The sequence below is a fragment of the Lolium perenne genome, chromosome 4, assembly GCF_019359855.2.
Source record: "Lolium perenne isolate Kyuss_39 chromosome 4, Kyuss_2.0, whole genome shotgun sequence".
In the NCBI taxonomy this organism is placed as follows: domain Eukaryota; kingdom Viridiplantae; phylum Streptophyta; class Magnoliopsida; order Poales; family Poaceae; genus Lolium; species Lolium perenne.
In genome coordinates this window covers 24882177-24943124 of record NC_067247.2, presented here as the reverse complement: position 1 = coordinate 24943124, position 60948 = coordinate 24882177, and the positions used below count along the sequence as shown (strand labels likewise).

Sequence of the window (60948 nt, the reverse complement as noted above, 5' to 3'; positions counted from 1 at the left end):
TCACACATGTACTAATGTTTCGGTTAATACAATTATAGCATGATATATAAACATTTATCATAAACATAAAGATATAAATAATAACCACTTTATTATTGCCTCTAGGGCATATCTCCTTCAGTCTCCCACTTGCACTAGAGTCAATAATCTAGATTACATTGTAATATACCTAACACCCATGGCATTCGGTGTTGGTCATGCTTTGCCCTAGGGAGAGCTTTAGTCAACGGATCTGCTACATTCGGATCAGTGTGTACTTTGCAAATCTTTACTTCTCCATCTTCGATGTACTCGCGAATCGAGTGGTAACGCAGCTTGATATGCTTGACCTCTTGTGTGACCTTGGCTCTTGTGCATTGGCGATGGCACCCATGTTATCACGATAAATGATTAATGGGTCCAATGCACTAGGAACCACACCGAGCTCTACAATGAACCTCTTCATCCATACCGCTTCCGATGAAGCCTACGAAGCCGCTATGTACTCGATTCTCGTTGAAGACTTCACCACCGTGCACCGCTTCGAGCTTGCCCAGCTTATCGCAGCACCATTCAATATAAACACGTACCCAGATTGTGACTTAGAGTCATTAGGATCAGTGTTCCAACTTGCATCGGTGTAACCACTTACAACGAGCTCTTGGTCATCTCCATAACAAAGAAACATATCCTTAGTTCTTTTCAAGTACTTCAGGATATTCTTGACCGTCCGATGTTCCATTCCTGGATCACTTTGATATCTGCTAGTCAAACTAACGGCATGTGCTATATCCGGTATAGTACATAGCATGGCATACATGATAGATCCTCTGCCGAGGCATAGGGGATTTTACTCATCCTTTCTCTTTCTTCTGTAGTAGCCGGTCCTTGAGTCTTACTCAAGACTTTGCCTGGTAACATAGGTAAGAACCCTTTCTTACTTTCGTCCATTCTAAACTTCTTTAGAATCTTGTCCAGATATGTACTCGTGATAGCCCTATTAGGCGTCTTGATCTATCTCTATAAATCTTGATGCCTAATATATACGATGCTTCACCAAGGTCTTTCATTGAAAAACTATTATTCAAATAACCTTTAACAACTTTGCTTAATAGTTCTATATCATTCCCGATCAATAATATGTCATCTACATATAATATCGGGAATGCTACAGAGCTCCCACTCACTTTCTTGTAAATACGAGGCTTCTCCATGACATCGTATAAACCCGAAGTCTTTGATCACCTTATCAAAGCGTCGGTTCCAACTTCTTGATGCTTGCTTCAGTCCATAGATTGAACGCTGAAGTTTGCATACTTTGTCAGCATTTTTAGGATCGACAAAACCTTTGGGTTGTACCATATACAACTCTTCCTCAATGTCTCCATTAAGGAACGCCGTTTTGACATCCATCTGCCAAATCTCATACTCGAAAAATGCAGCTATTGCTAACAAAATCCTCACAGATTTTAGCTTCGCTACGAGTGAGAAAGTCTCATCGTAGTCAACTCCTTGAATTTGTCGGAAACCCTTTGCGACAAGTCGAGCTTTATAGACAGTAATATTACCATCTGCATCTGTTTTTCTCTTGAAGATCCATTTATTCTCGATAGCCTTTCGGCTATCAGGTAAGTCTACCAAAGTCCATACTTTGTTATCATACATGGATCCCATTTCGGATTTCATGGCTTCTTGCCATTTGTTGAAATCTGGGCTCATCATCGCTTCTTCATACGTCGCAGGGTCCTCATCATTGTTATCCACAATCATGACATTTAGACAAGGATCATACCAATCAGGAGTGGTACGTTCCCTGGTCGATCTGCGAGGTTCGATAGTTTCCTCGTTCGAAGTTTCATGATCATTATCATTAGCTTCCTCTGTTGCCGGTGTAGGCGGTACGGATACAACTTCCGTCATCGCGCTACTGCGATCAACGAGTATAGATTCATCAATCTCATCGAGTTCTACTTTTTTTCCAGTCACTTCTTTAGTGAGAAATTCTTTCTCAAGAAAGGTTCCGTTCTTAGCAACAAAGATTTTGCCTTCGGATTTGTGATAGAAAGTATACCCTATAGTTTCCTTAGGGTATCCTATGAAGACGCATTTTTCCGCTTTGGGTTCTAGCTTGTCCGGTTGTAACTTCTTTACATAGGCTTCGCAACCCCAAACTTTTAGGAACGACAGCTTAGGTTTCTTATTAAACCATAATTCATATGGTGTCGTTTCTACGGATTTTGATGGTGCTCTATTTAAAGTGAATGCATTTGTCTCTAATGCATAACTCCAAAATGATAACGGCAAATCAGTAAGAGACATCATAGAACGAACCATATCTAAGAGAGTTCGATTACGACGTTTGGACACACCGTTACGTTGAGGTGTTCCCGGCGGTGTCAATTGTGAAAGTATTCCGCATTTCTTTAAATGCATGCCAAACTCATAACTCAGATATTCACCTCCACGATCAGATCGTAGAAATTTGATCTTCTTGTTACGTTGATTTTCTACTTCACTTTGGAATTCCTTAAACTTCTCGAAAGTTTCGGATTTATGTTTCATGAAATAGATATACCCATATCTACTCAGATCATCTGTGAAGGTTAGAACATAACGATAACCACCGCGCGATGCTACGCTCATTGGTCCACACACATCGGTATGTATGATTTCTAATAAGTCAGTAGCTCGCTCCATCATACCAGAAAATGGAGTCTTTGTCATTTTTCCCATTAGACATGCTTCGCATCTATCAAGTGACTCAAAGTCAAGTGATTCAAGCAATCCATCAGTATGGAGTTTCTTCATGCGTTTCACTCCAATATGACCAAGGCAGCGGTGCCACATATAAGTAGAATTATCATTCAATTTAATTCGCTTAGCATCAATGTTATGTATATGCGTATCACTACTATCGAGATCTAACGAAATAAGCCATTCTTTTGTGGTGCTCGACCATAAAAGATATTATTCATAAAAATAGAACAACCATTATTCTCGACTTGAATGAATAACCGTCTTGCATTAAACAAGATCCGGATATAATGTTCATGCTCAACGCGGGTACAATATAACAATTATTTAGGCTTAAAACTAATCCCGAAGGTAGATGTAGAGGAAGTGTGCCGACAGCTATCACATCGACTTTGGATCCATTTCCAACGCGCATCGTCACTTCATCTTTCGGTAGTCTTCGTTTATTCTTTAGTTCTGTTTCGAGTTCTGAGATATGAGCAACCGAACCGGTATCAAATACCAGTACTAGAACGAGAACCCGATGAGATAAACATCTATAACATGTATATCGGATATACCTTCTTTCTTCTTCTTGACAAGGCCGCTCTTGAGATCAGCCGAGATACTTGGAGCAATTACGCTTCGGTGTCCCTTCTCCTTGCGGTAATAGCACTCGGCATCGGGCTTAGGGCCGTTCTTAGGTTTCATAGGAGGCGTGGCAGCTTTCTTGCCACCCTTCTTGAATTTTCCCTTAGACTTGCCTGTTTCTTGAAAGCGGTGGTCTTGTTGACCATCAACACTTGGTGCTCTTTCTTGATCTCAATCTCAAGACTTTTAGCATGCCAAAGAGTTCAGGTAACTCCTTGTTCATGTTACGCATATTGTAGTTCATCACAAAGTTCTTGTAACTTGGTGGCGATGATTGAAGGACACGATTAATCCCGATCTGTTAGGAATCACTATTCCCAAGTCATCGAGTTTCTTCGCATGCCGGTCATGGCGAGCATGTGCTCACTAACGGAGCTGCCTTCTTCCATCATGCAGCTGAAGAATTGTTTCGATGCTTCATAGCATTCCACGGCCGCATGAGTCTCAAAAATAGCTTTCAGCTCTTTCATCAACTCATGAGGATCGTCGTGCTCAAAACGTTTTTGAAGATCGGATTCCGCATCGCACGGGATGGCACACTGAACTTGAGAGTACCGAATTTTCCGAGTCTCGTAAACAGCTTTTACTTCATCGGTTTCAGTTTCTGCAGGAGGGTCACCTAGCGGTGCATCAAGCACATATTGCAGATTTCCGCCAGAGAGGAAGATCCTCACATGACGGAACCAGTCGGTGAAGTTGCTACCGTTGCTCTTAAGTTTCTCTTTCTCTAGGAACTGATTAAAATTGATTGGGGACGCCATCTCTACAACATATATTTGCAGAAGTTTAGACTAAGTTTATGACAAATTGAGTTCAAATTTTAATTCAACATAATTAAAAATCTAGGTGAACTCCCACTCAAAACAATATCCCTCGCATTGTCTTAGTGATCACACGAACCAAATCCACCGCACTTATGTCCGATCATCATGAGACAAGGTGTGATTTCAAAGGCGAACACTCAAAGTGTTCATCATATCAACCATATGATTCATGCTCTACCTTTCGGTATCACGTGTTCCGAGACCATGTCTGTACATGCTAGGCTCGTCAAGGCCACCTTAGTTTCCGCATGTGCAAAACTGTCTTGCACCCGTTGTATGCACTTGTTAATTCTATCACACCCGATCATCACGAGATGCTTCGAAACGACAAGTCTTGGCAACGGTGCTACTAAGGATGAACACTTTATTATCTTGAGATTTTAGTGAGGGATCATCTTATAATGCTACCGTCGCGATCTAAGCAAAATAAGATGCATAAAAGGATTAACATCACATGCAGTTCATATGTGATATGATATGGCCCTTTTGTCTTTGCGCCTTTGATCTTCATCTCCAAAGCACGGACATGATCTCCATCATCTTCGGGCATGATCTCCATCATCGTCGGCGTAGCGTCAAGGTCAATGGCGCCGTCTTCATGATAGTCCTCCATGTAGCAACTATTACAACTACTTTGAAATACTACTCAACATGAATTTTAAAGACAACCATAAGGCTCCTGCCGGTTGCCACAATACAATAATGATCATCTCATACATATTCATCATCACATTATGGCCATATCACATCACCAAACCCTGCAAAAACAAGTTAGACGTCTCTAATTTGGTTTGCATATTTTACGTGGTTTAGGGTTTTCGAGAGAGATCTAATCTACCTACGAACATGAACCACAACGTTGATACTAATGTTTTCAATAGAAGAGTAAATTGAATCTTCACTATAGTAGGAGAGACAGACACCCGCAAAGCCTCTTATGCAATACAAGTTGCATGTCGAACGAGGAACAAGTCTCATGAACGCGGTCATGTAAAGTTAGTCCGAGCCGCTTCATCCCACTATGCCACAAAGATGCAAAGTACTCAAACTAAAGATAACAAGAGCATCAACGCCCACAAAACCATTGTGTTCTACTCGTGCAACCATCTATGCATAGACACGGCTGCGATACCCTTTGTAGGATAACGTTGCATAGAAAACAAAAAATTTCCTATCGCGAACACGCAATCCAAGCCAAGATGCAATCTAGAAGACGGTAGCAACGAGGGGGTATCGAGTCTCACCCTTGAAGAGATTCCAAAGCCTACAAGATGAGGCTCTTGTTGCTGCGGTAGACGTTCACTTGCCGCTTGCAAAAGCGCGTAGAAGATCTTGATCACGATCGGTTCCGGCGCCATGAACGGGCAGCACCTCCATACTCGGTCACACGTTCGGTTGTTGATGAAGACGACGTCCACCTCACGTTCCAGCGGGCAGTGGAAGTAGTAGCTCCTCTTGAATCCGACAGCACAACGGCGTGGTGTCGGTGGCGGTGGAGAACTCCGGCGGAGCTTCGCTAAGCGTGCGGGAAGTGGAGGAGCGGGGCGGCTAGGGTTTGGGGAGAGGGGGGCGCCGGCCACTATGGGGTGCGGCCACCTTGGTGGTGTTTGAGGTGGCCGGCCCCCTCCCCCTTGGCCCTCATTATATAGGTGGAACCCCAAGAGTTGGTCTCCAAGTCTTCGAATAAGACCCGAACCAAAAACCTTCCATATGGAGGGGAAACCTAGCCAAGCTAGGACTCCCACTAGAGGTGGGAGTTCCACCTCCCATATAGGGGGGTGGCCGGCCCCCTAAGGGGGAGTCCACTTGGGACTCCTCCCCCACTAGGGTTGGTCGGCCATGGAGGTGGAGTCCCATGTGGACTCCACCTTCCTTGGTGGTTTCTTCCGGACTTTTCTAGAACCTTCTAGAACCTTCCATAGAACCTTCCGCGTCAATTTAATTCACATAAAATGACATCCTATATATGAATCTTATTCTCCCACCATTAGGAACTCCTCGTGATGTCCGGGATCTCATCCGGGACTCCGAACAAATATTCGAACTCCATTCCATATTCAAGTATTACCATTTCAACATCCAACTTTAAGTGTGTCACCCTACGGTTCGTGAACTATGCGGACATGGTTGAGTACTCACTCCGACCAATAACCAATAGCGGGGTCTGGAGATCCATAATGGCTCCCACATATTCAACGATGACTTTAGTGATCGAATGAACCATTCACATACAATACCAATTCCCTTTGTCACGCGATATTTTACTTGTCCGAGGTTTGATCTTCGGTATCACTCTATACCTTGTTCAACCTCGTCTCCTGACAAGTACTCTTTACTCGTACCGTGGTATGTGGTCTCTTATGAACTCATTCATATGCTTGCAAGACATTAGACGACATTCCACCGAGAGGGCCCAGAGTATATCTATCCGTCATCGGGATGGACAAATCCCACTGTTGATCCATATGCCTCAACTCATACTTTCCGGATTCTTAATCCCACCTTTATAGCCACCCATTTACGCAGTGGTGTTTGGTGTAATCAAAGTACCTTTCCGGTATAAGTGATTTACATGATCTCATGGTCATAAGAACTAGGTAACTATGTATCGAAAGCTTATAGCAAATAACTTAATGACGAGATCTTATGCTACGCTTAATTGGGTGTGTCCACTACATCATTCATATAATGATATAACCTTGTTATTAATAACATCCAATGTTCATGATTATGAAACTAATCATCCATTAATCAACAAGCTTGTTTAAGAGGCATACTAGGGACTTCTTGTTGTCTACATATCACACATGTACTAATGTTTCGGTTAATACAATTATAGCATGATATATAAACATTTATCATAAACATAAAGATATAAATAATAACCACTTTATTATTGCCTCTAGGGCATATCTCCTTCAGTAACCGACCCGGAGTCCTGCGACCTAGCCTCCTTTATGAGGGCCAGGAGGGTTCGACGGGGAGGAGGATACACAATCTATAGAGAGCACCATAGCCATCACGACGACCTTGTAACCCTAATCATCATCAATCAAAAATAGACAAGCATCACGTAGGGTTTTCTTTCTAGGGCCTGAAGGTGAGTAAATTATGCCCATATGTTGTTTGTACGTTGACGTAACCACTAGCTAGGGCGGCTTCTTCCCTAAAATCCAAGTCTATAATCCATGGGTATTGCCGTGGTACCCCCCCCCCCCCCCACATCAAAGGATATCACAAAGTAAAGTACATTAGTAAATATCTCGAGTATAAGAATAACAAAGGGGACACAAATACGATGATGTATCGTGAAGTTCACTTCTCAAATGAAGCTAGTCTCCGTTGGAGAGGTATGGAGGAACAATGCCCCCCAAACGCCACAATGGTTCACCATATTTTCCTCGAGTATTTCCACCAAAAGGGAAGTCCCTAATCCACTATGGATCCTTGAGGGTGGTCACCGAACCCGTATAAGCTTAGGGCAATCTTCACAACTTAATTGGAGACTCGCAAGAAATCTACCATAAAAGGCCACAAGGTTGAGACAATCTCCACAACTTGATTGGAGGTCTCAAGCGCACCACACCAGTAAGATCACCAATCCATCTAGAATCCAAAGACCCAAGAGGAGCAAACTCTGAGTAGAGGAGCCCTAAGAATCAACTCATGAACTTTCACTTTCATGTATCACTACGAAGAACTTGAATCATTGCATCAAATGCAAATATACTATTTTCCGTTACTTAGAGAGATATTGATTGGTTGAAATGTAAATCTAGACTTTCTCTCACTTTTTCCTCAAAACGATCAAAAAATATATAGAAGGAATGGTGGGCAGGACATGTGTACTCAAAGTCACCATGAAACATTTGCCTCCACTTGGGGAGAAGGAGACTTTATCTAGCGCTCTCAAAAAAACAATGATTTTTATATATGGTATATATAATAAAGTAATACTTTCACCAATTAAATAATTAAAAATTTCAGCACTCTAAACTGAACCGAAGCGCTGGTCAGCACTCAGTCCCGCACCACAACTCGAATCCAACTCTCACACAACCACGGCCGGCAGAGAAGCTCCGACCACCGCATACACCTACCCAGCGCCCAGCGGCGACCACCGCATCCTCCGAGCCCGGCGGGGGATCTCCTCGCTGGCGCGCCTCCACCCCCAACGAAACCAGCTCCCATAGGCATGGAGAGAAGGGACCCAACCGGCGGCCTGAAACCCTAACCCGAGCGGTCTGTGACATCCCCGACGCGGCCGCCGCCGTCGCACCTCGTCCGGCCGCGGTACGACCTCCGCGCCGCCCCCAAGATCCCCCCGCAGCAGCGAGCTCTTCCCTGAAGCCCGGCCTCCCCGACGGCTCTGCGTGTTCTTGCCTTGCGACGCCCCCTCTCCTCCATCGCTGACGGAGACTTCACACCCTCTCCTCCATCGCTGACGGAGACTTCACAGAACTGGTAAGGATCAAAAGAACTGCAACGTTTTGATGGTACAGACTCAATTTTCCCCAGTTAGTATATGGTTTCGATCAGTTACAGAGAGTTCGCATTCAGTTACTGTACTAATTCTTAAGAACTGATGTGCGTTTTGTTTGAAGTAGCAAGGACTACGCATATGATTGTCAGACTAGTTTATTTGATGTGGACAGAGTGAGATCGGAACTTGCAAGAAATGCGAGTGGCAGCCCCTGTTATTTCCAACGTTTCCATGTATGTGTTTTGGTTCTGATTATTTAGAGAGCCAACTGTATCTTCATTATGTATCTTACTTCAGTTGGAATGCATTTCAACCAAGATGTGTGCTGCTGTACATGACAGTTGGCTCCTAGTCTCTCCTCATAGTGTGCCCTGAAGCAATTCTGAAAGATATAAACGAAAGGCTGTCGTTCATAACTAGGTTTGATTCATAATTTTTTTACCATTCTCTTAGATTTTTCCTAAGTATCCAGTGGCACCGTGAGGAGGTGCAATCCTGTACTAGTACCTATATATAGGTTAAATTATGAACTTCATGTTCCATTTGTCTTTGCCATGGTTTTTGCCCGCTTCAGGCGTTTAGTGCCAATTGAGGAAGTTGCATATACCAGTAAATGTTGGGGCAAACATTGCGCAAACCAGTGACTTGAAATTGGTTTTGCGGAAACCAGCGACTCTCCATATAATACATTGCATGGCGCTATAATGATTAGATTACAACGCTTAAACACCATACTTTGGCAGCTGCCGTGGCATGGTGTGTGCTGCGCATGCACTAGCACCATGGTTGACAGCTGCTTTGCTTCAAAATTGGCATTTCTACAATGATCTAAAAAGTAGAAAAACTATGTATAAGGGAATCTCTAGGCAGATCTATTTCGGACACAAAATATGTTTATTTTTGTCCGTTTGAATCGATATGAATCCAGCGGCTTCAAGCACAAGCCTAATTAATGATATTTCATGTATGAAAAATATAATTTACATGGGGCAAAAAAGAAGAAAAAAAACAGCATAGGTATCCTAAAATCCTAGCTAAAACTAGGGTTAGCATCAGCGTCACCTATGCCTACTCGTCGATGGCGATGACCACCGGTGGCGACCAAGGGCAATGGTGGCGCAGGCGCGGGCCAGGACACCGCCTGCTGCGGCTGTGCTGCAGGTGGGGCATGCGTTGGTGTAGGGGCCTACCACTCATGTGTAAGAGCATCTCTAGCAGACACCGCGTTCGACCCCCATCAGCATAATAACCGCCGTTTTGCGGCTGCCCCTCCCGGTCCGACCAAGCGGATGAAGAAGCCGGGTAACAGGCTGCCGACGCAGAAGAAGCCGGCGCTGAGGAAGCCCGGTGCGAACAAGCCAGGAATATGCTGTTATGCGGGCTGCGTTTGGCGCGTCTGGACTGCGTGACGATTTTTCAGCCTGCAAAACGTGTTTGGGGTGGCTCGGATACACGTAGTTGGGGTTTGGGGTGTCTGCTAGACATGCTCTAAGCCATGACACCCAAAGTCGACCATGTCGTCGCGGAACTCCTGCCAAGGTGCTTCGTCGCCACCCTCATTCTCGTCCTCATCCACGAAGGCTTCGCCCCTCGTTCTGGCTGGCGGGTGCGTCGCCCAGGAAGGTGTCGCAGTCCCACAGGTCCGAGTCAGGGTCGTATGCTAAATAGAAGGTCACCGACGATCTGCGGCCCTGCAGACGGCCAACGATGGTCGCGGCGATCCGGAATTGAGCTGATGGGCGATGGATTTTCAACGCGGCGGCCATCTCTAGCTGCTTGAAGAGTTCGGCGAGGCGAGGCAGGGGCCAGCGGTCGACGGGGGAGCGACAACGGCTTTATTCCCAACGTCAGCTGGCCGGATTTGGCCGGCAGCGGCGCGGCAGCTCGCGGGGGTGGGGAGTGATGAAACGACAAAACGGCAGTTCGAGCTCGAGCGCGGCCATTGGTTTACGATACATCACCTCTTTGCATCGCGGTGTGAAATTTTGAGGCTTTTTTTACATCTACATCATCAGTTGGAGCTGTTTTTTTTAACTAAGGTGTTTTATATGGTAGTTAATTTTGTATGTACATTATCTGCTGGAGATGCTCTAATACCACCATGCCAGCCAGGCCACCTCATGTGGGTCTCCTTTATCAGTTACTGTGTTGTTAACCTGTTTAATTTAGTCATTACACCTCTTTGCAATGAGTTACACATAGAGTTGCTGGTCTCTGCAAAAATAAATTCAAGTGACTGGTTTGCACAATATTTGCCCCAAGAGTTACTGGTCTATGCAATTTACTCGTGCCAATTAGGTGTTCGAGCGTGGGTAAAACTTCTTACCCCCTTAAAAACCATGGCCTTTGGTTTTGACAAAAGATAATTATTCGTGCCTTATAGTAACTGCCTAAGATTATACCAACTTCTTCAGTAGTGGACAATGGTAGCATGTTTCTGAGGGATTGGATCTGGACCACTTACTCTGAGGCCCAATGCTTGGCTTGAACCTGCGCCCAACCAAACAGCATTTGGCTTCAGCTCTCTAGCATAATTAACATGAGTATATGGCTTACTTAGTTCTTGGTACGTTCAAATTTTAGGCACAATCTGTTTATTTCATTAATTATGTGGCCAACCTGGAAGAATTTATGTCTGGGCATACAACTAATATTTTTATTAGGTATATCAACACATTCGTTTCATCATTTATTGTCACAGCGCAAACAGCTAATATTCTAGAGACATGATCGTTTATTGTCATACAATGTATTGTACGGTACAATTTATTTGCATTATCCTCAACCATTACATTCATATTAGTTGGCCATTTTTATTGTTTTTCTGGATTTTCTCTAGAATGCATTACCAAAAGACCATGAGTACATTGTTAATTCGGTTAACATATCTTTTGCTGCAGCCATGGACATCTCTGCTGACTGAACTGATCTTTCAAAGACTCCTGTGGTTGTTGTTTTATGTGCTGTGAAGTCCATTTTGGATATAGCTCAGACACACCATTACATGGTATTATCCTTTGCACTCTTTCATTATCTAGCTCTTTTGATCTGTGAAGGATTCTTAAGAATACAGTGAGACAAAATGTTGATTCTAGAGTAGAAAATGCGGCATTTTGCTCTCTGGATCTGATTTCTGTGTCTATTCGAACATTTCAAGCTTAGGCGCGAGGTTCAAACTTGTAAGAAATGTGACTAGCCCTCATTTTTATTTTCTCTGATGAGTGGAGTTTGGAACTTGGTTTCTCTATATATCCAAACATTTTTTTTTGGCAAACCTATATATCCAAACATAACCTTTGTTTCTGTGTTGCAACAATAAAGTATGTATGCATCCATATTTACAGTTTTTTTTGGACTGGGATCCATATTTACAGGCTTGTTGCGGCAACTCGTGAGGATCAAGAGTTTGTTGTGGTAGCTGGGGAGCTGATCCAGTTTGTTTCAACTGCCGAATGTAACTGGAAATCTACCTACTTCTGGCACCAGGATCAAGGCTGCAGCCAAATCAAAGAGACCATTCGCATCTGCCCCCAAATCCCGCCATGCTCCGTGCTCGCGAACCTTGCTCTCCATGGTCTGACGGCCTCCCACCTGAGCTTCTCGACACCATCCTCCGCTATCTCACCTGCCTCGCTGACCGTGTCTACTTCGCTGCTGTCTGTCGTGTTTGGCGCTCTGCGGCGCAGGTCCATAAATCCCCGCAGTGCCATCTCCCTTTGCTCCTTCTCCCATCCCCTGCTGCACCCTCCTTCTTAAGCCTCCACTCTGGGGCTATCCGCCGCCTACACCTCTCGGAGAGCGTTTGTGCCGCGCGCCTATGCGGCTCCCATGAGGGTGGTTGGGTCGTCCTCGCCTCGGACCAGTGGCGAGGGTACGCAGCGGTGAACCTCTGCTCTGGCGCCATGGTTCCTCTCCCTGACAGGCTCAGGATACCCAGCGCGCGTGGCAGGATCGACACCACGTGCGAGCACCATATGGTCATCCGCACTGTCACCTTTTCTGGCACGCCGTCAGCGGAGGGCTGCCTTGCTGCGGCGCACGTCTCCAGTGCTTCCAATATAGCGTTCTGGCGGATGGGGATGGAACGATACTGGCTTGCATCCAGGCGCGATGTGGTGGACGTGATCCAGGACATAATCTATTACAAGGAAGGTTTCCATGTCCTCTCCAGCACAGAGGATGTTGTGGTGTACGCTCCCAAGGGTGACCTTCTGGGGATGTCTCATATCTCCTATCTGATACAGAAGCGCACTGACTACAAGCCTGATAGGCTCCTGCCCAAGGGTCACAGCGTGTCCCGCTATCTGGTGGAGTCCCGTGGAAAGCTGCTAATGGTCCTGCGGCTCTTTGGGCCCAAGCAGCAACAGCACTTCAGGATCTTTGAGATGAACCCTAGTGGCGGTGGGGGCACTTACTGGGTGGAGCTGCACGCGCTTCCTGGTCGGGCGCTCTTACTTGGCCGAGGGTGCTCCAGGGCCTTTGAGGTGTCTCAGTTTGACACGCTCCCGGTGGGTAACATCTATTACCTGGACGATGCAAGCTTCAACCTATCCTTGGCGTGGAGCAACGGGAGTAGGTATCCCACCACTTTCATGGGCGTGTACGACTTTCACAAAACACACAATGCGATGAGGCACTTTCCGCGTGAATCTACTTCAGAGTGCTCTCTTCCAATCTGGTTTATACCCTGAATCAATATACAGTTTTGGGGCGGATTTGGCAAGTCTGGCATTATTTGGAGTATGTTAAATGATGCCAGTCGCTGTATTTTCATTCAGAATAAGAAAGTACTGTAACAAATGTATGGCATGTTGGAAACATCAATCGATTATGTATTGTGTCACCAGAACATTGTTAGGAGTATGTTTAATCCTTTCTGGCATCCTTGTTGTGCGTCATTTTTGCAACGAATTTAGTGATAATTGTTGTTGGTTGTGTCATTTTTGCAACCTGAACGCTCTTGGATTGGTTCGTAGCCTATGAGGCATCTTGGCTCAATGGGATCCAAAGAGGACATTCATGTATTTAGAGCATCTGCAATATATAATAGAAAATTTGGTCTACTAGCAAATTTGGTCAGATTTTTTTCGCTAAAATGGAAATTTTACTATAAATAGAAAATTCGAGTGTTACTAAAAATTGAAATTTCTGGTTGGAATCTGACTGCCCATGCGGTCGACCGCTAGCTAGGGTATGAGCGTCTATATTGTCACGTGTTTCGCAAAAAAAAAGGAGTCAAATAGTTAGAGCATGATGGAAAATAAATGGGCTGACTAAAAAACTGATTTTTAGTGCACGGAAGGTCAAAAAGTGCTCCAGCATATGCCCATCTCTATGTGGTGATGCCACGTTTTTTGGGTAGCCCTGAATTTTGCCTCTTGTATGTGTTGCAAATTTGGTGTATGTGTTGCAAATTTGCTGCACCAAATGCATACCCCAAGAGAAATCAGCCACGCGACTTGAAGGCCAACTGTTGTCCTGAAAGCTCCCGCGCATGACCACTGCCACCTCTTCCCAACTCCTCACCCACCATCGACAATCAAATCACCTAGAAATGGCTCCGCCGCTGCTCCCCTATCATTTCTTAGCCTCATCCACCTTCTTCGACAGCTTGGGATGGCTGCCCCGCCTTGTCCCCGTGGTGAATCTCGATCGATGCCAAGATGATTGCGGCCAGCCACTGCCCCTATGGGCTATGGCATACTGGATTCCGGCAGATCTTATTATGACCACTTGGCAATCAAGTGTGCACTTTGCAGTTGCTGTTGTTGAGGTGTGGTCCCGAGTACTTGAGATCACTCAATGCTCAAATCACAAGTAGGCTTTTGGAAATCAACAATGGGTTTCCAAGTATGCTTGACTCAGTTGAGTGCATGCATTGGAGGTGAAAGAGCTGTCCTGCAGCATGGCATGAACAAGTCAAAGGACACAAGAAGAATTCCACCATCATTCTTGAAGCCATGGCTGAAAAGGAGACATAGATTTGGCATGTTTTTTTCGGATGTCCGATTCTTGCAATGACACCAATGTTATTCAAGGGTCACCACTCTTTGTAAAGCTAGCTATGAGAGAGTCAGTACCGGTGGAGTTTCAAGCAAATGGCCACAAATGCAGGATGGCCTATTACCTTTCAAATGTAACTAGATTTAAATGTGCGCCTTGGCGCACGATCCCGTGAAACTCGTGTCGATGAAAACTCTATATAACGGACGGAGTAGGAAACCGTTTATATAGAACCAGAAAATATATTATAGTAGCAAATACTCAATGGCTATGTCAAGAGCAACAGAAATAAAAAAGGAACAATAAAAGCATTATCTATAAATGGTGTTCGGAGACTACGTTCGCAGGAAAACTCTGATTGTTTTAGTTGGGTTAATACATTATCTCTTTTCTTGTGTCACTTTAATCTCCTTCTGCAACTTAACCTTGGATTTTCCAAACTGTTGGGCCAGGCCACAAATGTTCTTCATTAAGTCATCATTAGATTGTTGTACAACTGAAATACTTGCAATTTGCTTTTCTACCTTTGTCTTAAGGTTCCTGGTAGAAGCGTGAGACTGTTGTAACTCTAACAGAGTTATTTACTTCTCTTCATGTACTGTTACAGTTTTCTCAAGTAAGCTGCTCTTAATTCCTCCCATTGCTTGGTCAAGCTAGCATTGCTATTCTTCATGTCTTCATCAGAAATCTACTCCTCAATTCTAAGATTCTCAACGAAAACCACAAACTGCTGCAACTCTGAGAGGGCTTTATTCTTCTTATCTTGAATTACTACAATTTCATCATGGAAACTAACCAAGGCATCTTCAGACCCTTTCTTCAGGTTAGAGTTACTCTTCTGCAGATCTTCATTGGCAGGCTGTAGAATATAGTTGTTTTCTCTTTGCTACTCTAACTCACATTCAAGACTCTTAACTGACGCATTTGAATTTTGTAAACAATAAAGGGTGTGTTCCTTCTATCTTTGTAACAGAATGATCTCCTCTTGCATATTAGCCTTAGCATCTTCCAGCTGTCTATCCAAGCTAGAATTCTTCTCCTGCAGAATACTCTGAGAATGAAAATGACAAATGAAAATTAGATACCGAAAGACAGAAAGGATCAATTATGTTTTTATTTCCAGCGCACCATGATGATGCCATAAAAATTGGTGCCTCGCATCTTCTCTTTTTTTTTTAGATTTGCTTCTATTGAAGCGTCGTGATTTTGTACAATAATAAAAACAGTTGCAGGCTATTCTGAAATAATTCAGGGAAAAATAAAATGATATTAAATGATGATTGTGTGGTTAGTGTCAAGTATAGAGAATGCATCAAAAGATTGCATAGATGATGTCCAAAAGGACATGGGCGAGCTTTTAAGATAAAAAGGTCAGTCAAGAACAATGCACATGCCCGTATAGTATCAGAATGTGTAATCTTTTTAGACTTCGGATTTTATGCATAATATAAAAAAACACGCATATGAATGAACAAGTTAATGGCAAAAATATTCAAATAAATATAAGCGAAGATATAATTGTGCGCATTGGCGCACGACCCCATTGGATTCGCACCGATTTACATTTGGTATCATGGTGATAAAAACAATACGGAAAAATGATAATACATATTTTTAGACAAAAGAAAGATAGCCATGATAAGCTAAAATCATTTGCAGGATTTCTTATCAAGTAATTTTGGAGGAGATAAAACATTTTAAAGTTTTGACTTGGTTCGCTGCACAATAGGAATCACCACGTCCTCACATTTAAAAAATATAAAATTTAAGGAAACATATTAGAAAGGATTGTTGAAGAAATAACAGAAAATCAAATAATGGTAGCAAGATTCTTCATCAACTTCAGAGTTCAGAGGTAGCCATGATAAGCAAAAAAATCATTTGTATATCCTTAATCTGAAGCTCAAAGTTACTGAAACTATAAATGTCGCTATGATGCAAGCCAAAACTTTAGAATCTCCAGGAGTAGTGCTGCCAAGTAGCACAATAGCCAAAACATAAGCACCAAGTGATGCATCGTCTATTTGGTCATTTAGTATTAAATACATGATACGGGGACTTGGCCCGATCTTTCACGGTGCACCTCATTGAGCCATATGATCCGATAAGTCTACCAACCACGTGTGCAATACACGCAGCCTGAAGATGAGGAACGCAAATCCGGCGAGCAACTCGACGAAGAACGCCGAACCTCTTGCAGAATAGACACGCCAAGCTCGATAACCCTCGACAGTTCGAGGACCTTCTCGCACGCATGATCACCCTTGACAGACTCAAGAACTCTCACACCTTTATTGATAGATAATGGGACGAACGTCCGAGACGCCGTCACGCACGCCGATCCCATAGGAACGGTGATAGTATGAACTCAAAGTTCTACATATTCAGGATTCAATCTAATCTCCCTAACCCTAGCAGCCCCACCTCCTTATATGAGGGGGAGGGTGGCCGACCAACCCCTATTGGGTTGGGGCGCCCACTTATGGGCCTAACCCTAATTCGACTTGGACAGACCCAAGTCAAATAGACTCTATTAAAACCCTAATTTGGCCCACCACATGACCTGGCTACATTATTCCCTAATAACAATGCTACGATACAAGACTGGTACAACCTTAGACTAATCATCGTATCAACGGGGCTGTCCTAGTGTACCAGGCTGGCTGGATATCCTCATCATCCTCCCCTTCTTCAAGAAGCGTTGTCCCCAACGCGTGTGGGTCTGCTAGAAAAAGGGTGACGTCAGATAAGTAACATCGCCGGTCTTCATCCTCATGCCTCGCTAGTCTTTTTTTCCTCATCCTCCCTCTCGACTAGCTTGTCTTGACATTGGCGCCCCTTTGGTCTTCGACGCCAGCAACTTGATTGAAGACACAAGCATCCTCCCAAATGCAAATGAAGCGCGCCATACATATCACCCAAACACAAACAGAACAAGCTCATGTCCGCCATGGATCCAAATAAGGTGAACACACCCGAGTACGCACTCTCTCTTGGATCACCAATGTCTTCCTCCTTTGAAGAATTTTTTTGATACACTCCATGACGCACAAGCAACAACAACAACAGCAAAAAGCAGCAGCAGCTGTCGGCCTGAACGTCGCTCCTGCTGAACGGCCGGCCAGGGCCCCGGTCCAACCGGCCTGGGCACCGGAGCATCCGGCCTGTGGCCCGGTTGACCGGCCGAGGCACCGGGCGAACCGTCCCGACTCACAGTAATCACCCCGGTTGGCACCAGTGCTGGCCCCGGTTTGCGCCGGCTTACCCGGCCTGGCAGCCGGTCCAACCGGCCTGGGCGCCGGAGCCGCCGGTCTGGCAGCCGGTCGGCCGGCCATGTGACTGGCCCGGCCGGTTGTAGGGCCGGTCTGCCGGGTCGTGGCGCCGGCCGCCGGACGGATCTGTTCGTCCTCCTCGCGATTTTTCCTGCCGCGACAGAGAATTTCGACGAAATCCTGTCGTGGCAGATATTCTGCAGTGCTAATCCTTCCTGTCCCTTGCTTCCGCCTCCTCCTCCGCATGAACGAAGGCTTCCTCGATCTTCACCAATAGTATGGCGGCGACGTACCCAATGGTATCCACTCCAAATTGATAAAAACAATGGCGAACAACAAACAAACCGCACCGTGATCAACCTAGCGCTCTGATATGAGGATGATACGGGGACTTGGCCCGATCTTTCACGGTGCACCTCCTTGATCCATATGATCCGACAAGTCTCCCAACCACGTGTGCAATACACGCAGCCTGAAGATGAGGAACGCCAATCCGGCGAGCAACTCGACGAAGAACACCGAACCTCTTGCAGAATAGACACGCCAAGCTCGATAACCCTCGACAGTTCGAGGACCTTCTCGCACGCATGATTACCCTTGACAGACTCGAGAACTCTCACACCTTTATTGATAGTTAACGGGACGAACGTCCAAGACGCCGCCACGCACGCCGATCCCATAGGAACAGTGATAGTATGAACTCAAAGTTCTACATATCCAGGATTCAATCTAATCTCCCTAACCCTAGCCGCCCCACCTCCTTATATGAGGGGGAGGGTGGCCGGCCAACCCCTATTGGGTTGGGGCGCCCACTTATGGGCCTAACCCTAATTCGACTTGGACAGGCCCAAGTCAAATTGACTCTATTAAAACCCTAATTTGGCCCACCACAAGACCTGGCTACATTATTCCCTAATAACAATGCTACGATACAAGACTAGTACAACTTTAGACTAATCATCGTATCAACGGTTGTCCTAGTGTACCAGGCTGGCTGGATATCCTCATCAATACATTTTTAGAAATAAACTATGTTTCCCACTAGGACAAAAACATGAACATGGTGCTACTTCTAAGCATATCTCTAACATGGAACCACATTTATGTTTTTATATTAAAAAGTATTATAAAGGCATATATGGTTATCAAGATTGGGCCACCAATATCTCCTGAAATGAATTACTATTAGGCAACTGTCTCGCCCTTGGACCAACTTTCACATCCATTTCGGTCGCCACGTCGAAGCCCTTGTTTATGCAGTAACTACAGTCACCCTTGGTAATGGCACTAAGCTGCTTTTCTGGTCGGATAGATGGCTTGCTGGGCTGTCCTCGTGTCATCAAGTGCCGGTCAGTCGCTTCAGCCTTACCAGAGAATTCCTGGATCAGGGATATAGCCTACCTGCGCATTCCAGGCCACCTGATGACGTGGCAGTCAGGGCCTTCCGAGGCTAACAAACGGTATATATTTCTTTCTAGCTTCTTCTTTCTTTCTCTTCTTAGCCTTTATTTTTTTTGTAGCTTGGCTATGCTAGTGTACCACCCGCTTTCTCTGCAGTTTTCTTCTAATACACAAATACACACACTTTGACGTGTGTTTGAGAAAACAAAATTACTATTAGGCAGTAAGAGAGGCGCAAATATTGGACACTTGAATCTGAATTGCCATACTGAACCCATATGGTGCATATAGATGAACATGTGCGTGTGTTCGATATGGACCTTATACATATTCATTCTAACTATTTTTTCCTACCGCATGCATTACTACCACATGTCCCACAAATGGCTTTTATTTGTGTCTAGGGCAACCACATGTACGCAAAGATCTCACAAGGCTATGTCCAGCATTTCATCATAAATAAAAATCACAGGCACACACTAAAAAAATCAATGCAAGGAGCATCGAATGAAAAACATAGGCTCACCTCAAAACGACGCATCTCTACAGAGGCAGCAATACCAAATAGGCTAGTAAGATTGGATTAAAAAGAAGGATTCATGGTGCCTCGCCGAACGGTGGCGGGAGCGACGGACCACGCCACCATGACATCTTCCACTGATAAATCCAGTGATGCCTGACATCTCCTAGAAATGCACAACTTTACAGTGATTTCATCGCACTCTTAAACTGATGGTGCTACCATAGGAAGACAATAGTTTAGGTATTTTCTTCTCACTCTTAAGTATCATTTTGTACTTTCTACAACTGAAAGGAATTTAAACAGAACCTTAGTGAGCAAAGGGATACATAGAAGCATCATCCAGGCAAGTATCGATATGCTGCTTGCACACATAGAAAGAGAGGTTACCTCTTATTTATTCCAATGCATCAGATGATGCCGGTAGCTCCTACGGATCATCAACCACAGTTGGAAGAACCTAATATGACATCCCGGCAGACGATAACTATACGAAGCGCAAGTAAACCAAAAGACCATGTCTACTGGATAAGTAACTATCTTTAAAGCCACAACCTGAACATAATCATGGAACAAAGCTCTCTGCACAAATGAATTCTAAAAGATACTTGTTGATGTTAAATATTTTCTCCGAAGATCCCCAAATTTCAAGCTAAATAAATATATATGTGAACTTATTTTTAAATTAGCAAAGATACTTAAATTCGATGTGAATTTCCATCCTTCAGTGAAGATAGTACATGGTGCACAACTGGCTGAAATAAAAGCATACCACCTATGGTGAGGCCTACCATGGATGAAGGTACATCTAGCAAAGCCACATATATCACGAATATGTTGGAGATATGCCCAAGAGGCAATAATAAAGTGGTTATTATATATCTTTGTGTTTATGATAAATGTTTATATACCATGCTATAATTGTATTAACCGAAACATTGATACATGTGTGTTATGTAAACAACAAGGAGTCCCAAGTAAGCCTCTTGTATAACTAGCTTGTTGATTAATAGATGATCATAGTTTCATGATCATGAACATTGGATGTCATTAATAACAAGGTTATATCATTATGAGAATGATGTAATGGACACACCCAATTAAGCGTAGCATAAGATCACGTCATTTAGTTCATTTGCTATAAAGCTTTCGATACATAGTTACCTAATCCTTTCGACCATGAGATCATGTAAATCACTTATACCGGAAGGGTACTTTGATTACATCAAACGCCACTACGTAAATGGGTGGTTATAAAGGTGGGATTAAGTATCCGGAAAGTATGAGTTGAGGCATATGGATCAACAGTGGGATTTATCCATCCCGATGACGGATAGATATACTCTGGGCTCTCTCGGTGGAATGTCGTCTAATTAGCTTGCAAGCATATGAATGGTTCATAAGAGACCACATACCACGATACGAGTAAATAGTACTTGTCAGGAGACGAGGTTGAACAAGGTATAGAGATACCGATGATCAAACCTCGGACAAGTAAAATATCGCGTGACAAAGGGAATCGATATCGTATGTGAATGGTTCATTCGATCACTAAGTCATCGTTGAATATGTGGGAGCCATTATGGATCTCCAGATCCCGCTATTGGTTATTGGTCGGAGAGAGGTCTCAACCATGTCTACATAGTTCGCGAACCGTAGGGTGACACACTTAAGGTTTGATGTCGTTTAAGTAGATATGGAATATGGAATGGAGTTCGAAGTTTTGTTCGGAGTCTCGGATGGGATCCAGGACATCACGAGGAGTTCCGGAATGGTCCGGAGAATAAGATTCATATATAGGAAGTCATTTTATAAGTTTGAAAATGATCCGGTGCATTTATGAAAGGTTCTAGAAGGTTCTAGAAAAGTCCGGAAGAAATCACTATGGAAGGCGGAGTCCCAGAGGGACTCCACCTAGCATGGCCGGCCAACCCTAAGGGGGTGGAGTCCCAGGTGGACTCCACCAAGGTGGCCGGCCACCCCCCTCCAAGGAAAGGTGGGAATCCCACTCCTTGAGTGGGAATCCCACCTTGGGTAGGTTTCCCTACACATGGAAGGTTTTGGGTTGGGGTCTTATTCGAAGACTTGTAGACCAACTCTTGGGGGTTCCACCTATATAATGAGGAGCAAGGAGAGGGGGGCGGCCACACCAAGCCCTAGTTGGCCGCACCCCTATAGTGGCCGGTGCCCCCCCTCTCCCAAACCCTAGCCGCCCCTCCTCCACCACCTCTCCCGCATACGCTTAGCGAAGCTCCGCCAGAGATCTCCATCAACACCGCCACCACACCGTCGTGCTGCCGGGATTCCAAGGAGGATCTACTACTTCCGCTGCCCGCTGGAACGGGGAGAAGGACGTCATCTTCATCAACACCGAATGTGTGACCGAGTACGGAGGTGCTGCCCGATTGTGGCACCGTCAAGATCTTCTACGCGCTTTTGAAAGCGGCAAGTGATCATCTTCTGCAACAACGAGATCTAATCTCGTAGGCTTTGGAAATCTTCAAGGGTTAGTCTCGTTCATCCCCTCGTTGCTACCATCTTCTAGATTGCATCTTGGCTTGGATTGCGCTCTCGCGGTAGGAAATTTTTTGTTTTCTATGCTACGAATCCCTACAGTAGTATCAGAGCCGTGTCTATGCATATATTGGTTGCACGAGTAGAACACAATTGTTTTGTGGGCGTTGATGCTTTGTTGTCTTTAGTTTGAGTACTTTGCATCTTTGTGGCATAGTGGGATGAAGCGGCTCGGGCTAACTTTACATGACCGCGTTCATGAGATTTGCTCCACGCTCGACATGCAACTAGTATTGCATAAGTGGCTTTGCGGGTGTCTATCTCTCCTACTATAGTGAAGATTCAATTTACTCTTCTATTGACAACACTAGTATCACCGTTGTGGTTCATGTTCGTAGGTAGATTAGATCTTACTCGAAAACCCTAAACCACGTAAAATATGCAAACCAAATTAGAGACGTCTAACTTATTTTTGCAGGGTTTGGTGATGTGATATGGCCATAATGTGATGATGAACATGTATGAGATGATCATTATTGTATTGTGGCAACCGGCAGGAGCCTTATGGTTGTCTTTAAATTTCATGTTGAGTAGTATTTCAAAGAAGTTGTAATAGTTGCTACATGGGAGAATAATCATGAAGACGGCGCCATTGACCTTGACGCTACGCCGATGATGATGGAGATCATGCCCGTTGATGATGGAGATCATGTCCGTGCTTTGGAGATGAAGATCAAAGGCGCAAAGACAAAGGGGCCATATCATATCACATATGAATTGCATGTGATGTTAATCCTTTTATGCATCTTATTTTGCTTAGATCGCGACGGTAGCATTATAAGATGATCCCTCTCACTAAAATATCAAGATAATAAAGTGTTCATCCTTAGTAGCACCGTTGCCAAGACTTGTTGTTTCGAAGCATCACGTGATGATCGGGTGTGATAGATTCAACATGTGCATACAACGGGTGCAAGCCAGATTTGCACACGCGGATACTAAGGTTTCCTTGACGAGCCTAGCATGTACAGACATGGTCTCGGAACACGGGATACCGAAAGGTAGAGCATGAATCATATGATTGATATGATGAACACTTTGAGTGTTTGCCATTGAAGTTACATCTTGTCTCGTGATGATCGGACTTGGTGTGGTGGATTTGGTTCGTGTGATCACTAAGACAATGCGAGGGATATTGTTTTGAGTGGGAGTTCACCTAGATTTTTAATTTTGTTGAATTAAAATTTGAACTCAATTTGTCATAAGCATTAGTCTAAACTATTGCAAATATATGTTGTAGATCATGGCGTCCCCATCAATCAATTTTAACCAGTTCCTACAGAAAGAAAAGCTTAAGAGCAACGGTAGCAACTTCACCGACTGGTTCCGTCATGTGAGGATTTTCCTCGCTGGTGGAAACCTGCAATATGTGCTTGATGCACCGCTAGGTGACCCTCCTGCAGAAACTGAAACCGATGAAGCAAAGATTGTTTACGAGACACGGAAAACTCAGTACTCTCAAGTTCAGGGTGCCATCCTATGCAGTCTGGAAGCCGATCTTCAAAAACGTTTTGAGCATCACGATCCTCCTGAGTTGGTCAATGAGCTAAAAGCTATCTTTGAAACTCATGCGGCCGTGGAATGCTATGAAGCATCGAAACACTTCTTCAGTTGCATGATGGAAGAAGGCAACTCCATTAGTGAGCACATGCTCGCCATGACCGGGCATGCGAAGAAACTCAGTGACTTGGGAATAGTGATTCCTAACAGACTGGGGATTAATCGTGTCCTTCAATCACTGCCACCTAGTTACAAGAACTTTGTGATGAACTACAATATGCAGAACATGAACAAAGAGTTACCTGAACTCTTCACCATGCTGAAATCTGCTGAGATTGAGATAAAGAAAGAGCACCAAGTGTTGATGGTCAACAAGACCACCAGTTTCAAGAAACAGGGCAAGTCTAAAGGCATATTCAAGAAGGGCGGCAATAAAGCTGTCGCGCCTCCTGTGAAACCTAAGACTGGCCCTAAGCCTGATGTTGAATGCTATTACTGCAAGGAGAAGGGACACTGGAAGCGTAATTGTCGTCGTGGTGAACAGACAGATGCCATAGGATGGCTTATACTGGGGCCGAATGGACGCAAGAGGATTCGGGGGAGGGTTTGCGATTAGATGGGAAGAACTTCCGGATGCTTTCCTCAAGAACACAGCCAGATACCGGTATACAAGAAGAGAGACAAGAGGAAGAACTCTTTACTAGATCGCTAGCTTCATTGATCTCAACACGGTTACAAGTTCTGTCGTCTAATTCCTTCTGTAGTCTCGCGCCTGTAAGAGGCAGTACCCCCTCTCCTTATATAGGGGAGAGGGTGGCTTACAGAACAAGAAACCCTAATGGCATCTTTGACTGGACAAACTACTTTACAAAGCTACTTTAATCATGGATGACGCCGGGGTCCTCTTTAATCAGGGAGGCTGACGTCCTCCGGCTTCTTTCTCCGTCACCTCTCTCTTTGGCGCCAGGGCTCTGAATAAAGTTACTTTGCTTAGCTCATCCTTGTCTTCTTGCTCTGAAGAGAATCTTTGACCAGTCCTGCCGACAGGCCCTCCTTTCCGGTATCTTCTTTACCGGGTTCCGGCATACCCCTTTGGGGATACCGGCTTAGCTTTGCTTTCCCAAATTCCTACCAGGCTTCCGGTAAGAACGTTAAACCGGTATCTTGATGGCTCAAACCATCCGGTTTGGCATGCCTTTGGCATACCGGGGGTTATCCCCCCAACATTAGTCCCCGAAGCTGGTATAGCCTGGAGGATTCTATCCTACAGACCATGCCAGGTTTTCATCTTTTTAAGATACCGGTTTAATCACTCATGCCTTGAGCTTGGTTCCGGCACCTTTACCCTTGTTCTTTTTCTTCTCTTTGCAAGGCACGTTCCGGCATCTCTCTTTCCCGATATCACGTGTCTTTACTCCTCCCTCGGCGAAGTCGAGAATATTTTGGGCCCCGCGCCTGTCAGTGACATGCGCACTGTTAACTGCCACGCCAGTGTCAGTTGTCCTTTCGCTTCGGCTCCCGCGCGCTCATTAAATGCACCGCTGCGGATCCCACTAGCCGTTTTGGATCCCGTGTGTGCCTCCGTGTGGCGTCCCCTTTTCTCGCGTGTACCTCTTCGCCACGTGGCGGCCCAAGGCGCGAACCGTCACGGGCCGCGAGGCGAACCGCCGCGGCCCAGCGGTTTTCTGCCCACCTTCTCTCTCCTTTATAAGCACAACCGCCCCTTCTTCTTCATCTTCTTCGCATTCCCCATTCTTCGCGCACAGTGCTCCTTGCCTTTGCGCTTCCGCCGCTCTCCGTCCGCCGTCGCTCGCTCAAGCTCCGGCGCCCGGTGAACTTACGCCGTGCTTCCGCCGGACCTTGCTGTGCGGGAATCTCCAGCAGCACCTTCACCGTGCCCGCTGCATTCGCGCTTCTTCGCGAGCTTCTCCGCCTCGCCGTCGACGGTGCTCGCCGGCGACCGCAGGTCCGCTCCACCAACGGCAAACGCTTCCCTCAGCGACCGCGGCGCTCAAGGTTGGTACCAATTTCGTTTTGCTCGCCATCTGCTTGCTTTTCAGATCTTGGCCCTACGGTGTTCTTATTTCCTCTTTTTTCTTTGGTTTTCTTCTTACTCGTAGATCTTCACGCGGGGTTCAAGTGTGGGATTCCTGTTTTTCTGCCTAGCCATCCAATGTCTGACGAGGAGTCTTCCTCCGCATCTTCCTCTTCTCTTTCTGTTAAGCGCCGTAGACAATCTCCCGGCGAATCCACGGCTTCAGATCCGATGGAGACTGATTCCGGCAACCAGCAGGAATCCGGTAGCCTCCAAGAGTCCGGCGGCCATTTAGAATCCGGTAGCTTTAGCCAAGCTTCCGGTAGCCGAGAAGCGAGTAGCTCTGGCCAAGCCTCTAGTAGCTCCAGCCAATCTTCCGGCGAGGAGCCTTCCCCAATCACCCGCGGAGCCTGGATGGGCTTCAATGTTACTGAGTTTGAGATCGACTGGTTATACCGGTCCCGCCGGATTCCGGAAGGAGTTACCTGCCGGATTCCTGGTGACGAAATCAAACCGGACCCCGAAGCCGGTGAATATGTTGTTTTTCTCGCTCACTTTGAGCGCGGCTTCGGCCTTCCTGCCTCCCCTTTTTTCCGGGAGTTTTTAGATTTCTATGAACTCCAACCTCACCACCTTCCTGGCAACGCCATCTTCTATCTTTCTTGCTATGCCACCTTCATGGAGGCCTATATCGGCATTCGTCCCACTCGTGAGACGTTTGCCCGCTTCTTCAATTTGCGGATTAATTCCGTCCAGGGCAAAGAAATCCCTAAGCCCAAGCCGCCCGTGGAGTGCGGATCTTGTATCGTTGGCTCCCGCCAAGGGAGCACTTTTCTTAAGTTTACCGGCCTCGAGTCCTGCCGCGCCTGGCAAGGAACTTTTTTCTATGTGAAGAACAGCGGCCGCGCCAATCTTATCGACCTTCCTCCATACCAAGAGGGGCCCCCTAGCAGAACCAATTGGAGCTACAACCCGAAGACGGATCACGCCGAAACCAACCGGGTAGTACGCTTCTTGGCTTCTTTGAAGAAGGAGACCAACATCTGCTCTGATGATATCATCCGCACCTTTATTTCACGCCGGGTGCTTCCTCTGAAGCGCCGTGCGCATAGGATGAGCGAGATGTATGGCCCTGGCGATCCTACCAAGATCACAGGCCGTCCCCTTAGCAAGAAGGATGTTGTTCGCAAGGATAAGCAGATTTGCCAAACTGCTATGCCATTTGCTTGGGAATGGGGCCTCCTTCCCCTCAGCTCTACTAACCCTCCGACTCAAGAAGTAAGAGATTACGCAATTAGGGTTGTTTTTTTTTGCCGGTAACTTTCTGCTTTTGTTAACCTTCCTTTTTATCTTGTTTCAGGCCAAGGACCGCTTCCCCCTCATCCAAGCAGAGCGGCGAGGAACTTGCCGGAAGCGCGCCCTTGACTCCTTCGACCCAGACCCCTACATCTTTTGGAAGGATCTGAAGATGGGCAAGACTTCGGCAGCGCGCCTTGGCCGGGACCCGCCGGAGCCAACCGGGACCTCCGATGACCTGACCGTGCTCGAGGTACCTTCTTTCCCGGTTTCCTGTACTTTACAGCTATTGCTTTCTTGCGAATTGCTTCTTAGCCATATTCAACTTATAGATCCACGAGCGCGTGCCGCCCCTGCGCGCCGAGGCCGGTTCTGAATTTGTGGACAAATTCATGGCCCAGGGCCAGAAGAACAAGCAGCCGGCATCTAATGCCGGCCCCAGCCATGCTCCTCCCTCCAAGCGCTTCCGGACCGAGCCCGTGGGGGAGAAGGAAGTGGGCGTGCGCCGCTACGGGCGCAAGGCGATGCCAACTGCTTCCGGGTAAGTTTCTTATTCTCTTGCTTGCCTCTTTTTTGCCAAGTTCTTTTTCCGGTTGCTTTTTCTCAACCATTTGTCTTTTCTTTTTCTCAGCCCCGCGCTCAAGCTTGGCCCAAGGCCATCGGGCTCTGAGGGATCCGCAAGGACCTCAACCCCTCCTCCTCGCTCAAGCCCGGCACCATCTGGTGCCGGCAACACCTCTGCCTCCCTTTCGGGGGGCACAACAAATTCGGGGCGTGCGGCCCCTTCATCGTCAGATCACCGCACGGAGGAGGATTTTTCCTTTCTCCCTGAACACCAGGACACCGGCGCCAGCAACATCGGCGCCGGAGAAGAAGAAGCTGCCGGGCGGGCGGAGCCTCAGGCTCCACCCGTCCTTGAAAAGACTACAACTTCCGCGCCGGAATCTTCCGCGCCGGAAGGCCCCGAATCGGGTGACGCGCCCAGCGCTCCCCCTTCTCCACGAACCATCCTCATGCCACCGCCAAACGCTCCTCGCGCCAAGCCCTCCAAGGCTGCTCCATCTGCGCCGCCGCCCAAGACCTCCGGGGCCGCCCCTTCCGCGCCGCCGCCCAAGACTTCCAAGCTCATTAAGGGGAAGGCGACGGCCTCCAGCACCCTTTCCGTCGGCCAGCAGCCTCTGGTGCTGCACGTCTCCAAGGCCGCCAGAGATACCGCCACGAAGGCCACCGGTCTTCTTGGCCGTATCACTGAGTTCCAACGCCAAGGCCGGGACCTGGGGCATCTCCTGCCCTACGCCGAAAAGTGGAACGCCGCGGACATGACTCCGGCGACCCGCGGCCTGGGCAAGGACAGGCAGCCGGCACCTGACCCTGTCGGGGACCGGTCTTCCGAGGAGCACTTCATGCGGCTCCGCAACGCCGTGAAGGAGCTCGACAGCGCGTGGTACGATGCCACGAACAATCTGATGGTACGTTTTACTAACTTTTCTCAATCTTTACCGGTTTCTTCGTTTTCGGCTTTGTCCTATCTTTTCTTTAGTTTCATGCCGGTTTCTCTCTTGTCTATCTTCCCAGTCCCCGAGTTTTGTGATGAGAGCGCAGCTCTCAGCGCAAAACTCAACTTAAAAACTTAGCGTGAAACCGGCACTGCCAGTCCCCGAGTTTCGGGTTAAACACCTTCTTCTTAGCGCACAACTTACCTTAGAAACGCGCAAAACCGGCATCGCCGATCCCCGAGTTTCGGGTTAAGAACTTTGTTCTTAGCGCAAAACTTATCTTAAAAACGCGCAAAACCGGCACTGCCAGTCCCCGAGTTTCGGGTTAAGAACTTTGTTCTTAGCGCAAAACTTATCTTAAAAACGCGCAAAACCGGCACTGCCAGTCCCCGAGTTTCGGGTTAAGAACTTTGTTCTTAGTGCAAAACTTAACTCATTTCTTCTTTTTCTTGAACAGCTCACGGCTGACGCTCGGAAGGCCCTCTTCGAGGAGCTTCTATGGGAGCATCGGGAGCTCGCTGAGGCACACGATAAGTGCCAAGGTAACTTTGTACGACCGGCATCTTTTTACCGGAAACCTTTTTTCCTTCTGACATTTACAATTTCTGTTTAACAGTGATCCCGGAAGCTTCCATCGATGCTCTCAAGGAGCAGCTCGCCGTCGCCCAACGTACGATTTTCTCCTTTCTCCTTTGAACTTGATTTCTTTTCCATTTTTACTAGCATAACCTTGTTAACATCTTCCTTTCCGGTTGCAGGGGAGAAGGACCAGCTCATCCGGCAGCACCAGGAGGAGCTGAACGCCCACAAGGCCAGCTACCAGGAGCTCAAGTCCCAGCTCATTCAGCTGGGGCTTGACCATGCCAAGGCCCTCAAAGCCGCTGAAGCTGACGCAGCGGCCAAGATGGACGAGGCTCTGGAGGACGCCAGCAACGCCACAGTGGTGCTGCGAGCTGAGCTGGAGGAGCTGGCCAAGGCCCGGAAGGGTGCTGAGGAGAAGGCCGCGCGGCTGGAGGAGGAGCATAAGGAATGCAATCAGTTGATCCTGCAAACCGACACACTTGCCTACCGTGAGTTCTTTTCTTTTACATACTCTGACTACCGCATACGAGCCTTTTTTCCTCCGCTCCCATTTTCTTTTCGGTTTCTTTTTCTTCCGGATTCTTTTCTTTCCGGTCTCTTTTTCTTCCGGATTCTTTTTCTTAACCTTTTTCTTTCTTCGCACAGGCCTCTTTCCGGACTCGCAGAAGTACGCTGTCAAGAAGGTTGACGCGCGCCGCAAGGACCAAGGCCGAGCGGATCTTACCGTGCCATGGACGCCCAACGACCATCTGGTCGCGCTTAACGCGCGGGTGTCCCACATGCGCGCCATAGACCGCAATCTATCGGACATCCCTGATGTAGCTACCCAGCTCTTCAGGACTTTATGGCCTGGCGAGGAGGTGCCGGATACCTTCTCCCTCATCAGCGACCGTCTCAAGGGCGCCGGTAGGAGGATCCGCGAGTGGCAGTGCTCTGCTGCTCGCGCTGGAGCGGACTCCGCCCTCCGCGTCGCTTGCTCCTGGTACCCGGAGCTGAACCTGGACGCCCTTACCGGCGTGCGCGAAGGCGCAGAAACCGATCTGGACCCGATCCTCACCGCTAAGCGGCAGGATCGCGCGTACCACATTGCGGAGTACGCCGACATGCGCACCTTCATCCCTCCCCCTCCTGACGTCAAAGATTATCTTGATGAGGAGGAGGATGAAGCCGAGGAAGAGCTCCTGGACGACGCTGATGCTGGCGATGCTCCTCCGGAAGCTCCTGCTGCCTGATGATCTTCCACTGAAAGTCTGCCTTTGATATATCTGTTGGTCCTGTTTACCTTAAAACAATGCTTGTTAAATTCTGCCCCGGTATGCCGGGGCTTATGATGTAAAACTTTAAGTCTGCTTTTGGTTGTGGCACAACATTTTATGCCGGTAAGTTATACCGGTAGCTAATTATCTTAAGTTTGCTTTAGCACATTTGCTTTTGGTTCTGATTTTATCTTGCACTGCAAAGATTTCCAAATTGTTTCCGCATCCAACTTGATGCACACTTGGTTCTTTTGCCTTGGCTCTGCCTGCCTTCTCTGGGCGTTCTTTGGCGTATGAGCACAAGGTTCTTTCACCAAACAAGCATCTTCTTGAACTTAGAAATAACTTTGAAATTTTGCAAAAAACCGGTTTAACCAGGGTTAGTTAAATTTTCCGGATTGTTCTTTCCTGCTCTCCCTTTTCGCAGTTCATGTGCTTATCCCCTACCGGTTTATCTTGCTTGCCATGAAGCCGGTTTGCGGACAGCAGCAGAGTCGAAGACTCCGGTAGGATTTAGCACACTACTAAACCGGAAAGAAAAAACATTCAATAAGCAACCGGTAAACTGAAAAAATAAACAAGTTACATGCAACCTTATTGGGGTAGTCCCCGAGATTTATTCAAGGTTCCGGCATCTTTTATTCATAGCATATAAGGTACAAAAAAGGAACTTCTTACACACAACTTCAAGAGTAGAAAGGACGCAACAGAGCTACGTTCCATGGACGCTTGCTCTCTTCTCCGGACCTGTCCGCCTTTCCTTTTTTCCATTCCTGTGCATCGATCAAGTAGTATGCATCATTGTGAAGCACCTTGCTTACAATGAAGGGACCTTCCCATGGTGGCAAAAGCTTATGCCGGCCTTCAGTGCGCTGCACTAGGCGAAGCACGAGATCTCCTTCCCGGAAAACTCTCGGGTTAACTTTCCGGTTATGATATCGTCTGAGGTTTTGCTGGTAAACGGCTGTTCTTGCCAAAGCTAGCTCTCTTGCTTCTTCTAGCAAGTCCACATCATTTTCTCTGGCCTCTTTGACCTCTTGCTCAGTATAGAGCTGTACTCTTGGTGAATCATGAATGATATCGGTTGGTATGACCGCTTCTGCTCCATAAACCATAAAAAATGGAGTGTATCCGGTAGACCGGTTTGGAGTTGTTCTTATACTCCACAGTACTGATGGTAGCTCATCGAGCCAACATCCGTGACTTTTCCACCGCATCAATGAGTCTAGGCTTGATACCGGAAAGTACCAAAGCATTCATTCTTTCCACTTGGCCATTGCCTTGTGGGTGTGCCACTGAGCACAAATCCAACCGGATGTTCTTGTCCTCACAGAACCTTTTGAACTCACCTTGAGCAAAGTTGGTTCCATTGTCGTTGATGATGTGCGGGTATCCATACCGCAAAATGACATCTTTTAAGAACTTCACCGCTGTGTGCCCATCACATTTTGCGATAGGTTTCACTTCTAGCCACTTGGTGAATTTATCCACCATAACCAAGATGTGGGTCATGCTGCTTCTTGCAGTTTTGAATGGGCCAACCATGTCAAGGCACCAAACGGCGAACGGCCATGTTAACGGTATTGTCTTTAAACCGGATGCTGGGGTATGATTTTGCTTGGCGTACCTACGCGGCCGTTGCATTTTCTTACCAAATCCTCAGCGTTTTCCAAAGCAGTGGGCCAATAAAACCCATGCCGGAATACTTTTGCTACTAGCGCCCTTGATGAAGCATGATGCCCACATTCTCCTTGGTGAATTTCCTCGAGCATTTCTTTTCCTTCCTCCGGTTCCACACATCTTTGAAGGACACCGGTAACGCTTCTCTTGTACACCTCACCGTTGATGAAGGTGTAAGCTTTGGACCTTCTTTGTATCCTTCTTGACTCATTTTCGTCAGCCGGCAAGGTGCCGTTGATCAGGAATTCCTTAATAGGTTTAACCCATGATGGTGTCTCTCGAACCAAAAACACCGGTGCATCCATCTCCATGCTATCTACCAGCATCATTTCTTCCGGTATGGGTACAGCAGTCCCCGAGCTTGCCGGAGCAGTCCCGAGCTTGCGGAGCAGGTCCCCGAGCTTGCCGGAGCAGTCCCCGGGTTCCCTTCATCGATATCCATGGGCACTACGTGTGATTCCGGTACAAAAATTGATTCCGATTCCGGGCTTGGTTTGATCGATGGTACTCTTAAGTGAGCCAAAGCTATGCCGGGAGGAATTTCCTGCCTAGATGAGCCCAGCTTGGACAAAGCATCCGCGGCTTCATTTTCCGCGCGTGGCACATGGTGAAACTCACAGCCTTCGAAGAATCCGGCAATCTTTTGCACATGAAACCGGTACGAGGCCATGTTGGCATCTTTCGCATCCCAATCTCCGGAACACTGCTGTACTACAAGATCTGAATCTCCATAGCAAATGATCCGGTGCGCACCGATTTCTTTTGCGACCTTAAGCCCATGGATCAAAGCTTCATATTCAGCGACATTATTCGATGCCCTGAAATGCACTTGCAAAACATACCGGAGGTGGTCTCCTTTAGGCGAAGTAAGTACCACACCGGCACCTAAACCCTCTTTGAGCTTGGATCCATCAAAGTGCATTTTCCAGTACTCTATCCTTTGATCTGGCGGTTTATATTGCATCTCCGCCCAATCAACGAGGAAATCAGCCAAAGCCTGTGATTTTATGGCATCTCTTCTTTCATATACCGACACATATGGTGATATCTGGATTGCCCATTTTGCAATCCGGCCGCTGGCGTCTTTGTTGCACATGATGTCGGAAATTGGCGCTTCACTCACCACCTTCATGGGGTGCTCCTCAAAGTAATGCTTGAGTTTGGTGGCGGCCATGTACACGCCATAAGTCATTTTTTGGAAGTGAGGGTAGTTTTGTTTCGAGAGGGAGAGCACCTCGCTCAGGTAGTATACCGGCCTCTGGACGGTTTTTTCCTTCCTCTTCTCTTTCAACCACAATCACTACACTCACAACCCGGTTTGTTGCCGCTATGTATAATAGCATAGGTTCTCTTTCTAGGGGTGAAGCCAGTATAGGTGCTGTGGCTAGCATTGTTTTTAGCTCCTTAAACGCTGCGTGCACTTTGAGGGGTCCAGACGAACGTATCAGATTTTTTCATCAGAGCATAGAGTGGTAGAGCTTTTTCTCCCAATCTGCTTACGAACCGGCTTAGCGATGCCAAGCTTCCAGTAAACTTTTGCACATCTTTTAACTCTCGAGGGACAGCCATTCTTTCTATTGCCCGGATCTTTACCGGATTAACTTCTATGCCCCGGCTTGATACCAGGAAACCGAGCAGCTTGCCGGCAGGGACACCGAAGGTGCATTTTGCCGGATTAAGTTTCATCCGGAACCGTCTTAGGTTATCGAATGTTTGCCGGATGTCATCGATTAAGGTGTTCTTTACCTTAGTTTTTATCACGATGTCATCCACATAGACCTGCACATTCTTTCCGATTTGATCAAACAAGCATTTTTGCATACAAATACCGGTACGTTGCACCAGCGTTGCGCAAACCAAAAGGCATAGTAACATAGCAATAAGCCCCGTGCGGGGTAATGAACGCAGTTTTTATTTGATCTTCCTTTTTCAAGGGAATCTGGTGGAAACCGGAATATGCATCCAGGAAGGACAGCAACTCACACCCAGCAGTTGAATCAATCACTTGATCGATTCGTGGCAAAGGAAAAGGGTCTCTTGGGCAAGCCTTGTTTAGGTTGGTGTAGTCAATGCACATGCGCCACACCTTCGGAGCTTTTGCCTCCAGGTTCTCATCTTTCTTCTTTTCAACCATTACCGGATTGGCCAGCCACTCTGTGTGCGTGACCTCCACAATGAATCCGGCAACGAGCAGTTTTGTCACCTCTTCTCCTATGATTTTCCTTCTATCTTCAGCGAACCGGCGCAGTGGTTGCCGCACCGGCTTGGCATCTTTCCGGACGTTTAAAGAGTGCTCAGCCAGCTCCCTCGGAACACCCACCAAATTATCAGTTGACCAGGCGAAGATATTCCGATTCTCACGGAGGAAGCTGACGAGCGCGCTTTCCTATGCTTGATCGAGTCCGGCACCGATGCGAACGGTGCGCTCTGGGTAAGCCGGATCCAGCACAATGTCCTTTGTCTCATTTGTCGGCTTGAATGCCGGTGAGCCCAAGTTTCCACTCATTGCCGCTAAGCTCAACTGTGAGGACTAAGCCAGCGCAACAGCTGTTTGCATCCTTTTCTTTTCCTCCGCGATCACCAGCGATTCCGCTAGGTTTGATCCGGCAGATGCAGTTTCCAGTGAGACTTTATAGTTTCCCACCACAGTCAACGGTCCACGAGGTGCCGGCATCTTCATCTTGAGGTAAGCCGTATGAGTTGTGGCCATGAAGGCTGCCAATGCCGGTCTCCCCAGCAATGCATGGTAGGGACTATCTAGATCCACCACCTCGAACTCAATATTTTCAACCCGGCAATTGTCACGGCCTCCAAATGCTACGTCCACCCGAACCTTTCCTATCGGGGCGCAGGACAAGCCCGGAACGATTCCGTGAAACGTTGTGCGTGTTGGCTGAAGCATGTTTTCTGTTATGCCCAGCGTATGCATGGTATGCTTGTACATGATGTTTATCTTTGCTGCCGTTATCTATCAGCACCTTGCTGAATTTTACTCGAGTTTGTGGCCCTTTCATGATTGGATCCACAACAAGAGCATATCCACCCGGATTCGGCATGATTTTGGGGTGATCCTTAATCGACCAGGCAATTTCCTGGTTGGACCACTGCATGTATTTGGGAACTGCCGGCATCACGGCGTTCACTTCCATGGAGCGGCGATGCATACTTTGGCCTGTCTGTCGGCTCAGTGACAAAAACGACACAGCACATATGCGGGTCTTCGTAAACATTCCGGCCTAAAGGTGCCGGTGGAGGTGGTTGGTTATCGTTTTGCTCCACCCGGTTAACTTGCTGGTACTGCTGCCGGTTTGGCTGCACCGGTAAGGCGTTTGCCGGTAGCGGTGGTGGTGGCGGTAGCTGTTGCTGCCGCGGCATGTCTTGTGGCGGTTGTGCATCTTTTACCGCTCCCTTTTGCATCAAGTACTTGGTCCAGGTACAATCCTTCGTCAAGTGGTTTGACGGGTGTGCCGGATTCGGTGTGTGCCACCGGCATGGTTGATCCATGGCAGCTTCCATGGTGTATTTTGCGGGTTCTTGCCAGTTTCTTTTCTGGACCCAAGGTTTCTTTTCCACCCATTGTTTCTTAGGACCCGCCCACGGCTGCGATCCGGTTCTTTGCCTCGATCGCCGCTGGCCTCAGAGTTTTCCTGCACAGCAGCAACTTGCTGCGGACCGTACCTTCGATCCGGAAAATCTTCTCTTCTTTTGTTATTCCGGTTATCCCGGTGTTGCTCTTGGCGTAGCTATTCCGGTTCAGGTTGCACTGCCGGCTGCGTTGGGTCTCCCAACGCATAGCTATCCGCCACACGTATCATCTCTACCAACGTTGTCGGCATGTTCCGCTGCAGCTTTTGCCACAACGGCGAACCTCTTCTGCACCCACTGCTAAACCAAGCAATTGCCTGTGCTTCGATTACCCCTTCACAGGAGTTCCTTGTGGTGTTCCACCGGGCCAGATAATCCCGGTCTGTTTCGTTCGGGCGCTGTACGCACAGAGCAAGTTGCTGCGGCCTGTTTGGCCTCTGATAGGTGCTGCTGAAATTGCTCACAAAAGCTTCCTCAAAATCCAGCCAGCCATTTATGCTTCCTGCCGGCAAGTTGTTTAGCCAGATTCTTGCCGGTCCAACCAAAAACGATGGTATGATTCTCACGCGCCCAGCGTCTGTTTCCTCCTCCTGCTACGGTTCCTCCACCGCCTGCGACATATACCGCGGTCACGTAATCCGCGAGCCAATCTTCCGGCTTCGTAGTGCCGTCGTATGTTTTTGTGTCACGGGGCAACGTAAAGTTGCGAACTGGTGGTTTTTCTCTCATGATCCTTGGGCCAAAGCACTTTGGGCCTGGAGGACCTTCCTCCTCGATCATTTCTGACAAGTACACTCTATCCAGACGGTGCCTCGCATCCCGTTCCGGTAAGTATCTCTCTCCCAAGCGTTCTCCCAATGTGTTCCGGTATGCTGCCGGTCTTGCAGAATCAGCTTCATCATAACATTCCGGTACCGCGGCCCTTGCCTGCCGGTACCTCGGGGGATCTATTTCCTCCTCATCGTACGCTGCCCTTGCAGCTCGATAATTTTGCCCGGTCTCATATCTACCGGCATGATTGTTTCTGGCATAGCCTCCTCTGGCGTAGCCTCGCTCTGCCCCTTGGCTTTTTCTACCGGCATCATGTTGCCCGGCTTGTTACTTTCCGGCAAGAACCGGATCGTACACAGTCATCTGCTGCGCATTCACTTCTTTTTCTCTTCTTCGGTCCGGATGGGGGGACGAAGCCTGCCCATGGGACTTGCTACCGGCATTCTTTGTTGAACGCGCGGATTTTGAGGCCGCTGCCTTGTTCAGCTTAGCCAGCTGCTCAGCGTTCTGCTGCTCAATAGTTTCCAGCAGCTCTCTAACACGCTCTTGCTGTTTTGCCAAAGCATCTCCGGAAAGCGACTCGCATAGCTCTACTGCAGCCTTAGCAGCTTTTATCGTTTTATCCGGGCTACTGTACTTAGGTTTCTCCACGATGCTAACAGATGCAGAGGCGCTCTTGCCGGTAAGAATCTCTTTGCGCAAATCTTGATCTAGGTTGCGAGCTTTTAGCCGGTTTTCCGGCATTCTTGCAGCATGCGCGCTAACAGAAGCAAAGCCATGGGCAGCGTTGTACTCACGTAGGGTAAGGTTCAGCTCGCGCTGCGCCCGGAGGACGTCCTTGCCGCTCTCGAGCACCTTCTGGCGCTGCGCCTCCAGCTCCGCCTGAGCCGCTGCCGGATCGACGTTCTGCGCGATGGGGGTGGCGAGGACGTTCATCGCTGCTTGGAGCGGCATTTCCGGTGGCGCGGATGATGCTCCCGCTGCGCCTGCGTCGCGCTCCAGCGGTGGCTTAGCCGCACGGGTCGAAACCGCGCGACCAACACCTTCTCCCACAGCTTCTTTTCCTGCACCAGCCACACCGGTCATCATTACCTCGACGCTGCCGGCGGCGCGGCCAGCACAGAGCCATCTTGGTGGGTCTGGTGCCACCAGCACCGGCGAGAGGCGCTGGCGCACAGGGACGGTGCCGAAGTAGACGCGGTGGCTGCCGAACTCGATGACGCGGCCGTTCTTGGGGAAGACGCCGCCGTTGGCGAAGCAGCCCGCGTTGTCGTTGATGAAGTCCATGGCGTAGATGCGCTGCACCAGCGCGGACACCGTACGTTCGCCGGCGATCTCGAGGATGCCCGCCCGAATGTGAACTCCATCAAGCGCCACTTCATGCCCCACGGTGGGCGCCAACTGTCGTCGTGGTGAACAGACAGATGCCATAGGATGGCTTATACTGGGGCCGAATGGACGCAAGAGGATTCGGGGGAGGGTTTGCGATTAGATGGGAAGAACTTCCGGATGCTTTCCTCAAGAACACAGCCAGAGACCGGTATACAAGAAGAGAGACAAGAGGAAGAACTCTTTACTAGATCGCTAGCTTCATTGATCTCAACACGGTTACAAGTTCTGTCGTCTAATTCCTTCTGTAGTCTCGCGCCTGTAAGAGGCAGTATCCCCTCTCCTTATATAGGGGAGAGGGTGGCTTACAGAACAAGAAACCCTAATGGCATCTTTGACTGGACAAACTACTTTACAAAGCTACTTTAATCATGGATGACGCCGGGGTCCTCTTTAATCAGGGAGGCTGACGTCCTCCGGCTTCTTTCTCCGTCACCTCTCTCTTTGGCGCCAGGGCTCTGAATAAAGTTACTTTGCTTAGCTCATCCTTGTCTTCTTGCTCTGAAGAGAATCTTTGACCAGTCCTGCCGACAGGCCCTCCTTTCCGGTATCTTCTTTACCGGGTTCCGGCATACCCCTTTGGGGATACCGGCTTAGCTTTGCTTTCCCAAATTCCTACCAGGCTTCCGGTAAGAACGTTAAACCGGTATCTTGATGGCTCAAACCATCCGGTTTGGCATGCCTTTGGCATACCGGGGGTTATCCCCCCAACAGCAATTGCTCCAAGTATTTGGCTGATCTGAAGAGCGGCCTTGTCAAGAAGAAGAAAGGTATATCTGATATACATGTTATATATGTTTACCTTACTGGTTCTCGTACTAGTACCTGGGTATTTGATACTGGTTCGGTTGCTCATATTTGTAACTCGAAACAGGAACTACGGAATAAACGAAGACTATCGAGGGATGAAGTGACGATGCGCGTTGGAAATGGATCCAAGGTCGATGTGATCGTTGTCGGAACGCTCCCACTACATCTACCTTCGGGATTAGTTTTAAACCTCAATAATTGTTATTTTGTGCCTGCGTTGAGCATGAACATTATATCTGGATCTTGTTTAATGCAAGACGGTTATTCATTCAAGTCTGAGAATAATGGTTGTTCTATTTTTATGAATAATATCTTTTATGGTCACACACCTGAGAAGAATGGTTTATTTCTATTAAATCTCGATAGTAGTGATACACATGTTCATAACATTGATGCTAAGCGAATTAAATTGAATGATAATTCTACTTATATGTGGCACTGTCGTCTTGGTCATATTGGAGTGAAACGCATGAAGAAACTCCATTCCGATGTATTACTTGAACCACTTGACTTTGAGTTACTTGATAGATGCGAAGCATGTCTAATGGGAAAAATGACTAAGACTCCATTCTCTGGTATTATGGAGCGAGCTACAGACTTATTGGAAATCATTCATACTGATGTGTGCGGACCAATGAGAGTAGCCTCGCGCGGTGGTTATCGTTATGTTCTAACCTTCACAGATGATCTGAGTAGATATGGGTATATCTATTTCATGAAACATAAATCCGAAACTTTCGAGAAGTTTAAGGAATTCCAAAGTGAAGTAGAAAATCAATGTAACAAGAAGATTAAATTTCTGCGATCTGATCGCGGAGGCGAATATATGAGTTATGAGTTTAGCATGCATTTAAAGAAATGCGGAATACTTTCACAATTGACACCGCCGGGAACACCACAACGAAATGGCGTGTCCGAACGTCGTAATCGAACTCTCTTAGATATGGTTCGTTCTATGATGTCTCTTACTGATTTGCCGTTATCATTTTGGAGTTATGCATTAGAGACAGCTGCATTCACTTTAAATAACCATCTAAATCCGTTGAAACGACACCGTATGAATTATGGTTTAATAAGAAACCTAAGCTGTCGTTCCTTAAAGTTTGGGGTTGCGAAGCCTATGTAAAAAAGTTACAACCGGACAAGCTAGAACCCAAAGCGGAGAAATGCGTCTTCATAGGATACCCTAAGGAAACTATAGGGTATACTTTCTATCACAGATCCGAAGGCAAAATCTTTGTTGCTAAGAACGGAACCTTTCTTGAGAAAGAATTTCTCACTAAAGAAGTGACTGGAAGAAAAGTAGAACTCGATGAGGTTACTGAACCTTCTCTCGTTGATCAGAGTAGCGCAGTACCGGAAGATGTTCCTGTGCCGCCTGCACCGGTGACAGAGGAAGCTAATGATAATGATCATGAAACTTCAAACGAGATAGCTACTGAACCTCGCAGATCGACAAGGGAACGTACCACTCCTGATTGGTTTGATCCTTGTCTAAATGTCATGATTGTGGACAACAATGATGAAGACCCTGCGACGTATGAAGAAGCGATGATGAGCCCAGATTCCAACAAATGGCAAGAAGCCATGAAATCCGAAATGGGATCCATGTATGATAACAAAGTGTGGACTTTGGTAGACTTACCTGATAGCCGCAAGGCTGTCGAGAATAAATGGATCTTCAAAAGAAAAACAGATGCTGATGGTAATATTACTGTCTATAAAGCTCGACTTGTCGCAAAGGGTTTCCGACAAATTCAAGGTGTTGACTACGATGAGACTTTCTCACTTATAGCGAAGCTAAAGTCTGTGAGGATTTTGTTAGCAATAGCTGCATTTTTCGATTATGAGATTTGGCAGATGGATGTCAAAACGGCGTTCCTTAATGGAGACATTGAGGAAGAGTTGTATATGGTACAACCCAAAGGTTTTGTCGATCCTAAAAATGCTGACAAGGTGTGCAAACTTCAGCGTTCAATTTTTGGACTGAAGCAAGCATCCAGAAGTTGGAACCGACGCTTTGATAAGGTGATCAAAGACTTCGGGTTTATACAGTGTCATGGAGAGGCCTGTATTTACAAGAAAGTGAGTGGGAGCTCTGTAGCATTCCTGATATTATATGTAGATGACATATTATTGATTGGGAATGATATAGAACTATTAAGCAGTGTAAAAGGTTATTTGAATAAGTGTTTTTCAATGAAAGACCTTGGTGAAGCATCGTACATTTTAGGCATCAAGATTTATAGAGATAGATCAAGACGCCTAATAGGGCTTTCACAGAGTACATACCTGGACAAGATTCTAAAGAAGTTTAGAATGGACGAAAGTAAGAAAGGGTTCTTACCTATGTTACCAGGTAAGGTCTTGAGTAAAACTCAAGGTCCGGCTACGGCAGAAGAAAGAGAAATGATGAATCAGATCCCCTATGCCTCAGCAGTAGGCTCTATCATGTATGCCATACTATGTACTAGACCGGATATAGCACATGCTGTTAGTTTGACTAGCAGATATCAAAGTGATCCAGGAATGGAACACTGGACAGCGGTCAAGAATATCCTGAAGTACTTGAAAAGAACTAAGGATATGTTTCTTTGTTATGGAGGTGACCAAGAGCTCGTTGTAACCAGTTACACCGATGCAAGTTGGAACACTGATCCTGATGACTCTAAGTCTCAGTCTGGGTACGTGTTTATATTGAATGGTGCTGCAGTAAGCTGGTCAAGCTCGAAGCAGTGCACGGTGGCGAAGTCTTCAACAGAATCAGAATACATAGCGGCTTCAGAGGCTTCATCAGAAGCGGTATGGATGAAGAGGTTGATAGTTGAGCTTGGTGTGGTTCCTAGTGCATTGGACCCACTAGTCATCTATTGTGACAACATGGGTGCCATCGCCAATGCACAAGAACCAAGGTCACACAAGAGGCTGAAGCATATCAAGCCGCGTTATCATTCGATTGGGGGAGAGCGTGGCCCCGCTCGGCCGCCCCGTGCTCCTCCTCTCCGCCGCCGGCCCGGAGCTCTACGGCGCCGCTGACGCCCTCCTGCGCCACGTCGACGCCGTCGCGACGCCCCTGCGTGCGGGATTGGGGGAGAGCGTGGACTAGGGGCATGCGGGGATTGGGGAGTGCGGGGTTTGGACCGTGGGCTGCCTATTTTAACCCCGTCTGACCAAGAGCAATCTCCCCCGCAGTCACCGACAAGCAGGCCCGGACGATGGTGGGGCCCACTTGCAGCCAGAGGCGGGTAGCACATGGCCATTGCATGTTTATCTAGTGGGAGGAGAGGCAACAACGAACGGACCAGATGCGCTGATGAGGTGATCCGACGGCCCAGAAGCGCAGATCGATGTGAAGCCCCCATGGGGGGCAGCTATTATACCTTTAGATTTTTCTGAAGTGGGCTATGTTTGTGAAGCAACTTCTAAAACTCCAAGGTAAGAAAGAACTCGACTTTCATAATTCTCAAGCAGCGGTTAGGAAGGATGTGAAGAAAGGATTTGGAATTTTGCAAAGCCAATTAGCTATTGTAAGAATACGCTATATTTTGGGACCAAGAGATCCTTTGGTACATCACGAACGCTTGATGTGACCATACATAACATGATCATTGATAACGTGCGTAGAAAAGATTTGGACTATGGCTTTCTATGATTTGATGGGCCAAGAGATGTGGCTGCAACAGAGATAATACCACATCACCCACTTTATTGACTCCTATCATGACATTGGGGATGCCGAAGTGCACGATGATCGTCAAAAGGATCTCATTGAGGAGTGGTTGTTATGGTTTGGCCAACAAACCCACTGGTATGTGAGATGAACTCCATGTTGCATGTCATGGACTTTGAGTATATGCGTGTTGACTTGTGTGCTACTTGATGAATTAGTTGTGTAATAATGCATAAACTATTTGTGTGATGTAACAATTCAGCCCTATTTGTGTTTCGAATCATTTAGAGGCGAGTTTTTTTGTCACATATGTTTGCAATGGTGAATATGAGGCAAAATTTGAGCACCTTATTTTACATCATGTGAAATTTTGGATGTGCCCTATTTTACATCATCGTTCCCTATGTTTTCAGAAATTCAATTCGGCTCCTGGGTGCGTATGCTCCCTCTACCAAAAAATCTTATTTCGAAGTGTCAAAAAATTTTGACAAAAAATTCTACATGTACATCTTCATAATATATGTGCGTTCGGCAAATTTCAAGAAAAAATCAACATTTTTTGTGGACTATGTAAAAAAGAGAAATTTTATCTTGTAAAAAGCATTGTTTCTAGCACTGAGTTTTGTCTTTTTTACACACGTCACATGACAAGTCGATTTTTTATAAAACAATTTGTAAGTGTGTAGCACGTGAAGATGTACGTGCAAACTTTTCGTTTCAATTTTTTTGAAATTCAAAATGTGTGTAAGATGCATTTTAAACTAAAGAGAGCATATGCTCCCATATTCCAAAACATCACTCCCGATGTTTTGTGCTCTAAACTTCAATAGTAGTGCCGTGCCCGGAAATTCAATTCGGCTCTCGGGTGCATATGCTCCCTATACCAAAAAATTATATTTCGAGTTGTCGAAAATTTTTGACAAAAAAATCTACATGTAGATCTCCATAATATATGTGCATTCGTCAAGTTTCACGAAAAATCAATATTTTTTGTGGTCTATGTAAAAAAGAGAAAATTTATTGTGTAAAAAGCATTATTTTTAGGACTGAATTTTCTCTTTTTTACACACGTCACATGGAAAGTCCATTTTTTATGAAACAACTTTGTGAGCGCGTAGCACGTGAAGATGTACGTGCGAATTTTTCGTTTCAATTTTTTTAAAATTTGAAATATGTGTAAGATAAAATTCAAAATAGAGGAAGCATATGCTCCCATGTTCCAAAACACCACTCCCGTGCCTTGGAACAGTTTTCATGTGGCCTATTTTATATCATCGGAGATGCTCTTAGAGCGAGTCAGCAACTAAATCAACCACATCCATCAGCAGAGCTTTAACGACCCATTGACTTTGTCGAAACTCTGAGTTCAGGACGATGATGGCGCAAGATCCAATGACACTGGACCGTTGACAAGCTTCGTCCGCAGACAAGCAACTCTGTCTCTTCTGTGGATCTGGACACGTGGTGTCGAAACGCGCGTATCGATCTATGTTTCCAGAGAATATCCTATGTTTCCACCGGCCGGCAGGCGACCTGTCACCAACAGGTTAGCAGCCGTGGTGAACAGCCTCAAGCAAGGACAGAAATCCCTGCGAGTTGGGTGCAGCACGCCTCGCATTGGCATTTTAATTTGACCACACACATCGCAAAAAACGTAAGAATGAAATGGCGTTTTTGTTTTTTAAATTTCTTTGGCCGACATAGCGTCCTGGCACTAATTGGGCTTCTAGAACAGTGCAGGCATGCGTGGATCGCAGATCTCAAATCCAGCTCTAGATTTTCAGCATCGATCCTGGCAAGCAAGAAAATACTACGACACTCCGATACGATAATGTTAATTATCTACTGCGTGCTAGCAGACGCTGCTGGGCGAGGGAGAGGGAGGAAGCATGCCAGCCTAGGACGAGGAAGGTGTCTGGCTGCCTCGTCCATGGCCGCCAGGCCACTTGCTACCCATCACCCACTGTTCCCCCATGTCGCCCACCTGCCTGCCTCCACAGATTGATTTTCTTCCTTCGAAATGCTCCCTCGACAGCTCCCTTTCTTCCCCGTTCAATGTTTATCCAAATTATTACTAGCTAGTGCAATGTGCAGACGTAGTGTAGTCACAACTGCTTCTCTGGATCAACATTGCTTGGTTTATTGATCTATATGACGGGATTGACGGCTAGATTAGTTTCAAATGAACTAAACTGAACCTTATATAGACTCATCGGAGCACATCGTTCCGGGGGAGCAGTTTTGCTAACCGTGTTTAGACTTCAGAACATATGGTTATGATGGCTCTGAAGTCTGAACGAGCGGCGTCACGGTTATGATGGCGCGGCGCTTCTTGTCGGCGGCGATAGTGTCGCATATGCGCGCGAGCGCCGCCGCGTCGCCGTGCTCCCGGGCACTACCGCGTCTCGCTTGGCCCGCTGCCACGCTCTCGCGCCCTGCAAGCTAGGTGGAAAGGAGCTGCACACCACGGCGCCATGTGGCTAGCTAGAATCCAGCTCCCGTGCGTTATGTCGAGTGCGAGCAGCGTGACTCTTGATCGCGCCGTGTCGTTGCCATTCATGTCGACCAGCGGCACCGTGCATCTGGAATGGGCAGACACCGGCGGTGCCCACAAATTAACTCGTTTTGCCGGCGGGAGGCCATGGAGAAGATGAAGCGGCCATGGCCGGGTTGGCGGCTCCGTGGACAGCCCGTGCCCCTGAGATGCAGTCCGCTCTATTGATCGTAGTAGACTCTGTTTGCATCTCAATTGTGATATCCTAGATATATGTTCTATACGTTCCAACGTCTCTGTGTGTACTCTTACCCTAAAAATTATAACATCCTCGTTAGATGCCAGAATATGGGTGGATCTGATCATCTGGCTAATCATTTTCTTCCTGAACAACAATTTGACAAATCAAGCTTGGATACCATGGCCAAGTGTGTGCATAGTACTTCATTTGAACCTGTTTCTCGTGCATACCACTGCGTCAGGTACCCAGATTGCCGGCACAAAAAAGTGCCGGTAAAAGCACCAAAAGTGCCGGCAAAGATTTTTCAAGGCATAAAAAAAAGTGCTGCGTTTATTCTAGTCGAGGTAGGTCTTTGCCGGCATTTTTAGAAAAGTGCCGTTAATTATATTTTAAGGCACTTCCAAAAATGCCGCTAGTTAGTATTGCCGGCACTTTTGAAAGATGCCATGGAATCTTTTTGCTGGCACTTTCCGAAAATGTCATAGAACCTTTTTGCCGGCACTTTTCAAAAAATGTCACGAAATCTTTTTACTGGCACTTTCTAGGGATACCATCTAAACTTTTTGCCGGCACTTTTAAAGGATGCCTGCAATTACTTTTTCAGGCTTTTAATTCTGGTGCCGCTGATTATTTTCTTAGGCATCTTTAAAGTTGCTATACTACCTGCAAACATTCAAGCAATCTACAATCAAGCATACATCACACTCAAGAAGTCAAGCAATGTTTAAAACCAATATTTCCAAGCAATCTAGATTTGAAACCAACATTTTGAAACATTCAAGGATTCACAATCCAGACATCTAACTTACATGACCAAAAGGGTTCATCTCCACATCATGAACAAAATGGTTTGAAACCATTAGATAAAATACACAACAGGGTTGATCTCCTCATCATGAATAACATGGTTCATCTGCCGCCGAGGAAGAAAGTTGTCATGGAGTTTGGGCCCTGCCTCGCTGCGCGGCCAGATGCCTCATCGTGCGGCCAGAGGAAGTTGCGCCAGCTGCGCCATGCATCCGACGCCACAGCCAGGTTCACGTCCCCGACGCCAAGCCCTCTTCCTCGTCGAGCATGAAGTCAGAGCACCGGTGAGCGCGCCCTCCGCCCTCCACCCACCCTCCAGTTCACTGAAAATGTTCCAAGTCCTTCATCCTTTTGATAGTAAATATGAAGATAAAACACCCACATAATAACTGTGCTTGGATCTGCCTCAATGGAGCGTGCAAGAAGTAAAAGAGCCTACAGAATGTATGTTCCGAATTAGAGGTAAGTTGAGTAGCTGAGAACACAATAAATCCAATTCATGTTTGATTGTGTAACTGTAACATGTCCCTAAGCAGTAAGCAATACAATGATCACCTTTAGCCTGTCAGGTTTGTTTACTTTTCCATAATATAAACCAAGTGCAGCCTCTAAGAATAGTTCGACATCGACAGATCCCTATACAATCTTATTCTACACAACAAAAGGTTAAATAAAAACTAATCAAAATATAAGCAGATCAGAGAGCAATGAACTAGTAAAAGATTCAAAGGAAAGTGTCATGTCATTAAATGTGAAAAGAAATGCAAGTGAATAAGACTGGACATCGTCGACAGGAGGTTGAATGTTTTTTGTCAACTGTTGATTAACTGTCCAAAGAATTTCAATTGCCAATCTTTTTTTGTAGGGGGTAGCATGAAAAGGGTGTGATATAAGCAAGCAAGTACTCCCTGTGTTCCCTATTAATTGACTCTGATTTAGTAAAAAGTTGTAATAAATCAGAGTCAGTTAATAGGGAACCGAGGGAGTACAGAATAAGAGCTAATTCAACATTCTACATGGGAACACGAGAAAGTGATGAGCAGCAAACTTCTAAGAGTAAGTTTAGTGTTTGGAACCAGATACTGATATATATGGTAAACTTCTAAAATTTATGGGAGTGTGTTATGATATGGCCCTGGCCGGATTTCAATATGTGCGTGGCATTGGATGAAGGACCTCCAAGTCAGTATGATGTACTATCTAACTCAGAGGATATACCAAAAACGTATTTTTTTGTAAAAACCAATATATTAGGATGCACTACCTATGTTCTTCAACAACCATGTACCTAAGTGGCAACAACACAAAAACTTAGCAGCTTAGAACAGGCAATGAAATACAGAACTGGTGTTTTGTCTTTTTTTCCTACATACTTAGCAGTCCATTAGTTAACATTCACCAAGAAATAATAAGAACAATAAAAGAGCACATCACTCGGCAGTTCATAAACCTTTGAAAGGCTACATAAATATATTTTCTAATTTCTAATGCAAATAATGGCTAGATAACATTTTACATCACTAATACATATATTCAGCAGGGCTTAGTTCAATGCAGCAATCAACTTGTAGTACGATAATCCTGTTGTATATGCTCAACTAAATGTATTGTGAGCTAGCCATGCATAACAGCAAGCTAATATTACCGTATAAAGTACCGCATATAGAAATTTGGAGCACTACTGCCAATAATCAAGGAATTGTGTACTCCTCGAATATCTTCGCCTTGGTGAGGCGTTGGTGGAGCCGATCCACAAAATAATAATACTGGGGCATTTAGCTCAACCTCCGGCCTTCAGATCCAGCACTTGGAGAGCGTCATCCCCACCCTCCCCTGCCACCCAGAACAAACAGAACTTGCGGATAAAAGAAAGAAAAAACATTATCACCAATACGAGATATAATTTCATCAGCGTGCGGACTCAGCTATCATCAGCGTGCCTCTGTCTACATTCCAAAATCTCAAACACAAGGGAACTACATAGAATCGACTAGCCAAGCCCGTAAAGCTACAGTTAAATTTCTTAGCAAACAGCAGAGAGATTGTTCACAAATTCAGATAACTCACTTTACATATACCAAATTAACAAGTTTATGGCATCACTTTTGTAGGTGGACTAATCAGGTGATCTATTATAATATAGTGCTAACTATGCAACAGGAATCTCTCCTCTCAACCATGGAGTAACAATGATCTGCAAAATCCACCAATCCTATACAATGTACTTGCAATAGCGAGCAAAAATTTCAAAAGAACTTTAATCCATGATGTCGGTGATGCTAATAAAGAAGCACGGGCTCAGCGAGTAAAATAGGCCGGACATACTAACCTCAGGCTGCAACTCCACAATATTATCGAAGTCGGCGCCCTGAGCTAGTTCATCGGCGTTCTTCGGCCGGATCCTTCCCGCGACCCTTACTCTGCACACATCTGAGAAACGCACCCTTTATCAATTCCGAAAACGATCTAGAAATTGTAAATGGTAGTAATAAGAACAGTAATGTGCCAGTTATCATGATGTAACTAATTCGCAAAAAAAAAGGTATCATGATATATGTAACTGAAGAACACGGATTGACAGCCTAACGGTAATATATGCAAATATATTCAGGTAACAGCGATTAATTAATAGTATCATCGAGCTGCCACTGATGCGGTGCGCGTCTAACCTATGGCATTCCGGTTACCAGAAAATATCCCCTTTCTAGCAGCAGAACTCTACTGCCGCTTCCAGCATGCCGCAATAAAATTCCCGGAGAAACCCCAAAACAGGAAGAGCGCCCAAGGGCGGGGCGTCATCTGATACATTCGTGGGAGAGGAAGGAGCCGACGTACCAGCGGCGCCGTCGTGGTCGCCGGCGGCGGGGCGCGCTCGGGCGGGGGATGGCGGCCGCCGCGGCGAGACCGACTTGGAGCGCGCGCTGCCGCGTGGCGCCGCGCCGTTCCTGTCGACGGGCCGCACCGACGCCCGCCCGGCGGCGGCGCCGGTCGCCATGGATCCTCGCCGCGGCGGGAGAGGCGGGGACGGTGAGAGCGGGAGAGGAATGGGAGATTGAGGGCGGAGGCAATCTGGGTAGAATGGCACGACCTGGGCGAGGAACAGAGCCAGGTCGGGGAGCACCTTAGCCGTCTCCCACTCCGGCACTGCCACTCGAGGAGCAGGCGGAGGACATCGCCGTCTTCTGCCCGAAGAGGAACACCGAGGAGATCTCCCTTCCCGTCGTCGCCCCCTCCCCCTCCATGGTGGCACCTCGTTGGAGGCAGAGCGGAGGCATAGGTCGTCCTCACACGCAGCAGCGACCGCCGAAGCACGCCGGGATCCGCCGCCCAGCACCCCGTGGACGCCGCAAAAAGATGCCCCGCCGGACGCCGTCGGCCGCGCGGGCTTGTCCCGGCCGCTAGGGTTAGGAGATGGAGTCGCCCCCGTGTGGCCCTGGACGAGAGCGAAGCGGGTTTTTTTTCTTTTTTTTCGTCCGGCTCTTTCTAAAATTACTAAGGTACCCTTCTGGCGGGTGTCATCAATCTCAAAAAAAAAAATTGCGGCACTTTCTATGCCGCTAATCAGGGAAACTTTGGCGGCATCTTTTAAAACTGCCGCAAATGACTAGCGGCGCTCTTAATTGTGCCTGTATTCATCCAAAATTAGGGGCACTTTTCCTAATCGCCGGTAATTAGATCACCATTAGCGGCACTAATCCTAAACTGCCAGCTAAACCTACCATTAACGGCAAATTATAAAAAATGCCTGCAGCAAAGTGCCGGCAATGTGGAGACGTGACGTAGTGTACCCACCAAACCCTTGAATACAGTAGTAATTCAAATACAGAAAACAGTGAAACTTATGAGCTAGTAACAAAAAAAGCAGGAAAGTCAAATTAAAACATTTTTACACTCTAGGGCACTCTATCAAGTTCTATAGATATCTACCAATGGTATGAACATGTACACATGAACCTAAAGGCACAATTATATCCCAAGAAATATTAACTAGAGTAAAGTAATATTTTTGGTTGGTTTGATTTAGAGTAAATTCCCTGGCAAATAAGATTTTCTTAAATATCCCAAACTTAACTAATAAAATAAAACATAATCCATCACAACCAAAATTCCATCTTAGCACTATAAAATTGCAATTCTATTGGAATTGTAGGACAAATGTGTACTTAAATGATACAAGTGTGATTGCACCGTTGTGCTAATTGTACATGAAAAATAGTACTTAATATAGTAAATATAATTATGTATCAATGAAAAAAAAGTTCAATATAAATAAATTTTGGTTTCAGCGAGAACTATGTAACTTCGAAAATAACTTGTTACCCTCTTTGGTTAAAACACTAAAAAAATCTTAACACCAGACTTACCAAACACATAAGCCCCAATGAAGATACTTGTCTTCTTGTGATTGAGTAGGTATCTGAATAGCATCTGCTCTGGAATAATTATCAAGACATAAGCTCAAGTTTTCGGAAATTATGAGCAAATATATGGTAAGGCGAAATAAAAAATAAGAACCATAGGAAACAAGAATTCTAACCAAAATGAAAAATAGAACTTCTCCATGCATGAGAATATAAACAATAGCACACATGAGAATACAAACAATAACGCATGCGCATACAAAAACTAAAACTTAACTTGTTAAATAATAACCGGAGAGGCCCAACACAAGCTTGATCTTAGCTGATATTCTGGTGGACCAGGAGAGTGGGGAATGCGGTCTCTTTTGACCCTCGAGTGTTGGATGTTGTCGTTTTCCGCCGTCCTTGTTTTGACCTAAGACCGTTTATATACACCCTTGGAGATTTTTTTCTCGCAATGGATAAAGCACCACAAAACGTTAAACGTGATTGAAGGTACGGAGACAGAATAGAACAAAGTTTACTCACCATAAGAGAATAAATGCAAGAGAACCGCCGCCGGAATCACCTCCGGTTGCAAATCCACCATCCCCATCGCCTCCTCATTGGTATCCACCATGAAGAGAGGGTAATCTACCGCCTGAACCATGGGGTTATAATAGTAGCTTGATCATATCTCCCCATGTACTTTGACTCTTAAATAATGTATGAACTTCCCAACATGATTGCGGTAGAATACCCTTTTTGATCTTAATTGCGGTAGAATACTTGTATGCATGATGGTGTATCCTTGTTTGTGAGAAGATTTATCCTATGAAATTTAGGTTATGTTATATTTTGAGATATTTGATCCATATTATTTATCTTTTCTAGTTGAATACACGTTATGATTACACCAGCTCGTGGGCCTCTTGGCTTCCTGAACAACGACCATATTAAAGGAAATCCCCAAGAATGGAAGAAAGCTACTGCACATCATCCTGCTCGATCTTGTGCTCTTACTTCAGCTAGTAGGGGAAATTAGGTCACTACCACATTGCCATTAAGAGCAAGGAAGAAAAGGTTTGGCATTGCACGTCCTAGATGGGTAAACCATGAGAGGATTATGTCAAACTCAACGTGGATATAGGTTTCAGTATTGATTTAGGTACATACAGTTCTAGAGCTATTATTCGTGATGAATGAGGCTTCTTCCTAGCAGCGACATGTTGTGGTATTCCCTTTGTAGCATACTAGGAAGTTTTAGCGCGGCGGCACGCCGCGCCCGTGAGGTAATATTAACGATTGCCATATCTACGTGGCAGGATTGAACTCATTCTGAATATAGATTTAGGTCAAGTCGCGTACATATATTCAGTTTTAGTTGATTATGAGTGGATATTTAATTATTTAGAAAATGGTGCATTGTAAGGATGTTACTTGATTAGCTATGGTCGATATAGTAGCTTTGATATGGACTGGAACGTCGATGGTTTGGCATTTTTATAGACTACTATATTTTTTCCGTAGAGAGAGAAGAAATCTATGTTAGTGTTGGAGTAGAGAGGAAAGAACTTATATAGAAGTGGCGATATACATTAGTCAGCTATGCTCGCATTAGTTGGCATAAAAGTTACATAGTGGATGAAGGTAAAGCCATGCTCGCATTAGTTGGCATACAGAGTTAGTAGATGAAGCTAAAGTGTTCGTCCTATTTTACATTGGTTCTGGCTACCGGCGATGGTAAATATTCCTACCGGGTACCGTGGCGAGTGCGGTTGAATAGAGTGATTACTTGTTATAATCTAGATTACTGCTAAGATACATAGTTGATGGCATCCTGAAGCAGCTGATAATCGCCTCCTTCTTCCGCGTGGTGAGGGCGAGCATTGTCCTGACCACGTTCTTGTTCTTGGCTCATGTGGAAGGCGTGGGGAAGCCAAGCAGGACAGATAAAATCCAATCAAGCGATTAAACCCGATGTGAAAGAGTATTTTTAAACGGGATGCTCTCGTAACTTTGTCCCATTTATATTTTTATCAGTAAGCTAATAGTAGTAGTATAGACCGGTTTGCTAGCAGTACTGGTGGGTTGCACTTGCACAGATAGGCTACGTTAGTGAATTTGGTCCACACCTTTTTCTGACAATACCGTCTACCATTTCTTTTCCTTCTGAACCTTCTAGAGGCAGAAGCAACAAAAAGAAGCAATAGGACAAAGCAGAGTGAGGCAAGCGACCCAGGGCAACAGAGTAGCTGCGGCCGCGCCGGAGCTGAAGAGAGAAGCTGTGGCCGGAGCGGAGCAAGAGAAAGTCCGGGCACAGAAGCTGCAAGGGCATGCGGTTTGGTACCTAGCGCCATCAGCTATTCCTTTTTTTCTTCCTTCGCTGGGCACTGGATCTATGGCGGGGGCGCTTGGCGATAACTTGTTCGTTGTCATCGAAGATGGCGGAGGAGAAATAATCGGGGCTGCAAGGAGGGTGGAGATCGGGAGCGTTCTACTGGAGATGCGGTGCTGGCCATGCTGGGCCTTGCCACGGCCACACCATCTCCTGCCCGGCTGCCCTAGCAAAATGGTGCCTTACCTGTGGAAAGGAAGGCGTCGACTGGGTGTGAGTGTCTCTTCCGTACTCTGCTCGAGCAATGCTCAGTCAAAGCGGAGCTCCAAGGATGGAATCAGACCGAGGGCCTGGTAAGCTTCTTCTTGCTGAATATTTTCTCTAAGCCAACATACTGTCCATTCCTCTCTTTAGGGGAAACGAATTTTGGAAAAAGAGAAAATACAGTTTTTTTATGCTGTTCTGCCGTTGCTTTGATATTGAGTTAGTTTCCTATTCAGTTATCTCCACCTTGATGCCCACCTCCAATGAGTCATTGGTAGACCAATAACTGAGAGAAACTGTATACTGATACTAAGTAAATCGATAGAAGCAAATATAGACAATTTGAAGATGTTGCTGTGCCAAGGATTTGGCAGAATATTGGAGACTGGCCAGCAGTAAGAAAAGATACCATCGCATGGAGCTGTAGATTGATGGTGGGTAAACCAATAGAACAAACTTAGGTAATAGAAATAGTCTTCCGCACTGAACAACACAGACAACATAAAAGAAAACACTGAATGTGCTATCCAATGGTTATCTAACTGTTCACCGATTGATGCAAATTCTTGTTAGACTTTGATTTATGTTTGATTCATTAACTGGCTGGATTGTGATCTCAACCCTACCCTTCCATTCTGCATCAACCGAGTAAACAAAAGGCATGGATCATCAACATTAACTGAGAATAAAATCAGTCCATAAGCATACACATATAGCTGCAAAAATTCAAAACTGGAGGACTGCTACATCATATGCGCAGGCCAAAAACTTCGTATGTGTAAAATCCCCTTGTAGCAGCAGGCAGAACATAAATTGTCATCTACATTAGAATAAGATCATAAGAAACTTGATCACTGATTACTCCTAAGTCCCAACATGTTGCGACTTATATTAGCTGCTCCACTTTCAATAAAAGAATGTGACCTGCAACCAGAACATACTCAATTCGATTGCGACTAATATGAGGTACTGCACTTTCAGTAGAAGAATATGATCAGCAAAACAGAAGCAATTGGCCTGCGATTTCTATAAATTAAATCCGCGACACTGCACGTCTGCACCCAAGGATAATAGATCAGTAGGAAGAAAAATGAAGCAGAAGAGCCACAGATAAACTTCCTCGTTTTCGCCTTGGGCCACACAAGAAGATAATGTCCAGCAAAAAGTCCGGAGTCCTATGCATTGAAAACATCTAAGGCAGTGTTTGGTTGCACGGAATTGGGGCTCGGAATTGGAATTGAGGTCCAAAAAGGCCAATTCGGCTGTTTGGTTGCGCTTGGAATTGGGCCGTGGAATTCGGAGGCCAATTCCGAGGTCCAGCCCCGCTAGTGCAATTTTCTGCCCCGCCAATTCAGAGGTCCAGACCTCTGAATTGGCTCGGAATTGGCTCGGGCCACCCACTGCCGCCTGCCGCCTGCCGCCACCCGCAACCGCCCGCCGCCGCTAGGCCACCCGCCGCCGCCCACCGCCGTCGCCCGCCGCCACCCACCACCGCTCGCCGCCGCCGCCCACCGTCGTCGCCGCCGCCACCATCATCGCCGTCGCCGCTGGGCCACCCGCCGCCACCCACCGCCACCCGTCGCGCCGCCGCCACTGCCGCCGCCCACCGCCGTCGCCGCCGCCACCACCACCGCTCGCCGCCGCCGCCACGCCATCGCCGTCACCCGCCGCCACCCACCACCGCCGCCGCTGGGCCACCCGCCGCCGCCACCGCCACCCACCGCCACCCACCGGCGTCGGGCCACCCGCCGCTGCCTGCCAGACGAGCGCCGCCGCCGGCCAGACGAGCGCCGCCGCCAGAGAGCCTCTTCTTCCTCTGCCACCGGCGCGGTCCCGACTACCTCCGCCTCCCCGTCATCCTGCTCAGCTCCGCCGCCTTCCCCTGCGGCCGACAGGAGGCGGCACATCTCCCGGCTCCCCGCGCGCGGCCAGCCGGGGCCCTCGCATCTCCGGCCTCCCCTGCACCAGCTCGCCGGCCGGTGGTCTGCTCCCTTTGCCCCCTTTGGTGGAGAAGAAGAAGTGCTGATTCAAGAAATTTTGCAATTCCACACAATGTGCATCCAAACAAGATTTAGAATTCCATTGATCTTTTGATTCTATAGCTGAATACCACGCGCATCCAAACAACATTTGTGGTATTGAATTGAATTGGTTGATTTGGTTTTCCATTGCCAATTCAATTCAGAGCCCAATTCATTGCAACCAAACACAGCATAATAGCAGTAGATACTGTGGCAAAACTTACATTCAACGTGAGACAAAATTTTATAGCTTTTAGATTTAGAAGAAAAAATATTATTTTCAATGACGACTAAAGCACTTCTAATTATGTTTTTAGTATAAGCTGACCATCAGACCAACCAAACCTGTGCAGAAACACCAGAACAGATAATCCTCAAAACAGTAAGTTGTTTCTTATAAGGTTTTGCTAATGCGTTGAATGTCACCGACCTGAACCTTCTTCTACGTCATACGCCTAGTGGCAACGATACTGAACTGACGATGAAAAGGTACCTATTATGGAAATTTCCTATTGGGATTGTCCTGAGGGTAGCATGCGGGTAGGCTACAGAAATATTGACTTGATAGGAGAACCTTCATCTATAGCTCTATACTAAATTAGAAAGGGAAAAATAAACCTACATTTCTAGATCGATATATCACAACATAGAATTATAATACCCCATTTCACATGTATTTTTTGCTTAAGGAAGACACCACTCTAACAAATACATATAATTCTATATGCCAGTAAAGTGGGAAGTATTGATTTGTACATGACAACGCCGACTAACTAATATCCATTTCAGTGTGTGTGTGGATGTTGTGTTACCTGTGCAACTCTTGCTGTCATTGATCCGATTAGGCCACCATATCGTTAGATAAAAACACAGTTATCAAGGAAACTCCTTCAACTGGCTATGAGAAAAATATTGGCAGGAGCATTCGAGACTGCAGGGCAAAGTAACAAATCTAAATCGATTATGTAGTATTAACCTTCTCTTGCGGTAACAGCAAACAGAAATATTTGCAAGCACATTCTCTTGTTATCAATGCCAGGATGGTCATCTCGGAGTACTCAACAGCACAGAGCACCCAAAACCCGACTCATCGCTATCGTTCATTAGTATGAACCAAACGTTGACAGCAGCCTACCCAGACCCAACCACCTGAGTGGAAGGAGCGATACAACCTTTCCTACTTTCCACAGCTGAAAGCACCAAATATATTGCACATTAGTTGAAAAGAAACACCCAATCTATATATACAAAGCTGAACAAAATTATGCAGACCAACCTGTAACATAGGTCTCGATTGATCAAGTTCATTTGACATTTCAAGGAAACATCACTGGCAGATATTGTCCTCAGTGCTTCCAAAAATCAAGTGCTGAAGCCCATTCTATCGAAACAATATTTGAAAATAGTGTATAAAACATTTTGTCTTGATTCGGGGTTCTCTGCTAACCTACACTCAGCAGCACTTTATCCGAAACAATCTTGAAGCACTAAATGCAACCATTGGGACCGTAGTCTGCTAACTGAAATATGAAAAGAAAAACAAATCAGGACAGATACAATCCACAAATCAGATCGACCAACCATTTATCATTAATCCTTTACCAGATTATTACCATGTCTAATTTCCCGTATCTTAGAAAGATGGAGCAAGTAAATGTTGATCTATTCATAGATGAATGAGATTAGGATAAGTATAGAAGTGTAGCATTATAGTAGTGAAAAGAAGTCTGACATCTGTGAAGTTTAATTACACCAATGGAGATACTCAGATAATAATATATTTGTTTGAAAAAAGGAGGCTACATATTGGTTCCAACAATTCAAGTGGTTTATAACAGGGGGCGAGAGCAAACAAATTGTTTGAATTTTCGAGGGTGTACCTCGCGTCGACATCAATAAAATCAAGCTTGTATAAGTGCTACCGTGTGCTTCCTTACTATTCCAATCTGCCTGCAATCATTGGTTTTAAGAACATGTAGTAATGCAAATAGAGAGTGGCAGTTGCATAATACGGTGAGGAGATCAGAAATAAAAAGATAAAGGGAAAAAGATATAGAGGTTGAAAAGGATACACAGTTAGAGTCAGCAAGAATTCACCTTACCGATTCAGACATTCTTGGAACTACGGAAGGAGGGGATCCCACGGAAGGACGTCTTGCCGATTCCGGCTGCTTGCCTTGCTAGATTCATGGTCTCCAAGCTTTGACATCAAACAAAGCACAAACCACACAGAACAACCTAAGAAATACCCACGAAATTATCAAAGAAGGGTAAAAAGTAGCAAGAACAGCCAACAGTAACTATTGATCAACCTCGAACCACATCGCAAAATCAAATCGCAGCAGCTTGCCTGCAACGTAAAGAGCAAGCGGAACCAATGCACTTACCTCGCCTTGAACGCGCGCCCCGGGCGGGCACGGACGACTACATGGAAGGGGAGAAGGCGACGCAGAAGGGGTCGGCCTTTACACGTGCGCCGTACCGCCGCTTGACCATAGTTGCAGGAAGGCGGAGACGCACTGCCTGCGTATGGATAGAAGGATGGCCTGTCGTATGGCCGTACTGGTCGGACGCGGAGATGGAGTTGGAGAAGCGGCAGCCCCTGGTGGAGCGAAGATCGGCAACGCCCGGTGGAGCGAAGATCGGCAACGCCCGGTGGAGCCAAGAACGGCATGCCGTAGAGCCTTCATCGGCTGCGGCTCGGCCGAGCGGAGAGGTGCCGGCGGCCGGTGAAGCAAACGGCGGCCTGGCATATGGTCTTCGCCGGTGGCGGCTGTAGGCCGGTCCGAAAAAAAAAGGAAGAGGTAAAGATGAGAAAAGAGAGACGTGGGGAAAATGGATAGTTTCTTTCGTTTGGGAGTTGAGGCACCGCTTTGTCCGCCGCTTTGACCAGATCAGATGGAACCGGAAAACCGGGAGTCACCGAAACTATAAAAGGCAACTATCCCATAGAAACCGGAAGCAAATATTAAAGATTGGATTGTTGACCGGAATAGAGCCGGTAACCAAAGATTGTACAGACGAAAATAAAGGGAGGGCCAAAACCAACCAGCATGCATCTACCGCACCAAACGGCAGTGTACAGTAAAAAGGAATTACGTGGCTAAGCATGATTGGAGGAATTAGTGGAGGGAACAGTGCCCAAATCTTTCTCCTTCCAGCAAATGGGTTTAGCTTTTATATAGGTTATAATGCATCAAGTGTTGAGCTTGTGCTCTTCGAGATAACTCCTGCTGACAGGCCAGCTCAGGTGCAACAGAGTAATGGTCAACTCAGATTGTTCCGACATCACCGACGTAAGGAAGAACTATGGAATTCTCTGTACCCTATGGCAACGATTTACGAGGAGTGTATTATGCTTTGTCGAGGTTTTACAAATGTTTTACTCTCTCACTGTCCTAGGAAAGCAAATATGGCTGCATGTATATGTTCTAGCTAGACATTTGGAAGGCCTCCACTCTATTTGTCAAAACTATAATGGCGGACAATGTATCATTGAGCGTGAGCTAATAAATTTCACCATGATGACTTTCACTTAAGAAACTCCTTTAGGTTTACCATTCATCTCTAGGTTTATACGGAGTATATACCACCCAAAGGTCGCCGCCAGTCGTCACGTTGCCTTTAGGCTTACCATTCAGTTGGATAAACTATTTGTTTTGCCGACTAAAGAATTTTAAATTTCCCGTTTTACCCCTGTGGACATCTAAACTGAACCCAGCACCACAACTCGAAGAGAACCGATCCCAAAAAAGAAGAAAAAAAGCTCGAAAAGAACCACGGTCCACGCACGGAGAGAAGCTCCGACCACCGCTCGCACCTACCCAGCGGCGACCACCGCATCCCCCGAGCCCGGCGGAGGATCTCCTCGGTGGCGCGACACCATCCCCGGCGAACCCAGCTCCCATAGGCATGGAGAGCAGAGGCCCAGCCGGCCGCCCGAAACCCTAGCCCGAGCGGTCTGTGACATCGCCGACGCGGCCGCGGTACGACCTCCGCGCCGTCCCCAAGCTCCTCCCCTTGCTTGTCCCCGACGCGCGGCCTCCCCGACAGCAGCGATCTTTTCCCTGAAGCCCGGCCTCCCCGACGGCTCTGCGTGTTCTTGCCCTTGCCGACGCCCCCTCTCCTCCATCGCTGACGGAGACTTCACAGAAGTGGTAAGGATCAAAAGAACTGCAACCTTAGCGGTGACATCTTTTAATGGTATAGACTCAATTTCCCCCAGTTAGTATGGTTTCGATCAGTTCTGAGAGTTCGTATTCAGTTAGTAAATTCACTTATTTGGGAGGCATAATACTAGTTCTTAAGAATTGATGTGCTACTTTATTTTAAGTAGCAAGGACTACACATATGATTGCCAGACTTGTTTATTTGCTGTGGACAGTGGGAGATTGGAACTTGTAAGAAAAATGCGAGTAGCAGCCCCTGTTATTTCTAATGTTTCCATGCATGTGTTTTGATTCTGATTATTAATAGAGCCAACTATATTCCTCGTTATGTACATGACATGCGCTCGTAGTCTCTCCAAACAGGCTCTTAGACTCTTAGTTCAGTTAGGACACATTTCAACCAAGATAGCGTGCTGCTGTACATGACATGCGCTCGTAGTCTCTCCTCATAGTGCCCTGAAGCTATTCTGAAAGATAAACCAAAAGCATCTAGTCTTTCATAACTAGGTTTGATTCATGTTTCTCTTACCCTTTTCTCCATTTGGACTTTTCCTAAGCATCCAGTGGCAGAATGAGGGAGTGCAGTCCATTACTAGTACCTATATATAGGCTAAGTTATGGACTTCATATGCCATCTGTCTTTGCCATGGTTTTTGCCCGCTTTGGGCGCCAATTAGGCATTGGACTGTGGGTAAAACGCCTTAGGACACCTTGAAAACCATGGCCTTTGGTTTCGACAAAAATGCATGCTTCATGGCTCATAGTACCTGCCTAAGATTACACCAATTTCTTCAAAAAATGTTAGTTTGTTTTCTAGGGGTTGGATCTGGACCACTTACTTTGAGACACAATCAGACAATCAGGGACGGAGGGAAGGGGGGACGGGCAGGGGCGAGACCCCCCTAACGATCTACTCATCCTGTGTAGCAACCAGCGATTAGCTCTAATTTTCAGCTGACACTGCTATGTTTGCCCCCCCCCCCCCCCCCCATCATTGTGCAAAGCACCTAAAGCAGCCCCAGGGGACCAGTCAGCCAATCCCAGCTGCTAATCACCTAAGTCCACGTTAATCATTACTACTTTATTTGCTCATGTATGGAACAGACATTCAGGCCCAGGCCAACTTAGCACACCATAGAAACTGGAGTAGATCTAGAAGCTCGTTCCGGAGACAGTTTGAGGAATCAGCTCGTTCGCGCAAGATCGGATCAGATTGTCAGTTCCTTTTCTTCTGTGTTGTGCCTGTATTGCCGGCCGCCATGAGGGCTCCAATCAGAAGAAATTTGTTCAAATCGATCAACAATTGAGTACCGAGAATGGCGCTGTCATGCCGGCCGGCCGTCGTGTTAGCATGAGCGACGAAGGAAGGAAGATAGATTGTTCCTAATTTCCTATATCTGAACTTCTGATTTAACCATGTCTTGCACTCCTAGCTATTTTTTTAGCCCATCTTCCAACAGTCAACAATAGATTACTAGATTAGTTTGTCTGTTCTTTAGGGAATCCGGAAATTAATTTAGAAATTTAAGATGCTCACCTTGTGCTTGTCTATTGGAAATATCATGCTGATTTTTCTAGTCAAGAGGGACTCTTCTGAATTGCAACAACAGAACAAGCCTATGTAGAGAGATAACTTCCCTATTGTGTGATAGTCTATATAGAGGAAAATAGCAAACAAGTTTAGTGTTTCATAAGTTATTGATACCTTTTATCTTCGTGTTCGTAATAACAACTTTAATTGAAGACATGGAACTTCATTTATAT

At 46.4% G+C, this 60948-nt stretch overlaps 3 protein-coding genes across 14 annotated transcripts in view; 2 read left to right on the top strand and 1 right to left on the bottom strand.

The window, feature by feature from the left end:
* Positions 1-8194: 8194 nt before the first annotated feature.
* LOC127291944 (uncharacterized) lies at positions 8195-13552 on the top strand. 2 transcript variants are annotated; one of them, XM_051321269.2, is made up of 4 exons: positions 8195-8651; positions 8795-8903; positions 11571-11677; positions 12045-13552. In XM_051321269.2, exon 4 carries the CDS (start codon positions 12213-12215, stop codon positions 13359-13361), a length of 1149 nt encoding a protein of 382 aa, XP_051177229.1. In that variant the 5' UTR covers positions 8195-8651; positions 8795-8903; positions 11571-11677; positions 12045-12212; the 3' UTR covers positions 13362-13552. The 2 variants fall into 2 exon arrangements, with proteins under 2 accessions (XP_051177229.1, XP_051177228.1); XM_051321268.2 differs by lacking the exon at positions 8795-8903.
* Positions 13553-45958: 32406 nt separating this feature from the next.
* On the bottom strand, positions 45959-49530 carry LOC127291945 (kinesin-like protein KIN-UA). Of its 9 annotated transcripts, XR_011742395.1 has the most exons (5): positions 48888-49530; positions 48382-48482; positions 47698-47907; positions 46608-46703; positions 45959-46487 (listed from the first exon to the last, which is right to left on the bottom strand). XR_011742395.1 is itself a non-coding variant. In XM_051321271.2 (3 exons), exons 1-3 carry the CDS (start codon positions 49045-49047, stop codon positions 47833-47835), a joined length of 336 nt encoding a protein of 111 aa, XP_051177231.1. In that variant the 5' UTR covers positions 49048-49530; the 3' UTR covers positions 45959-47832. The 9 variants fall into 9 exon arrangements, 5 of the variants coding, with proteins under 5 accessions (XP_051177231.1, XP_051177232.1, XP_051177233.1 ...); XR_007844843.2 differs by having other exon boundaries at positions 46608-47907; XR_007844846.2 differs by lacking the exon at positions 46608-46703.
* Positions 49531-52579: 3049 nt separating this feature from the next.
* Positions 52580-60948, top strand: part of LOC127291943 (uncharacterized) — a 10360-nt gene continuing 1991 nt past the window's right edge. The window contains exons 1-2 of one of the 3 annotated variants that reach the window (XM_051321267.2): positions 52580-52733; positions 52837-53083. The gene's annotated coding sequence lies outside the window, so the exon portion shown is untranslated. Of the gene's footprint in view, positions 52739-52836; positions 53084-58751; positions 59173-60948 lie in introns of those variants that run through there. The other 2 variants (XM_051321265.2, XM_051321266.2) reach the window with 2 other exon arrangements.

What these genes read in the sequence shown, in the direction of transcription:
- LOC127291944 (XM_051321268.2), top strand. Translation starts at nt 12,213, where the DNA reads ATGCTCCGTGCTCGCGAACCTTGCTCTCCATGGTCTGACGGCCTCCCA.
- LOC127291945 (XM_051321270.2), bottom strand. Translation starts at nt 49,047, where the DNA reads ATGGCGACCGGCGCCGCCGCCGGGCGGGCGTCGGTGCGGCCCGTCGAC. An exon ending in CGACCACGACGGCGCCGCTG is followed by an intron (nt 48,483 to 48,887) that starts GTACGTCGGCTC and finishes TGCGTTTCTCAG; the next exon opens with ATGTGTGCAGAGTAAGGGTC. An exon ending in TTGTGGAGTTGCAGCCTGAG is followed by an intron (nt 46,488 to 48,381) that starts GTTAGTATGTCC and finishes TACATTCTGTAG; the next exon opens with GCTCTTTTACTTCTTGCACG.